General features: G+C 39.9%; 3 protein-coding genes and 1 pseudogene across 3 annotated transcripts in view; all 4 read right to left on the bottom strand.

The window, feature by feature from the left end:
- Positions 1-8403, bottom strand: part of LOC145490976 (ATP-binding cassette sub-family C member 4-like) — a 9629-nt gene extending 1226 nt beyond the window's left edge. Inside the window, exons 1-5 of the mRNA XM_081470097.1 lie at positions 7876-8403; positions 5960-6342; positions 2655-3997; positions 1925-2495; positions 1337-1473 (exon numbers count right to left, since the gene is read on the bottom strand). Coding sequence (XP_081326223.1) covers positions 1337-1473; positions 1925-2495; positions 2655-3997; positions 5960-6342; positions 7876-8403 — 2962 coding nt within the window. The remainder of the gene's footprint in view (positions 1-1336; positions 1474-1924; positions 2496-2654; positions 3998-5959; positions 6343-7875) is intronic.
- Positions 8404-24711: 16308 nt separating this feature from the next.
- Positions 24712-29442, bottom strand: LOC145490981 (ATP-binding cassette sub-family C member 4-like; annotated as a pseudogene).
- An 8113-nt stretch (positions 29443-37555) lies between these two features.
- LOC145490351 (ATP-binding cassette sub-family C member 4-like) lies at positions 37556-43866 on the bottom strand. The gene is made up of 6 exons (XM_081469479.1): positions 43322-43866; positions 42490-42872; positions 40325-41913; positions 39696-40266; positions 39092-39228; positions 37556-38683 (listed from the first exon to the last, which is right to left on the bottom strand). Exons 1-6 carry the CDS (start codon positions 43844-43846, stop codon positions 38055-38057), a joined length of 3834 nt encoding a protein of 1277 aa, XP_081325605.1. The 5' UTR covers positions 43847-43866; the 3' UTR covers positions 37556-38054.
- Positions 43867-59531: 15665 nt separating this feature from the next.
- The window catches only part of LOC145490253 (ATP-binding cassette sub-family C member 4-like), a 19574-nt gene continuing 7016 nt past the window's right edge, over positions 59532-72089 (bottom strand). The window contains exons 2-7 of the mRNA XM_081469374.1: positions 66227-66767; positions 64970-65352; positions 63425-64767; positions 62680-63250; positions 62090-62226; positions 59532-60497 (exon numbers count right to left, since the gene is read on the bottom strand). Coding sequence (XP_081325500.1) covers positions 59590-60497; positions 62090-62226; positions 62680-63250; positions 63425-64767; positions 64970-65352; positions 66227-66757 — 3873 coding nt within the window. The 5' untranslated portion in view covers positions 66758-66767 and the 3' untranslated portion in view covers positions 59532-59589. The remainder of the gene's footprint in view (positions 60498-62089; positions 62227-62679; positions 63251-63424; positions 64768-64969; positions 65353-66226; positions 66768-72089) is intronic.

Below are 72089 nucleotides of genomic sequence, written 5' to 3'. Positions count from 1 at the left end.
GCTAAATAGACTAATTCCACATCATTTGACGGATATTCTACTTCTTTTGAGAAGAGACCTCTGTCACCTGTAAAGAGACCATCTTAAATAGTTTTTTGCTTCTGCGCTTACTCGCATCCCGTGAGCTTAGCTGCCCACGATAATATTCTGCTCGTGCGCAGTTCTATCCGCCACCTCTGCCAAGACGGCATGCGCTCCTCACTCCGTCTTCACTGCACTGAAAGGGTTGTGTAAACAAGGTCATGGATAAAAGAATTATTGACCAAGATTATAGTTTCATTGCTCCTAGCAGGAAAGAGCACTTGAACCAGCGACCTCAACAACAACAACAACAACAACAACAGCAACAACAACTAGAACTAAAACTAAAACAGTAATGATTTTCGTGAACATATAATAAGGTTATGATACAGCGATCAAGTTTCGCAACTGGTTTGATTTGAGAATAGAATATTGCGTAGATCAAAGCAAACTGAAATGAATTTTGGTAATTGAACGTTAATATAATTATCTGTAGAAGTCATAACCTCGCCGATGGCTTGTAACGAAGATAATTGTTTAAAAGTCGGAACGATATGTTCCATTATGCTGTAAAATTTTTCTCAGAATCATTCTTAAAAATGTTGAAAAATTCTAGTTTATTAGAGTTTTGCATGGTACGTTGCGAATATAAAGTATACTTTTGTTGCATTGGCCAAAATTGGGGAGATAATCGCGTCGAAAATTTTATTTGCTAGGAATGGAGGTAATTTGCTGTGTTTTCTGAGACTGAAAAGGGCGTGAAGATCCTTTTCTTTCAAGTTATCAAGTGCCAATGAAAAGTTACTCGTTGAAGAAATGAGTGTTCCCAAATAAGTATAAGTTTGAACAATTTCAATGGGTCCATTGTCGATTACAAGTCCAGCGTTTCTTTCTCCACCAAGAGCCTGCTGCTTGTAGGCCGGCTACGCGGCACGCCGCCTCCATCATAAAAGAATAATTTACTTTTAGCTACTTCTGTTATCGTATCATGCAGATATCTTTCCAATCCGAACTGCCTTTTGCCAGTAAACGAAAAACAGACCGGTAACAAGTAATGAGAGGCTGCCCTCTTTGCTGGCTGGGATTGCCCTTAACTAACGTGAATTGTCCGTGTCTCAGTTTAAACCGAAATGGTAATCTTTGGCGAGTCCCTGCGATACACCTCCATAAGACTAATATAGATAAACAGCAAAATGATATAGAATATATTGATCAGCTCTGTTACGAATGAGGCAAGCGTGGTTTCGTAATGCCAAATCCTCAGATTTAGTATCGTTTTTTGGCCGATTTTGATTTACCTTACAAATGCACCTACCGGCATCTTGAGACACCAAAACAGCTGCCAGAGACACTGCACCAATTAACACGGATGTGAGAAGGTCCAAGCGTACACCAAGCCATCGCCCACTGGCCATCACCATAATATAGGACTGATTATGAACATCTTGATACCTAACGGAATGAAACTACAGTACATAAGTAGCTAGTCATTATTAAACACTTGAGGCTCTAGAAAACGTATACAAGCGAGTCGCAATTGATCTTAATGGCACAAGATATTCAAGCCAATCAATTTACGTAGTAATGCGCGCAAAATGAAAGCAAATGCGTTTTATGTTCAAAACTCTAGTGAAAAGTGCCCTTAACACTGTTAAAGCCTTGTTCACAGTAGCGACATAACGACATAAACACATCGACATAAAGACAAAAGGAAAAGATCGGTTTTATCTTTATGTCGTTATGTTCATGCTGTTATGTTTTTAATATGTCATTATATCTACATGTTCACACTACAAACATAACGTCCCTATTACGTCGAGATAACGTCCTTTTTATGTCGTGACGATGTCGTTATGTCGTTATGTCGCTAGTGTGAACCAGGCTTAAGACTAAACCAAAGCACCTGTAAAGCTGATCCACGAAATCCCTTTGTCTGCCTCTTGTTCGAATCGTGTCCAGTCCATTCAGGGTCTCCGAAAAATGAGAGAAGACTGGACTGCGGCATATTGACTCTAACCTTTTGAGTCCTCTGGACGTCTTCAAGTAATACTTGGAGATATACAGGACTAACACAATCAACGGAACAACAAGAAATAGGAGCCAAGGATTTGTAACAGTTGGTATGATTATTGATGCAAACACCAACAAGACTCGCTGGATAGATACTAGAAAAGTCTTGGGCAACAACTCGTCAAGGCAGCCTACATCTTTAGAAAATCGATTGAGTATTCTTCCCACGGGATTTGAATCAAAGAAATGAACCGGTGCTTGTAAAATAGCTAAAACCATCTTGTCATGAAGACGCTCTGAACATCTTAATGAAACCAGAAGGAATCCAGAAGCTCGAATGACGGCAAAGATAAGGGACGCACTGACGAGACAAGCATAGATAGTCAAGTTTGAGTTGTCTTTCTGATCTTCTGGTAGTTTCTTTGTTAGCGACGAGAGCCAGACGTCAGGAGCAACTATCATTGCTGAGAAAAGAAAGAGACAAAATAAAAATAATATGATCAAAACCTTGATAAGAAGCAAATCATAATGAAATAGTCGTTGATCAGCTTAATAATCTTATAAGAAACACAAAATAAAGTTATTGTTATGTATGAATGACTAGTTACAATATGAAATCTTACCTTGCGCTATGAAGCACAAACAAATTACTGCACATATTGTTGACCAATGTACTCCGCTTCTAAAGTAGTTCCAGTAAAGCTTTGATGAAACCACTCCGATGGAACGATCTTCTTGTGATATTTCCAGGCTCCTAGGTTCATTGGGTAGTGGAGCCATTGTATCACAGCCGTCACCTCCGTTTTTCTGTTCAATTTCCCGAACAACGCTCTTACTATGATTGCTATCTTTCTCAACTCTCTGGTAGAGCGGGTCAACGGTTGAGTTTAGAATACCCTTTTCTTGCAGTTCAATGAAACTTCCCTTTTCCAACACGCGGCCTTTGTACAACACAATCACTTGATCAGCTTCTTTCATGTGTTGTTCCTGATGTGATGTTAACACTCGCATTTTTTCGCCTAATAGGTCGTTGATACATGTTTTAAAGATATATTGGCCAACTTTAAGGTCAACGGCACTCAGAGGATCGTCTAACAAGTAAAGGTCTGCATCAGCGTAAACTGCGCGTGCTAAACTAACTCTCGCCTTCTGACCTCCACTCAGAACTACACCGCGTTCTCCAACAACTGTTTTGTCATAGTCAGGAAACCGCTGGATGTCTTCTTTGAGGGCGCATGCTTCAATTACTCTGGTGTACTTTGTCTCATCGTGTGGTTGACCAAACAGAATGTTTTCTCTTATTGTTCCAGAGAAGATCCAAGCTGCTTGGGTAACATAAACAAAAGAACCTTGGAAGGTTATTGTCCCGCTAACTTCAGAGATCTCGCCAGCAATCGCTGAGAGAAGAGTAGATTTTCCACTTCCCACTGGTCCAGTAATAACTGTTAGACTTCGTGGTGCTGTGGAAAATTCAATATCCTGCAAAATAAACTCATCTTGTCGCTCGATTCGTCTGTTCGTCAGATTCGACACACATAAAATACTGGGCTCGTTCAGCGGATTTTTTACTAGGTCAGGATTGAATACCTTTGTCATTTTCGCCTGTTGATCTGACAGACCACTCGTGACATTGGTTGCCTTGCTCTCTGGGTTACTGGTGTCCTCTTCAGACTGACCACGTAAGATGGCGGGAATGTTTTCTAAAAGGAGAAAATCTTCTATTCTTCCTAGCGACGCATGAGCGTCGTTTGCTTGTAACAAAGCAGAAGAAATTCGAAGGCATGTTTGATATCTTGCCAAATTCATAAAACCTAGCAGCATAAAGACATTTACAGGTGTGATGGGTTGACCAGTAAGCACAAGAGTAACGACAGACAACAGAGTCGCCATTGATACTGAACTGTCCCACAAGGCAAGAACTCCTGACAGAATGAAACTTTTCTTACGGATGGTGTTAATTTCACTTCTGAAAAGAAAACCCAAAAGAACTATGAGGATATATATATCACTTACCAACACTGCTAGTGGCAGTAAAAGAGAGTTGTCTTTAGAATTTCCGTTTAAGAAATGCAAAGCGTGTAGCGTGCAAGTATCGAGTTATGGATGCGCGCGGGAGGTTGCTAAGCACGAAAGAGGCGTCTAGTGCTTGGCAAACCTCCGAAGTGCATCCATAACTCGATAGTTGCGCAATGCATGTTAACCATTTCTTTTATAACATTGAGACTTTTGAGATAGTATATACTGAATCTCGTCCGGCTTACATGAAGTCAGAAGCGCGATAAACCGCGCGAAAATGTTCATTCAGAAACCTGACAAGGCGAGACATCAAATTTTTCTAGGATCGCGGCGAGTTAATGGTTTCTTGGGCAAACAAACAATTTCAAACTGCTCAGTTAACCTAAATATCAAGCTGACAACAAACGAAAATCGCAGTCGGTAAAAGTGTGTCTCAAAAATAGCTTAAATTTGGATCAGTTTTCCGAAGAATTGAAAACAAACTGCGCATGGTTGAAGCTTTTGGTGATTGAGCTCTCTGTCCTTCACGGCCACTTCAGCAAAAGAAAACAAACAATATGGAACCAGACATTTCTTAAAAGCGAGAGTGGAGAAGAAAGCGAACAAACACCCCTGGCTTTGAGCTGTTTAAGATTCTGTTATTTAATAGCAGGTTTGTGGGTTACGTTTTCCTTTCCAGTTTGTTTTAAATTTGATGAGTTGCGCGTCTGAAGGCTGAACTTGAACACATGAATGGCTTTTAAAAATGATCTCTGTCACTTTCGTTATTTGGTAAAATAAGATTAAATGAACAGAAGACTGAGGCCTAATAGAAAATGTGAGAAATGTAAGTTTATATTTGTGCACGATGCAGTCTTTCCTTCAAGCGGCTGTTTCTTCAAGAGTTTAATTCGCGATCGAGCGACGCGACGAGCGTTCGAGCAAAACGAAAACCCGGGAACTGAAACAATTCATCAGAGGCTACCAATGTTTGATAAAACTTCCTTTATTAAACCTCAGAAACACTAGATTACCTTTAACGTTTTTGGAAAAGAAGGATTTCGTATGTAAGACTTCACAAACAGATTTGTTAAAGCTCTCGTGTTCAAGTTTTGTTCGCTTTCGATGCCAGAAAAGTTTTACAAAGAAAGCTTGTGCTGAATTTCATTGTCGTCAAATCGCTAGAAAATTCTCTCTAAAATTCCCTAATGCATTAGTGACCTCGAAAGGTTGATACAGACCAGTTTGTTGCTTTTTTTGGTCCGTCTCCGAGTGCTGAGTGCCTTTGTTCAACCAGCTGGTTCAACTCCTGTTCGCTTAAATTTCCAAATTTTTCAGGTGGAGGCCCGGCAAAAACTTAAGCTGGAAATTTGGTAGCTCACAGGAATAAAATTCCTCAACTCCGGAAGAATTATTAGATTTTTCCGTATTTCAGGAGAAGAAAAATAGGAATTAAGTTTTACAAAGTGTCAACATCGATGACAAAAATTGCCGAGAAAAAGTACAAATAAACAAACTGACGTCAGCGTGCAACCCACGGGCAAATGAATCGAGAGTATTAGCTAAGGCTATGTTATAGTAGAGCCTTTGAAGATTCACATGAACAAATGGCCAAAGGAGCAGTTGTAGAAATGAGGATGAGCATTACAACTGTTTTAGTAGACATTACGACGAATAGTAGTCAGAAACCTTCAATTTGAAGACTGTTGGGCCAAAAACCAAGAACAGTTATCCGTTACACTTATCCCTTTTAAAAGGACAACACGCGTGTTCGTAATCTGGCAGCGGGCGGAAAATGACCGATGAGGTAACTGATCAAACTCGCAAGTTGGCAATAGAAGACGATGAGTTGTGACTGAAATTTATCTTACAGCTACAGTAAATGCAACTACACACTGAGTCAACATTAAGTACCGCATTTGGTTTCCCCTACCTTCGTGTGTGTTGAATTTTTCTTCGATATTCGTCCTCCCACGCACGCGTTTTGATGGAACGAATCCCAGAAACCACCTGGTTCATCAAGGAGATCCATTTGTCGGACAGCGCTGCCGTGCGCAAGCGCAGTGCAGCACTAATATAGGAGATCCCAGCGAAATACGGCACAAGAAAACACAGGAAAAGGACTCCCATCAGAGATTGCCAGCCAATCAAATACACGAGTAACACTGCTATCACAACGAGGACAAAGCACGAAGGAAACAATAAGTAAAGCCACATGATTGTGTCTTCCTCCATCCGCTGAACATCGTTTGATATAAGGTCGATCACGTGGCCTGTTGTAAATTTTAACAATGCATCCTTGCTGAGAAGTAGCGTCTACGAAACAAGAAATGCTAAATCTTAGGTTTTTTCTCGAAACAAGGATAAAAGAAGCACAATGTGGTGTGTTAATATTACTTTATCTTACGCTGCATCAACTTCACGATCTAACGCTGGCGGTAGAGCAATTTCTGTTGATTTCGATGAAGTGTCCGCATAGAACACACAGTATCGGTAGTTTGACCTGCAACCTACAATCCGTGAGGTACTCCTCTATTAAAACTATATAGAGATGTGCTACCCAAGAGTAAGGTATTTGGGCTTTTTTGGTCAGATTACATCTCATGGCTGTTCTGATGTTGTTCTGAAAATGGGCTTGACTTTTAGGGAAACCACAGAATCGTATTTACGTAATTTACTAAATATGAGATTAAAAGGCAAACTAAGTCGCCAAAAATGTAATTGTTCATCATCAGAGAGGTAAATTCTGATATGCCTATCTATATTAAATAGTAAAAATGCCAGAAAAATTAGATGCCCCGAGCGGGATTCGAACTCACGAAACCCCGATTTCATGGAAGGTGATGTAGCCACTGAGCTACCGAGGCAACCACAGTGGAGTGGGTAATTGCCAGTCCGAGAGGCCTGGGAGCAAATGCATGGAAATCGTTGTTTACTTTGTAGCTAATATTCGACTCACTCCACAGTGGTTGCCTCGGTAGCTCCGTGGTTACAGCACCTTCCACGAGATCGGGATGTCGTGGGTCAGGAATCGAAAAACTGGGCTACCCCTTTAGAGCTACAAACGAGAATCTATTATTTTCATGCCAAACCCTGTTTGAGCATATTATACTTCAAGGTGACCAGAGGATATAACCAAAGAAAGTTTCATCAGTTGCTAATCTACTGCTTATAAAAAAGCATCTAGGTAAAGGTAACTATGCCTCAGGGAAACAGGATCAATCCTTGTGTGTGGCTACTCCTACCTACGATCAGGTGTGAAATCAAAATGTTTAACTGTTACTGTTGTTAATTATGCTGATCAATGCGCTTAGCTACACCTAGCTAGTTCTCAGACATGCCACTTAAGGGGGGAGGGGGGGAGGGGGAGGGTTACCTGAAATTCTTTAAAAATTTGGAATTTTTGTTTTTACCGGAATTCGAATCTTACGGTATTGATGTTTTATTTTGAGAAGCATTTCTCCCTGTAAGGTCAAAGCTCGTTTTCTCAAAACGAGTTATTTTTGCCTTTGAGAAAAGATATCTCAAGAACGATTTAAGCTTTTGACCTCAAATTTTCAGGATTGCTAGGTCTGACTAAGTTAATTGTTGTGAATTAGGGAATTCGCCATAGAATTCCTTGGATAGAAGTTATCAAAATAAATGTTTCACAATTTAGATTGCGCAACTTAAGATGGTTGTAAGAGCACAGCTGGAGCTCCGCATTTTCAAATTTCGCAAAATCCCTCATTCATTACAGCTGGACATTTGCTTACTCTCAAATGCAAGTAAAAGGACAAGGAGTCTCCCCTCCTACCTCCGGGCTCGACCACACTGCTTCCCCTCCTATTCTACACTATTCGTGCTTACCTTATAATAGATTAGACCTTTTAAGGCGCAACTAATTCTGATACCCAACAGCTCACATCTGTAGTCATGGTGGTGCATACAAAGAGCTCCTATGATAGAATTTATGCACAAAGCAAGTGTACAACCGTACAGAAGATTATCTTTTTGTGGCTCAGATGACATCAGTATGGAAATAAGATATCCCAATAGCAATGGTTGAAGAAGGGCAGAAATTGAACGCAAAGCATTCGTGGATACAATAATTATGGCATCTTTTAGAGAGATCAACTTTATGACGCATTTCCAAAGTCTAGGCTTTTTTTGATTTCTGTTGCACTTTGCTTTTTCTTTGTTCCAGTTTGCTTGAAGCTGATCAGCCAGAAAAGTGGAAGAATTCTCTTTTGAAAGGGGTAAAAGATCATTCTCATCTAATGGTCGTTCACTGCCTATCTTGAAGATACTATTCATCCATTGAAAGAAAAGAAGTGACACGAAGCTGACTCCTTTATCTTCACTGGGAGATATCTTTTTGTATCCTTTTCTTGCCATAACAGTTAATCTGAAAACTAACAAAGATCCGCATCAGTAGAGAAGAAAATTCAAGTTTGACAGCAAGATAAATTTGTCTTTCTTATTGAGTTCGCCGGCTAACTCAAAGTTCTGAAATTTATGCTGCGAATGCTACAATAGTTATCGGATTGGCTATTGTTAATATCAGACGTCAGTAAACCTTGTCGAATATAGCGCACAAGCCCCACGTGTTTAATGGTACCAAGAAGCAAAATTTTCAGAATCCATCAAGGAACTAAATTTTCAAGAAGTAAAGTAAATTTCTTCTTTTTAGACTATTTGCCGGGAACGTTTTGCTGTTCCCCTATCCATTCAGAAACCTATTCATAGCTTAACTTTGCAGGGTGAACTTTTACAAATCGTTAGCGAGCCAGCAACAAAAGCATCAGTTTATTTCCTAAACCTTTAATAGGGCGTGGCAGGGTATGATATGATATGTGCAACCGTCGAGGTAACACGTGCGTTAATACGTTCTACAAAGTAGTTGTTTGTTGACGGTGAGTAAAGCAGCGGAATAGCGAGTGTCGTTCATCAGGAGACCACTTCTCCTCGATTTATAGACTTTATTAAGCCCCTTTTCCAAAACATTCATTTTGGGTCCTGTAGACTGCAAGCAGTCCCTTTCCTTTCCTAGCGTGGGACGCATGTGTTCATAGGTAGTAGCCGGTAATATCGGCCTAGATAAAACGAGATGCATTGTCGCATTCTCGTGTCTAGAGCCTTGGTGTTAAATTTATAGGATCTAAGTTGCTCATAGCCTGTAGCAGGGTCTAATGCGCTGCGGCACACACGGCAAAGCCGTGAGAGACGAGCTGGCGAGGGGCCTGACACGAGCCGGATGGCTTTGCTGGTTAGTCCAGTCTCTGAACTATACAGTCGACTCCCGATAATTTGAACCTTCAACGGATAGTTTAGGGTATGAGCCGCTTTATTTTTACCGTGTAAATTAATTTAAATTAAAACTTTTTGGCACATGTGGATTCTGCCAAATGTGGAACACTCTTATTTCGAATTTTCATCCAGCTAAAGTTTGGAATGCGGACTAACTACTGGTGCTGTTTGATTTCTTTTTAGTGGTACTTTTCGAGGGAAAAGTTTCGTATCATCTGATCGATTGCCGGACCTCAAAACCTATTCTCGGAAGCCTAAACATTTGTCCACCGAGTGACGTATTTCCAGGTGTAGTCAATCGATAAACCGATAATCGATATTAATCGATAACAATATATATTAATCGAGGAGTTAAATTGATTGCCAATAGGAATCGAAAACGATTGATTCCTCGAGTAGTACCGATTTTTATCGATTTTTATCGGAAATTATTTTTGTCCTTTTACAATTTGCACTGATAAAATGTTTGGCAAATGTTTTGTTTGTAATTGTTTTGTTGAGTAATTTTATCAATCATCAACAAAATCACAAGAACAGAAACAACTAACAGAAACATTGTGGGCTTTACATCTTTCTTTGCTTGTTTGCGACACCGGATAAAGCTCAGGCTATAGTAACAGTGTAAAACCCTTCACTGTCTCATGGTAGCATCGGAATTTAGGTGAAGCAAAATAAACAACAGAGTCAGTGTTCAAGTGATTTCAGCCATTTGCATCTTGGAAACAAACGTGAGAATAGATCTCGGAGTAGGCCAGAAAGAAAATATAATCTGTAGTAGCATAGCAGTGATCACTTCGCCGCCATAAATATTCACCAGGAACAGTACAGAAGAAGTTGTTTTCTGTGTTTCTCGTTCTCATAAAACAAGGGTTCGACTTGTGAAGTGTGCTTCTAGCTAGTATGAAGTATGCTTCTAGCCCCTCTCCCTCCCCTTTGAACGCCGGCTACACGGGCTATTTCCTTGAACCAAGTTCAACCAAGTGTGTTTACGAAATTGAGGTAGACTCTGATTTACGCGAAATCATGATTGTCGATAAAGATATTCAGGATGCAGTCAATAGCGCGGCGATGAACCGATATGCCAAGATCCTGCTTTAGACCCCAGAAGACCTGGAGAAGAAATCACTCCACCTGGACTTTGAATCCTTAGTTTTTAAAAGTCGTCATGTCATGTTAAGATGAACGCCAGTCTCGTGTAGTTCCAGGTATTATTTTACACAATAGCAAGGCCATCTTTGACAAGTCCGGGTGGTTATTGTCGATTTTTTTCAATCAATAAAAATCGATATTCCTGAAGACAGGGATTATGAATTTTTACCGATAGTTGCCAATCGATAGATATCGATAAAGATTTTTTTCTGTGAGTTCGATTCTTATCGATTGCGGCCATCAATCGATAGCAATCGGCGATTTATATAGATTGAATCAATTTATTTGCGATATCGATTTTTCTCGATTGACTTCGGCTGGTTTATTTCGGCTAACGATGTCAACAAAGAAATGCACTGGAGCTCGTCTGAACTGACCAAATACAACAGTGATGACCACCAATGCATCCTGCCGTATTAGGTGAAGTCACGTTAAACCATATCTACCAACTATGCTAACCATTTCAGTTTGCTATTGAAGAGAGTCTCACTGAACTGCTGAGTGGAAAAAAATTAGACTTGAAAACTGTGCAGAAGGCTTTCACTAGTGCATCATTCTATATCGTCTGTGACTTGCGACTGTGTAAAATTCATATCTCCCGCAAAATGTATGTTAGGATGCAAAATTCTATATTCCTAGCGGGCTGCGAAGGAGTCTCAAGCTTGAAATTCTGTCTGTGATACACAATTCCTTACTGTTAAGTAAATTCGCTGCTAAAAAGATAAGACATACTATAAAGATAAGACGAATATACCAGGCTGTAGCTGCATAGCAATGGAGTTTGCTTCAGTTGCATTTACACGCGACTTTGATTAGCAGATATGCATATTACATGTTTAATCATGCACACTAGACCATTAAGTTTGCGTTCCCTTGTGGCCTTGTCACCAAAAGATTCGAAAGGAGAACTATGAAGAAGTCGTGGATACATTGCGTACAAAATGGAATGGTCTACTTTGATCAGCTGCTATAAGGTTTTGAAGATAATGGACAAGTTCACGCAAAAAAGTCAAAATAACTCTGCTCTTGGAAAACAACATTTCTAGTTTTGTTTATTATAATTTAAACGTTTATCCACCCCCGAAAACTGAATTCTTGAAATATTTTTTTGACACCTTGGCGGTCTTTACGAATTTCCCGGAGCACCTATTGTGGCCCATCAGGGACTTTTTGCGTTACCCTACCGTAGATAATTTTGTTGCCATAGTTTTCTGACTGCGTTTCGTGCTGCTGAATTGTAACGCACGTGTATACAGCCATTGTTCTCCTCATTAAACCGGCCTTTTGTTTAGCGACATTGCCGTTGCCGTGGTGATTTTCTTAAGCTTCCTATAGGTACGTTGGAAAATCTATATTGGTCGTTGACATATCGATTTGTTTACATCTAATGAGTGACAAATTGGCATGTTGTGAACAAATCGATATTGGTCGTTGTCACATCGACTGGTTTGTTTACATCTTAGTAAGTGAAAAATTTGCATATTGTGACGCGTATCCACGACTAAAAATGCCAAAAATACAAATCCTTCGTGATAATGTGCACAGAGCCGGAGACCTGAAGAACGCCTTGCTACAAGAAATATTTTAGTTTATACGATGGCAACACTTAATTAGCTGAAACTTTCCACACCTCGGGATATTGGCAATCCCTTTAGCGCATTTATTGGAAGGCTTCGCGCGGAAAGTTAACAGCAAAGGAAAGGTTAACCTGCGATCATACTCTCCCTCCCTTCTCCCTTTTCCCTTCTTCTTTCCAAAAAAAAAATCACCTGATCGCAGGTTAAGGAAAGGTGATAACTTGGACTTATTAGTTTACCGAACTTTCCTTAAGATATGTTAGTCGATTAGCCAGCGGGTCAACGGAATAAGTGCGCGAGAGAAACCCTTTCTGTACCAACTTTTTCTGATCCAAACGGGCGCGATTTTTATTTTGAGGGCCTGAAATTCCCAAGACGTAAGATAAGGGAAGCTATGCATGTGAAAAATAAATCAATCCCAAAGAAGCGTTCTTTCTATTACTTCCTTAGTAAAAACTTTAGTCTGTCAAAGGCCATGTTACCCAACCACAAATATCTCATAGTTGTCAACCGGAACAATAGGGTTAAAAATGGCAATATACTGAAGAACGTAGATGACTAGGTCAAACGACTACTAACTTGTCCTTCGTTGTTTTGTAACTGATTTCCCATTGGCTAAATATGAGTGCAGCTGTCCTGTAGCACGAGTGTAGAAAAGTGTAACATGAGTGAAAAGTCGTTTACGAGGGAAGATTACAATGAAGATTTCCGAAGTTAATTGGGAGTAGCTCAAAAACTGCCGACGGCCATTTGAGGTCAGTTTCAAAGCAGGTCGAAAATAAATGAAAGATTTCCGAACACTTTGTAAGATCACCCCAACTCTTCCACAGTTCACTCGAAGTTGCCAGCATGATCGGAATGTTTGTTAATACCTTCGAAACTTGAAGAAAATAAATGAAAGACCAAGGGTGCTGCCTGTTGCCTAAGTAATCAATGAATAGCGAAAGACGACATAGTTTTCTTCTTCAAACATGTAATCACATATGTTTTTTCTCGTGCAAATTTGAATAAATAAGCACTTGTTAATTTTCCACATTATCCTTTGAAATTGCACTCGAAATTGTGTGATTGCGTATGCAAAATAAAATAATAAGACTCCTCTGATATTGATTATAACGCTCGCCGATGGAATTCAAGACTGAAAGTAGCGTGAATGTCGATTAAAACTAAGATGGTTACGTTTTCTTAAAGAATGCCACCGAAACTTACACGAAGGCAATTTTGTTTTCTTGATTTCTCTCTGTTATGGTTCAGTGAGGATGCCGTGGGCGATGGAATGAATATTCCTGAAATCTTTTCGCAGTTTCTTGTGTCAAGTTTTCATTAACACAAGAACATCTTTGATGAAAGACATCAATTTTCCAAGGACTTAAACAATTCAACGACTGACCATTAATATATTAAAACATCAGATGTGAACAAAACGCCCTTCACAGTACATGTCTGATTTACATTACGCTTGACACCAATCAAGCATAGCGCCGTTCTCTGTAAGAATTCCATTCTACCAGACTTGATTCCAAGCTTGTTACGAATTTAGTTCTGTAGAGTTTTCAAAACGTTGACAGTTTGAGAGACGTTGAGTACTTTGTCTTTTTATAATATTGCCCTTAATGGAGTACCACAGTCTAGCTGATAGGACTTCAAGGTCGATGTTGTCAGCAGCAAATAAGGGAATCGTTTACGCAATATCGCACTCGCTATTGTAATTCCCCTCTAAGTATGAAGATTATTTTTTTTCTGATAGTGGTAGGCAATGAAAACCTCTCGTGTTAACTTTGGATTAGATATCAGGGCACGAATGATGCACTTGGATGCTAATAATTCCTTTCGCTCTCCCCTTCTTTGCTCTATCTTCTCCCTGTGCCCCGAGGAAATAGGAAAGCTTGAGATAGTCTAGATCTAAGTTGTACACTGGTTGGCTAGTTGGGTTCAGAGTTTTACGGCAAATTAAAAAAGCCTCGAGCTCTGATGCATTTCGTGAAAGGACCGTCCACGGGGCAGCAAAGAAAAGCGGCTTCTAGCACGGAATCCTCGTCAGAGCTCAAGATTCCCTGCCGGACACAATGGCTTTTCTGGCACATTGTAGCACTCATTCTACCAATATGGAAATTTCATTTCGTAACGAAGAAGTGCTTTCCTTCATATCTTATTTCACGGAGATAGCAATACATTTAGTTACCTTAGTAGACGGCCTTTCAGACCTCATCTACAGTTTCGATCAAGGTCATCCGCAAAGCTTGCATGGCCAACACAGTTTCAAGAGGTCTTCAAGGAATTTAAGATCATGAACATAAACAATGTTTATGGTTTATTGACCAAGCGTGAGGGCAAGATTGCTTGATATAAGCCAAGAACATTTGCGTGTTTATGAACCGAGACGCAGTCACGTACCCATATAACACGCAAAATAATAATAATAATGATAATAATAATAATAATAATAATAATAATAATAATAATTATAATTATAATAATAATAAGTTGAATTTTTTTTTCTTCATCCCGGCAAAAAATTGGTCGGCCTATATTAAAGAAAACTGCTACATATGTATCCCTGTTAACTTCCTTTCTCAATCTTTTCCGGCACAGTCCGGTTGAGTTCAATCTCGTTCCCAGAGTCTTCGTTGCCCTTGGCCAGCGTGGGAAAACGAGAGCTCTGGGATCAACCATTTTAAAATAACCGAATTCTGCCCGTCCGGTTTCACTGCGCAGTCTGCATGTATGGCGCACACCTGAAATGGCTGCTCCCAGAGCTGTTATTTTCCGACCGCTGGTCAAGGGAAACGAAGACTCTGGGAACGAGATTGGGTTGAGTTTTATACATCTTGGCGGATTTATGCGTTCACTAATTTGTTTGGCGAGCGCGGGTTGCCGTGGTTTTGTAAGGAGAAATTATCTTACGGATTCCCTCAAACGCTCTCGTTAGCGGAATTTGGCATGCAGGGAGTTTGAATTTCCTTTGTACCAACTCAGTTTGCATTGATGAAGGTGTGAAGGTATGGTCATGGAAAGACGCGTCTTCCTAGTCTCCGAAGTTAATTTCGTTTTATTGCTTCTTTTGGCTCTGAATATTGAAATTTCTACCTACAAGTCGGACCTAAAGGTGAATTCAATCGAAAGTAATCGGTGTTTCATCAAAACTCCTATCAAATGGAGTCGAAATTCGCCGACATCAACCACGAAGAAATGCAAATGGCTTAAGAGTCGCCCACTCTACTATCACAACTCTAGCGCATCATTCAACGTTACTGCCTCAGCGATACTAATTTGTGGGGAAGTTCATCCGCATCCTGGGCCCGTGTTGGATACGTCCTCGAGCAACCTAAAACCAAAAAGCGGATTTACTGCCAAATGCCCAAAGTGCTCAAAGCCAGTTCAGCGAAACCATAAACATCTTCAGTGCGATAAGTGTTATGATTTAATTCATGTTCGCTGTGTAAACAGCAACGCCAGTTTCCATAAAACCGTCAAAGTTAATCAGCCTGGCATTTGGACATGTAGTACTTGTACATTATCTGAGCTTCCCTTCTTTAAAGTAAAAGATCTAGTCGCTTTGGACACGACAGATGATGCTGCGAGTGATTTGCATTGGAATTCCGACCGCCACTTCGATGCTCTCATTGCGAGACAAAAACAACTTTCCTTTATGCACATCATCACGCAGTGTATGACATCAGCATTCGACGAGCTACTCCGCGTCATTCAAAGATATGGTTTTGACGTGGTCATGCTTAGCGAAACATGGCTCAAAGACAACCCACAACTACTTAGCCATGTAACTATTCCTGGCTATGCTAAAGAGTTTAGGAACAGAGATAAAATCAAAGGTGGAGGCGTTGGTGCATACATTAAAGAATGTGTGAAGTATAAAAGGCGTAAGGATATTGAATCAAGATACCCTGAATTAGAACACTTGTGGCTTGAAATTCAAGGACGCAATAAACATAGTCATTTATTAATGGGAACCATATACAGATCCACAAGAATACTAGATACCCAACAGTGGATGTCCCAAATGGAGAGCATGTTGGCGGATCTGTCAACTTCGTGGGACGGTTTATTGCTTGTTACTGGGGATTTAAATATTGACGTGCTGAAGCCAAATGCGCCGTTGACAAAACAGTACACAGATTTATTGAACACGTTTAACCTACCACAGCACGTGCAAGAGCCAACAAGAGTCACACCTCACAGTGAGACCTTGATTGATCATATAATCTCAAATGATCCTAAGCGTGTTACACATGTTGATGTTCTTCCATGCTCAAATGTGAGCGACCATGATGCACCTTACGCGTGCCTCAACATTCGTGCTGAGCGCTTTGTTCCAAGGTTTAAAATGATTCGAAAAGAGCGTGGGTTTAAGGAAGAAGAGTTCGTTCGCGACTTTACATCCCTTCCATTTAGTGTCATTCAGGCAACAGATGATCCTGAAGAAAAGCTAGAGATGTTTACTACACTCACCTCTGACTGTATTGAGCGACACGCTCCACTGACACGCACAAAGGTCACACGGCCACCAGCTCCCTGGTTACATGATGAGGAAATTGTAGGTCTTCAAAATCAGAGAAATGTACTAAGACACAAGGCACACTCGTTAAAAACACCCGATGCCTGGCAAGCTTTTCGCGGCGTCCGTAATCGTCTGAAAACAACGATCAAAGAGGCGAAACGATCGTTCATCAATACGGCATTATCATCAACGAAACCGAAAGAGGTCTGGCATATTATACACCGTATTTTGAACCCATGTCCACAGCCTTTAAGTCTGGATGTCAATGAGCTTAACAAGCATTTTGCAGAAGTTGCCCAACGCACCACCGGAAATGCAGACGTTGACGCAAAAGAAGACCTTGCAGCCATGCCCGATAGGGGAAAGATCATTTACCTTGCGCCACGTTAAATATGAAGAGGTCCTCAAGGAAATCAAATCAATTCGTTCCGATACATCGACAGGACCTGACCAAATACCAGCTAAGCTCCTAAAGCCTGTAGTCGACCTGATTGCAGGACCTTTGACAGACGTGATAAATTCCTGTATTGTTACATCAACATTTCCCGACGCTTGGAAAGTTGCGAGGATAACCCCAATCCCTAAGACCAGTGGCCCTACTTTCAGTGTATCAGACATGAGACCGATATCAATACTTCCGGTCCTTTCAAAAGTTTTTGAAAGACTCGTACACCACCAAGTCATCGATTACATTGATTCTCACTTCCTGTTAAAAGAGAATATCTCAGGCTTCAGGAAAGGACACTCAATGACTACTGTTCTATTAGGGATCAGAGATGACATTATTCGCGCCATGAAGCGAGGAGAAGTTACCCTCATGGTACTAGCCGATTTCTCTAAGGCGTTTGATACCATCAAGTACAAGACTGTTCTTGAAAAGCTTAGCCTGTTAGGCTTTTCCAAGGAATATCTTAAATGGACGATCCAATATCTTACAGGAAGGAAACACTTTGTGCAAGTCGACGACAAAACGTCAGAGCTTTGTATGGTGAGTTTCGGCGTACCTCAAGGTTCTATCATGGGGCCACTCATTTTCAATCTTTACGTCGCTGACCTTCAGTCATATGTACGCGGAGTTAAATGTCATCAATATGCTGATGATACCACATTGTACACACACACTGCAAACCAGCAGATCTTCAATCAACTCTAACTGAACTTTCTGCAAGTATAGGCAAATTGGAAGCGTGGTCACGTGAAGCAAACTTAGTCATTAATCCTTCCAAGACTAAACTGATGTTATTATCTACTCCGCAGTTATCAAAGGTCCATCATTTAAACACTGAAAAGTTCGACATCACAATCAACAGCATCCCCTTGGAACGAGTGACCACCACTAAATTATTGGGGTCTCACATCCATGAGCATCTGAACTGGGAAGGAAATGTCAGACAAGTAGCAGCGTCCTGCTATGCTACTCTAACAACCCTAAGGAAGTTAAAGAACATCCTGCCTTTCCATATCAAAAAGAATTTGGCACAGGCACTGGTTCTAAGCAAGCTATATTATAATGACATAGTATACCACTCACTCCCGGATTATTTAATGAAACGTCTCCAGAGAGTACAAAAGGCTACAGCTAGTTTTGTGCTTAGTAGATTTGTGTCATCCGAAGACATCCTTATGAAACTTAAATGGCTTCCCGTAAAGGAACAACGCGAATGGAACCTGCTTAAGGCAACTCACAAAGCCTTTCACAACCCATATTGGCCAAGTTATCTGAAACTTAATGTATTTCAACACGAAAGATGCTTAAGATCTAGTAACAGCATTCAGTTAGAGAGATCTTTAATTAATAATACTCTACAGGACCAGACTGCAAGTTTATTTAACACGTTGCCCAGCAACGTGAGGTGCTGCCGAGGCTATATTAAATTTTGTAAAGACACCAAAAACATTATCTTTAAGAGAGCTTTAGAACATCTGGCATAATTTTAATTATTTATTTATTCATTTATTTATTTTAGCATATCTTAAAACACAATTTTATCTCGTTTACATATAGATATAAATTTTTAGATATCTTTTAACCTTTTTACAATTGTAAATTTAGTTAGCATCGGGCAGGCGAAGAGCCACCCTGTGGATATACTGCCCGAAATGCCATTATTATTATTATTATTATTATTATTATTATTATTATTATTGAGGGTGGTGTAATTGAACATGCTGGTTGAAAAAAACGCGGCATGAAAACTGGAAAACTGTGGATATAAAGGCTTTCATTTTTCATCCTGTACAGTTTGTGACTTCCAACACAATATTAATTTCAATCTGTTTAGTTAACCATGTTTGCATCTCCCACCAGGATAGCCCTTAATTTTGCTCATTTACATTACAATAAAATCTACCATGTATGTGAGGCAATTTCGGCCTATTTTGTAATTTTAGCCCGAAATTGCCTCGCATCCACGTTGGATTACATTGTAATGCAAATGAGAAAATTAACCGCGAAAAGGGCTATTCCCTCGAGGTACCTATTGTTAAAGACGTTCGCGCCCAAAATGTTCCCAGGCACAGATTTTTTAAAAAAAAAACTTGCGATGTAGTGAGGTAAGGACCAACCTTTGTCAAAATAGGTGGGGAAAAAAAAAGGGGGGGTTCGTTGTGCTCGTTTTCAAAACAAGGCGCATTCAAGACCATGCGTTTTTAGACCCTTTTGTTGTTTCTGAAGACGATCTTAGTTTACAACTATCACTGAGCAATGAAAGAAGCTACATTATAACACCCAACCACCTGAAATGAACGATATCATATGTCGTAGTATGGAAAAAGGAATGTTTCTCTCCTTGACCTGGAAGAAGGCTAACATGGGTTTCCCGTTTCTTGCTAGCCGTCCTTCCCCCAGTCCAGCTCGTTTCATTAGGCAATGGGTAATTTGGAAAACAATCCTTCTTAAGGTTAACTGTAGTTACATCTATACTGTATACAGAACCAATCTCTCCCAGATTTGGTCTGCTTGATCGCCTGTTGCGCTCACCATCATGACACTTTTTAAAAAATATGTTTAATGAGAGTGAAATTGGACTTGAGCTTGCACACGTGCACCCTGCCTGCTACTATAAGTTCCAGAATCAGTCTATTTATGATCGCTGCTCACCAACCTAATAAGAAAAGAGCCTTTCTTGTACGACAGTAACCATTCACGTCTAGTTTCACCGGGAGAGTGTCACCACTGACCGTTAAGAAGGTAAATCAGTATAAGGGCTGTGGCTACCGTTTCGTTTCCGGTTTATTTATATCCGGTTTAAGTCTCATCGCGTCACGTGACATTTTTCCCTACGGAATCAGACGTGTTTTCATTATTGTTTTTGCGGGTTCGCAGTTTGAAGTTTGGTAGTTATTAGTCCGACAGTTCCTTAACGTGTCCCTTCGCACGTTGGCAAGATTAGTTCCAGTTTTTGTATTTTTTTGTACGTTGGCAACGACTGTGCCTCTGGTTGCACCTTGTGGGTCTGGTGAAATTAAATCAGCTGACGACTACTACCTGCAAGGGCTTTAATATTCAGTCAACTTTTTTAGGAACAGTGGAACATGCAGTTTAACTATATGAAACGAAACACATTTTATGAACCGAGCAACGTCATGAAGCTGGTTGTACATTACTGTGGACTTTGGGGCATAAGAGCATGGCGTGTAAGAACCGACCACTCAAATTTTCGTGGAAAATTAATTGCCTTCATTTTCTTTACACAAGTCAAACAACAATTGCCATGAACGGAAAATGGGCTTTATTTTGGCAGATTTGGTTTCCGGCTTTATTTATTGAGAAATTTTTTTGTAGGCACCTCGAAAACCACACAAAATGGAGAGTTGAAACTCCAAATTTTGGGGATTACGGTATGGTTACTTAAAATTCGCGCATTTAATGAAACGTCCTAATTCTTTCAGAATTACTGCACAGTGTTTTCCTCTTTTCACACAACTAAAAACTATTTGCTTATCACAAACACAAACAAAGTTATGACGTTTTTTTTCTTATCCTCTAAAAACGTCTTTGTCAATGTTGCACGCTGACATAGCCTTTAAACAAAGAGATTTTGTTCAAAAGCGAGACCTCTACATGAATGATGACTGTTATCATCTTATTGTACTAAGTCTAAGCTACAAATATCTGTATTAAAAGTTGTGGGCACTCTTAATTTTGGAGATCAAAAAACTCGAGCAAATAGCTGAAAATTCAACATTTTTTGTAGAAATGACGAATCTCGTCCTTTTTCAGAAACGCGTTTTAAGTTTTCTCAGGGAATTTTTTGACATTTAGATTTATTGGTTATTAACGTTTGGAGAAGTCGATGATACTTATATTACACCAAAAATATAAATATCGGAAAATCTTTTAAGCCTAGCCTGCGAACAGCTGGCTCCCCGGGAGCCAGCTGTTCGCCGGCGGCGAGCCCGAACGTCCCCCGTCTCGACCCGATCGCTTCGCTCTCCGAATTTGTCTGTTTTGAGCTCGCTTTGCTCGGCGAAATTTTTCCTTCATCGCCGGGAACCTGTTCCAGGCTATTCAAACCTAGCCTTGCTTTTGACCTCTAGCACTGATCACTGATCGTCACCATTCCGTCACGCATCACACATTCTTGGTCGAAGCAGACGTTGACTGAAAAATCTCGTATTCCCATGGAAATGAGCTGCCTACAAAGGTTTTTTTTTTTGATAACTTTATTTTACAACTTTTCTTTTCATTTTCTTTGTTTTTGTAAGTTTGCTATAATCTGAGTTGAGTAGAAGGACATAAACTGGCAATTTTGTATCAATGAATTTCTGGCAAAACTCAGTATAAAGCTTAACTGCAAAACTACGATTGTCACAAAGCCGGTAAATCCGCGATCTACATCAGAAGCGCGATCGGGCATCCCTAACTCAGTAGACGCACGTCCGTGCCCCATAGTATGACGTGTGCAAATCTCCTCATTAAGATGGTTTTATTCTGCTCAAATTTTAGGAAAGAAACTGCAACTGCAGCCGCAACCCTCTGCAACTTTGATGGATTTCAAATTTTTGTGGAACTACTGTTTGTATCTATCAGCCCCAACTGAATATATATAGATTATTACATACAGTCGAACTTCCCGTAAGCGACCACCAAACTTTTAGCTCTAAAAGTAGTCGCAGTCGCTTACGAGAGGCGGTCGCTTACAATAGGTTCAAAATATAGAGAATTGACTTAGAAACTTTTGGTATTTTGGAAAACTGGTCGACGAGGAGAGGTGGTCGTTTACGAGAGGTGGTCGCAACCGGAGGTTCAACTGTATTAAGAGCCTGGTATAGTTTTTAGTCACGAATTTTTAATACTATATCGCGATCGAGCGAGTCTTCGAGCGAGTGAGCACACATTTTTTGATTGATGATTCATCAAGTTAAAATAAAAGGAAATCAAAATGGTGAGAGTGCTCTGGATATCTGATTTTCAAATTAACCATAGAATTTGACCATCTCATCTCTCCGTTCACTTTTTAGGTCGGGTATTGGATGAAAAAAAAGTCAAGCAAAAGAGACAGTGTTTCATCAGATTTGCAAACGTCTCGAATTCGTAAAAAAATACTCGGAGATCGCTGTTTATATGGCGGCGTATCAAAAGCTGATAAGACACTGTCTTTCGTGTTTGATATACTACATAAATCAAGGCGTAACATCGGTAAACGCCGGTGATCTTGTAACCCAGAGTTATAAACTACTCGTTAACCAATCAGAGCGTCTATAATCAAGCTGTTGGTACAACGAAAAAAATTGTCATCGTGCCTACCTTCATAACTTTTGAAACGGAGAGATAAGACGGTAAAATTCTATGGTTAATCTGAAAATCAGATATCCAGAGCACTCTCACTATTTTGATTTCCTTTTATTTTTCCTTATTGCTTATCATTATTGTTGTTGTTGTTGTTGTTATTATTATTATTATCATTATTATTATTATTAACTTAACTGTATCATGGATAAATATTTTCTGTAATAATGTTACCAGCTGTGTTCTGAATAACGGTAATGCTTCAACTTTTTTCTCCCTACAGCGGGGAGTCAGACAAGGTTGTCCGTTCTCTGGCGTCCTCTTCGTTCTCGGCATAGAACTCCTCTCTAGATCCATAAAAAGTGATCCTACTATTAAAGGTATCCAAGTCAACAAGTATGAGCTTAAACTAAGTCAATATGCCGACGACACAACAGTATTTGTTCGTGACCTCGACTCCGTTACGAGTCTATTAAGGGTGTTAAATGATTTCAAAGAGGCATTCTGGTCTAGAAATAAACACCACTAAAACCGAAGCAATGCGGTTAAGCGAATGGAAAGACAGAACAGATGAACCTTTTGGTTTTAAATGGCCAAAAGAACCTATCAACGCCCTCGGTGTCTTCTTTTCTTACAACCAAGAAAGTACTAACAGACTGAACTTCGGTGAAAAAATACTTAACCTAGAGAAAACGCTAAGCACTTGGCAACAGAGAAATCTAGCTCTTTATGGAAAGATTAACATAGTCAAAACACTTGGGATATCTAAATTAATTTACTCAGCTTTCGTGCTCCCTGTTCCAGATCACTACATCCAAGAAATAAATAAGATAATTTCCAAATTTATTTGTGCAGGGAAGCCCCTTAAAATTAAAAGAAACACCATAATTGGAGAAAAGCTTAAGAAAAACGGCGGATTGAAAATGTGTGATTTTAAGATCATGGAAAAAGCGCTTAAAATAACTTGGGTCAACAGAATTCAAGACGAGTCACAAGCCTCCTGGAAAATAATTCCTAACCAGCTCTTACACAAACATGGTGGTCTAGCCTTCCTAACAAAATGCAACTTTGCAACAAGTATATTTGACCTAGATGATGCGCTTCCCACATTTTATAAAAAAAATGTTAAATTATTGTTGCGAGTTCAAAATCTTAACGGGCATCGATTCCAAAACAAATCCTGAAACAAAATACTGTGGTATAACAGGAAAATTCCTGTGGGAAAGAAACCTGTTTTTTATCAAAATTGTTATGACGCCGGTATTACCAAGATAAGCGACATATTAAACCAAACTCAGGATTTTTTGAAGTGGCACGAACTTGCAATAAAATTCAATTTGAAGGTTCCTTTCACCATATACTATGGCCTGGTTAACGCAATCCCAAAAAATTGGAAAGCTTGTCTTAAAAACCCTATTCCGAACGTGACACACGATACCACAGTCAACACCCTAAGAACCAGTTCTATTTATTTCTGTCCTTTAAACACCATCTTCGTTCCTCCCACTGCTGAAACCAAAATTCTACGCCACGGATTTACAGAAAATACCATCCAGAAGGTTTATCTTATGCCATTTGCTGTCACAAATGAAGTAAAAATGATAATGTTTCAGCATAAAGTGATTCATAACGTGCTTCCAACCCGTGTTACACTTCATCGAGACGGCATTTCAGAAAGCACCATATGCAACTTATGCAACGCGGAAGAACAAACGTTGCATCAGCTGCTAATAAACTGCACACAAACAGTCGATTTCTGGATTCTGTTTCAAGACTGGTGGTATCAAACTGAAACAATAACGTTATCCATAAGCCATATACTCTAATGCTGGCAATATAGGACAAAGCATTGGCAAGTCCTAAATTACTGTCTACTGATAGCCAAATGTTGTGTTTTCTGCTCAAGCCTTCGCGGAGATATTTTAGATTTTCAAAACTTTCTATCGTTCATTCCCAGAAAACTTGAAATTCTTAAAGAGATTGCGACTGCAAAAAAAGCACTTCCAAAATGTTATCGCACGTTGGCCTTTTTACTTTAATTTTATATGCTGCCGATGTTTATGGTTAATTAATATTTAATTTATTATTTATTATTTAACCGTAAGTTTGTACATATAAGGAAAAAAAAACTACATGTTTATATTAGGTGTCACTGTAATATAATAACAATTAGGAAAAGAAAAAGGATGCAAATAGTGTAAGAATAGTATTGTAATTGACAGTGGTGTAAGTAACCAGTATTGTAAGTACCGTAAGTAAGTTATGTAATTAGCCGTATGTGACAGTGTATTGTTATAAGGGTAACTATGTAGTATTGTAAGTAATGTATTTTATTGTACTGTTAAAAAAAATAAAATGTCAAAAATAAAAAGTAGCTAGTTATTACTTAACACTTGGTGCTCTAAAAAACATATGCTAGCGAGCTGCAATTGATCTTGGTGGCACAAGATTTTTAAGCCAATCATTTGTACGTAGTAATGCAAAATCAAAGCAGAAGCGTTTCATGTTGAAAACTCTAGTGGAAAGCGCCCTAAAGACTGTTAAGACTAAACCAAATCATCTGTAAAACTGATCCACGAAATCCGTTTGTCTCCGTCTGGTTCGAATCGTGTCCAGTCCATTCAGGGTCTCGGAAAAGTGAGAGAAGACTGGACTGCGGCATATTGACTCTAACCTTTTGAGATCTCTTGACGTCTTCAGGTAATACTTTGAGATATACAAGACTAGCACAATCAACGGAGTAACAAGAAATAGAAGCCAAGGATTTGTAACAGTTGGTACAATCATTGACGCAAACACCACCAACACTCGCTGGATAGATACTAGCAAAGTCTTGGGCAACAGCTCGTCAAGGCAGCCTACATCTTTAGAAAATCGATTGAGTATTCTTCCCACGGGATTTGAATCAAGGAATAGAACCGGTGCTTGTAAAATTGCCAAAACCATTTTGTCATGAAGGCGTTCTGAAGATCTTAAGGAAACGAGAAAGAATCCATAAGCTCGAATGACGGCAAAGATGAGGGACGCACTGACGAGACAGCCATAGATAATGAGGTTTGTGTTGTCTTTCTGATCTTCTGGAAGTTTCTTTGTTAATAATGACAAGCAGACATTGGGAGCAATTATCATCGCTGAGAAAAGAAAGAGGTGAAATAAATATAAGATCAAAACCCCTTGACAAGAAGCAAATCATCCATTTATCAGCTACTGAAGAAATACAAAACAAAGTTGGGTACATGAATGTTGGGTTTGAAGAACTAGTTAAAATATAAAGTCTTACCTTGCGCTATGAAGCAAAAACAAATTACTGCACAAATTGTTGACCAATGAACTCCGCTTCTAAAGTAGTTCCAATAAAGCTGCCATGAAACCACTCCGATGGAACGATCTTCTTGTGATATTTCCAGACCCCTAGCTTCATTGGGTAGTGGATAAACCGAACCATTGTTTCACAGCCATCAACACCTTTGTTTTTCTGTTCAATCTCCCAGGCAAAGCTCCTAGTAAAATTGCTATCTTTCCCAATTGTCTGATAGAGCGGGTCAACAGTTGTGTTTAGGATACCTTTTTCTCGTAGTTCAGTGAAACTTCCCTTTTCCAAAACGCGGCCTTTGTACATCACAATCACCTGATCAGCTTCTTTCATGTGCTGTTCTTGATGTGATGCCAACACTTGGGTTTTATCGCCCAGTAGGTCGTTGATACATGTTTCAAAGATATGTTGGCCAACTTTAAAGTCCACAACACTCAGAGGATCGTCTAACAAGTAAAGGTCTGCATCAGCGTAAACTGCGCGTGCTAAACTAACTCTGGCCTTCTGACCTCCACTTAGAATTTCACCGCGTTCTCCAACAACTGTTTGGTCATAGTTAGGAAACCACTGGACGTCTTCCGTGAGGGCGCATGCTTCAATTACTCTGCTGTACTTCGGTTCATCGTATGGTTGAACAAACAGAATGTTTTCTCTTATTGTTCCAGAGAAGATCCAAGCTGCTTGGAGAACATAAACAAAAGAACCTTGGAAGGTTATTGTCCCGCTAACTTCAGAGATCTCTCCAGCGATGGCTGAGAGAAGAGTAGATTTTCCGCTGCCCACTGGTCCAGTTATGACTGTTAGACTTTGTTACTCTGTGGAAAATTCAATACCCTGCAGAATAAATTCATCTCGTCGCTGGATTTGTCTGTGCGTCGTATTCGACACACATAAAATACTGGGCTTGTCTTGCAGATTCTGTACAAGGTCAGCACTGAATACTTTTTCCATTTTCGCCTTCTGATCTGACAGAGTATTCGTTAATTTGCTTGAACTGCTCTCTGTATTACTGGTGTCCCCTTTGGACTGACTACGTGAGATGGAGGGAAGGTTTTCTAAAAGGAGAAAATCTTCTATTCTTCCTAGCGATGCATATGCTTCATATGTTTCTAGGAAAGCAGAAGAAATGAAACAGCATGTTTGATCTCTTGCCAAATGCATAAAACCTAGCAGCATAAAGACATTAACAGGTGTGATGGGTTGACCAGTAAGCACAAGAGTAACGACAGACAACAGGGTCGCCACTGATACTGAATTGTCCCACAAGGCAAGAACCCCTGACAGAACTGGCACTTTTCTTACGGATGGTGTTAATTTCACCTCTGAAAACAAAACGCAAAAGAACTATGAGGATATATCACTCAACAATGCTACAAGTGGCAAGTGGTATAAAGTAGTACAATAGAGTCTCTTACAGCCGAGATTTACATGAGCAAATTGTAACGAAGCAGTTGCCGATAAATAAGGGTAAACAGTACCAGTACAATTGTTTTAGTGGACACTGAGAACAATAGCAGTCAGAAACCTACAATTTGAATAGTGTTTGCCAAAAACCAACAACGCTAATCCTTTTTAGTAAAATTCTACCTGAACACTAATGCAAATGCTGCAATCTGATTGGCTGAGCCATTGCACACTATCAGCCATTAGAGTAGAGTGGCTGGAGGTCGTCTTCGAAATGGCGGCGTTTTTTCGTTGTTCCAAAGTTTTGAAAGAATATTTTGATGCAAATGGATAATTAAAATTCCTGAAACGACTAAACGAGTGACATTCACGGTTTCGAGACGTTAAAAAACTTGGCATTACTGAAAACATGATGCGCTCGTGCACACAACTGCAAGTTCAAATGACAATTCATTCCAAGCGATCTTTCTAAGGCACGAAGTTTATTAATACAACGAGAAATAGCTGGAAACAGTTATCTGAAATAAATTTCAGTTAGAATTCTACTAAAACAATTAGATTATTCGCTCTCGATTCCTATGAGGTGATAGTTGATGAGGCCAAAGTTAGAATTTTACTAAAAAGGATCAGTGTTGTTGGCCGAAATCTCGAGCTCATAATCTAATTGTTAAATAGGAGAACTGGCGTGATCGTGTTCTATAAGCAAAACGTGATCGACAAGGTAACTGATTAAACTCGCAAGTTGGCAATAGAAGACGATCAGTTGTGACTGAAATTTATTTTACAACTGCAGTGAATCCAATTGCACTCGATCTGAGTCAACGTTAAGCACCACATTTGTTTTACCTACCTTCGTGTGTGCTCAATTTTTTTTCGGTATTCATCCTCCCACGTACGCGTTTTGATGGCACGAATTCCAGAAACCATCTGGTTCATTATGGAGATGCGCTGGTCGGACGCCACTGCTGTACGTAAGCGAAGTGCAGCGCTTATATAAGAGAATCCAGTGAAATATGGCACAAGAAAACACAGGTATGATGCTGCCATAAGAGATTGCCAGCCAATCGAAAACACAAGTAATACTGCTAGCACTACCAGAAAAAAGCACGAAAATATCGAAAAAGACATCCACATAACAGTGTGTTCCTCCAATCGCTGAACATCGTTTGATATAAGGTCGATCACGTGGCCAGTTGTAACTTTTAACAATGCATCCTTGCTGAGATGTAGCGTCTGTGAAACAAGTAATGCTAAATGTTAGGGTTTTTCACAAAACGAGGATTAAAGTAGCACAGTCGCTGTCTTATGTTAATACTACTTTATCTTACGCTGCTTCAACTTTGCGAACAATCGATGTAAAGGAATTTTCCTCTTAATGCTATAGGTATATACATATTTGCCACCCCAGAGGGTAAGGTCTTTTGGCTGTTTTGTTCAGATAATAGGTCACTGATTTTTCCGTTTTGGTTTGAAGATGCGTATGATTTTGAGGGAAACCAGAGAGGCGTGGTTAAGTAATTTACTAAATATAAGATAAAAAGAGCAAACTAAGTAACCAAGAATGTAATTGGAGCAATACGCAAACGACCAGTTCTAGTCAATAAGCAAAATAGTCTAGATAGGGTCAGGATTCCTAGAACAGGGCATACCCCTTGGGACCTAAAAATGAGAGTATTGATTGTTTTACTGCCAAACGCCATTAGAGAATATTAAAATCAAGAAAGCAGAGTATATATACTAACAAAGTTCCTTCAGATGAAATTCCACGGCCTATGGAAAAGCATCAAGGTAAATAACTATTTCTCGTGGAAACAGGATCTATCCCTCTGTGTGGCTACTCCTACCTACGATCACTAGGATTGCTTTTTCCTGCGCTGTTAAGCTATTCTAGACTATTCGTGCTTACCTTATGGTAGACTAGACCTTTTAAGGCACAACTCATTCTGATACCCAACACCTTACATCTATAGTCATGATGGTGCATACTAAAAGCTCCGATGAAGGAATTTATACACAAAGCCAGTGTACAACCATAAAGAAGATTATCTTTCTGTGGCTCAGCTGACATCAGTACGGAAATAAGAGATCCCAATAGCAATGGTTGAAGAAGGCGAGAAATCGAATAGCAAGCATTCGTGAATACAATAATCAGGATATCTTTAACCGAGATTAACTTTATGACGTTTTTCCAAACTTTAGGCCCTTTTCGATTACTTTTGCACTTTGTTTTTTCTTTGTTCCAGTTTGCTTGAAGCTGATCGGTCAGAAATGAGGCAGAGTTCTCTTTTGAAAGCGGTGAAAAATCGTTCTCATCTAATGGTCTTTCATTGCCTATCTTGACGATACGATTCATCCATTGAAAGAAAAGAAGAGACATAAAGCTGACTGCTTCTTTCTCTTCATTCGTGGAGATCTTTTTGTATCCATTCTTTGCCATAACAGTTAATCTGAAAACTGACGAAGATCAACATCTATAGATCAAAATTCATGGTCACAATGTTTGCTAGCTCATAGTGTTCAAATTAACGCAAATTCAGACGTCAGAGAACCTTGTCGAGTATAGCGCGCAAGGCCTCAAAGGTTCAGTGGCATCCGACAAACAAACATTTTAGACTCCACCAGAGAAAAAACACTTTAAACAAGTAAAAGAAAAAACAATTAGTCTTCCTTAAGCTATTGCTATTTTCTGGAGGTTATTTGCTGTTCGGCAGTCCCAGCAGAAACCTACCTCTGGTTTTATCTTCCAGCGTGGTTTTTCAAGCTTAAATAGCCAGAGAGTAGCAAAATCTAAACCTTCAATAGCGGCTTGGCATCAGGGCCATATCTAGATATTTATTTGTGGGGGAGAAGGAATGGGGGTCCGTGAAATACCACAGTGGTGACCTATACATTTTATCCAGTGGAAGTCATATTATTAGAACCTCTTTAAACCATATCTACAAACAAAACATCCTCGCAACAGTGTCCTTTTCAACCCAACTGAAACCATTCTCATCAATAATTTCACTAGCTTTAGCTACAGCAACCCTGTACGGCTCCGGAAATAATTCCGGACTGCAAATAGGCCATATTTGTATTCCGGTATTGCACTCCGGTGTTTTAAGATGCAAAGTCCAAAATGTACCTGCTAGTTGTTTATGTTCTTGTTATTTTGTTGACGATTGTATAAGATACGCAGGCTATGAAAACATGACTCAATAAAACCACTAATGACAAATTTGTCAAACATTTTATCAGTGTAACTTGTGAACGGACAAAAATAATTTCCGATGACAATCGACAATAATCGATACCAATCGATGATCGATCGTTATCGATTACTGTCGGCCATCGATAACTCACAACTGTCTTCTTCGATTTTCATCGATCGCTATCGACAATCGATAGCAATCTTCGCGGTGGTTTAGAGGAGGTAATATTATTCGAACTAATGTTTCCCGGTTTGATAAATAAAACAGCTGCGAGCATAATCAGTATTATGAGTTACAGCCTTTTCCAGGCGTTTACTTTTCGCGCTGCGCCCCAACTAAATGAACGCCTGGAAGAGGCTATATGAGTTGTCACTCTCATCCCAATGACAAATGGGTCAAGCCTAAAGTAAAGAAAACCGTTACACATCCTACTCCTCTGTAACAGACCAGGTTAAACTGAACCCGGTGGGTTATTTTGCCCTCCCTGGTGGACTTTTGACCTCCTTGGTCTATTTTATTTGTTCCTGGTGTAGAATTTAGTTTCCCTGCAAGAAAAAAGTCACGAGTTTGGAATTGCTGTCTTGTTCTTTCAATTAAATGGAACACAAGTAGACAATTGTCGTCTTGGAACGCTAGAAGTGACGTTTCAGAGCAACAAGATTTCAAAAGTTTATGTGGGGAGCATGCTTCCAGACCAGAACCCCTACCGGCTCGTGCCTCTTTAAATTTATCCGGATCGTTGCTGCTCTAAACGTCGGACAGTCAATGCATGTGATCATGAAGATTGTGATAACGGACAAAGGCTTTATTGGAGAATGCTGCTTAGTTCAATGGCTTTGACCGGTGATAAATTTGCTTTAGTTGACTTGTGAAGAATCACCGCAAATGGGCCATCTCCAAATTGACAGGGATTTCGTCTTTTATTAAATCTATTCATACCCTTTATTGTACATATCTTACTTTTTATTGTCTACATTCAGCTTTAATAATTTTCTAATGATTTTTTATTTTTTATTGTTTTATTAACATTTTTTACACGGCCCCATAAGCTATATTAGCTTTAAAACCCACCGTGTTTAAATAAAAGATGTTGTTGTTGTTGTTGTTGTGATTTACCCGTTTAACAATTCATTTAAACGGGGACAAGGACTAATCCCAAGAGAATTCAGGATCTTTTAAATACGCCCTTTAATCTCTAGTAAAGATTAGATCATTGTGTAAACTCGACGCGAATTAATTGCGGAGTACACGAACATTGCAGGACCCCAAGAGCGGACCAGAACTCTTGAATTTTTTCATAATATAAAGTGCAAACATTGATTTTTTCCATTTCATGCGTCGACGGCTGGCCTTCAATTTCTTCACTTCGACCGGCCCAAGCTTGAAACAACTTGCTTTCAAAGTTTAGGACAATACGCTTGCATTTATAAACATATCTGGTTAGATTTTATATGTTATTGGCATTTTTGTCTGCCCTGATAGAGATTTTGTTGAAACGTCATGAACAACCATCGTTTTATACATAGTTAGTAAATAGCTTTATACATATAATGATATCCGTCACTACGGTTACTCAAATTTTTAACAGTCTGTTCCTATGCGTTCATTCTGATTGGACTTGTTTGTTTCACGAGTGTGGTATGACGCGGTTGCAGTAAATTGCATTTGTAAGGTAAAATTCTCTTCGGACCTTTTATGACAACTCTGAAAAACCCTCGCCCTAAACCCCAAACGTTTACTGTTAGATATAAATTTAAGCTGGAATGTCAAGCAAACTACTCACTGTTAAATTGAATGGACAATCCTAATACTTATACAAAATAATTATGAGGGGACACCTCCTGAGCGTAATTATTTGGCGTGCAGTGAGTTTCACTTTTCTTACCAGCTTATGATGTGCTGTTGAAGACAGTCTAACTGCTTGCTGGAAAAAACTTAGCTTGGAGACTGTACCTAAGGCTTTCACGTATCATTTTGTATGGTTGTTGACCATCGACTTAAATTTGAAGCATCGCTTATCTCCCACCTAAATTCCATTTTTAATTGAGATTCGAAATTCTCTATTGATGGTTTGCAACTAATCTCTAGAGAGTGAAATGACAAAAGTCTGGCGGCCATGTTTGATGATAAAAACAAAAGAAGCTTGGTAGATGTACAAATCTTTTGTTAAAGTATGTCACCATGTTGGCGGCGATTATCAGTTACGTGAAAACTAAGGATTGCTCGACTGCGAAGGAAACTAGTGAATTCGCTGGTAACTTTTAAGGCAAATCACTAGGGTATTTAATACATTGCTGAAGGAAATTTAGTTTACGCTCGCGGCTTTAATTTACATACATACCTATTACACTTAATCAGGTGCCCTGGACCATAAAGTTTGCGTTCCCCTGTGGCCTTGTCACCGAAAGAAAAATGCATCAATAAAGATCTATCGTGGCAGAGTACACATTAGACTTGCCACAAGTCGACCTTTTCTTAATCCTTGACTTATTTATCTCCCTTGAGCGAAGCGCGAGTGTAATCTTCCAGCGAAGAAATCGTGAGGGCGAGCGCGAGCGACGTAAGTCGCGAGAGGTCGACTTGTTTCGTTTGTAGGGATGTGAATCAAAGCGTAAATTTTTGGTGCGAAAAACAGAAAATGGCGCGAAAGCACAAAATGATTTCCATCAAAACGTTAATGAGTACTGTTCCTTTCAGTGTAACTCAAATGAAGTTTTTTGTGTACAGTGCAGTATGTAGTCAGCAATATTGACAAACGGCAAAAGCTTTTCCATTGAGTAACGCTCCCTGAAAACAAAAAACCGTGTTTAAACCGATCGGGAATTATTTGTTTTAGTCTAGATTAACCAGCGATCGACCAGAGAGCTGCCTGACAAATGGTATAAACTCATGTACATCTAGCTTGTACCGACAAGAATCGAAATAAACTAAAGAAGATGGAATTAGTCGGGGAGAACTTTAATTCTGTTAAGCTCTCTCGATTAAATAACGTTGAGAATCGAAGTCGCAACGAACGGCAGAAAATAAAAGGCCTTAAAGCGCTCTTCCTAAAAGTCCTTCATCGATCGACGAAATCATCGACGACTGTTTTCAACACGGTAAAATGGCCAAGGAAATTTGCTGCGATGCCCTTTCTTTATTGAGAAGAAACTTGGTCTTTCATTAAATCAACATAAAGTAAAACAATTACACAAATTGCAGGAACGGCTCTGTTCTTTTTGGAAAGGTCCAAACTTAATTCTCTCAAACGATCCGGATCACGCAGGAGCTCAGATCGCGTCCGTAAGTAAACAAACACGTATTGGTCGGGTAAATAACCTTCCACTGCTTTACCCTCAAAGACTTAAAATTAAGTTTGATAGACCATATTCAATTGCTTCCATAAAATTCATATCCTTTAGTATATCCGAGAACAAAAGCAAGATGAAAAAGATTTTTATAGTAGTTGAACTCAACATGCATTTGCTCTGCGAGTTGTGTCGTTGATCGCGCGCGACGTCATGACGTATAGTCAATACTTGTTTGTTCACTGGCTAATGTATATTTACGTCACCGGTGGAAAATTGGTGCTCTGCAAGTGGGAAAAGTCCTTTCCAACGGCGAAACCAACAGGCCAAGGAAGAATTATTGGAAAGGACTTTTAGAAAATCCTTTACAATAAACCGGGTTACCCTAGCACTTACTCTTCGCGTGTTTACAAGTCAGCTAGGGTTACCTCGAGCCGAGTAGGCGGGTTACCCTATCTGCGTGCTAGGGTTACCCTGGCAGGCGGGTTAACTTTCTCCCTGCTTGTTAACACTCCAGCTAGGATTAAGCCGCCTACCCGGGTTACCTTTCTAATTGTTTCCACTGAGACCCTTTGAGTGTAGCCGCCTGTCAAGTTGTCCCGGGTTGTAAGGTTACCCTACCTGCGAAATTTTGCTTGTAAACCCGGGCTATCTTTTCCCCTCCAGTTAGGGTTAACCCGCTTGCTAGGGTAACCCTACCTCCTTGTAAACAGGCCCTAAGTACACATGCAGTGTCATAGAGTCGAAGAACGACACGCTACAAGTAATATTTTAGTTGATACGATGGAACTTCCTTGTAGTCATTTAACTGTAGTCTCTGAGTACACAAAAGTGACAAGGAACACTTAAATAACTGAAACCATTTGCTGGTGTTAGGGATATTATACTGAAGAATAATCAATATACTGAAGAACATAGACAACAACAACCATTTTATTTTGCATAATACAGAGAATATCATTCAGCAAAAGAATACATTAAACTTAAATAAGCAAAAAAACTACTCAAAATAGTAAAATTAAACGACTAACCTGTCTAATAACTAAATTCTGATTGGCTAAAGAAGCAGAGTAGCTCTCGTGTGCGAATGTAGAAAAGTGCAACATGAGTGCAAAGTTGTCTATGAGGGCACATTACAATGAAGATTTCTGAAGTTAGTACGGAGTAGCATGAAAACTGGCGACCGTCATTCGAGGTCAGTTTCGAAGCTGGTCGAACATAAAGGAAAGATTACTTAACATTTCCGAAGACCGCCCGAATACTTCCGAAGATTAATCGAAGTTTTTTGAAGAGTTGTCAGCATTATCAGATGGACTGCTAATTAATACTGTCGAAACTTTCAGAAGATATTTAGCAGATCGTGAAAACAGCAGAAAAACAGCAATTTTCAAAAAGGAAACAACATTTTTCATTTTACAAAACATGTTTCCACATTCCTATGTCCTTCAGTTGCAAATGTTCGACGGTTGTACAGTTGAATTTTCACCGTATACATGATTACGTAATCGTGTATAATCATGCAAAATTTAGCAGATCATATTTACAGAAAAGCAAAAGACGACATTACTTGCTTTTCCAAAGAACTAACCAGGAGGTTTTTTTTTTCTAGCCTGCGAGCAGGCTCCAAATGTTCAAAAATGTTCAAAATGTTGTTCTTTATAGTGGTGAATGTTCTTAGCTACACCTAGCTAGTTCACAGGCATGAAGAAACAAATATACCAACTTAACATAATATCACAAGCATAACCGAGGAGTTGAATTAGGGTCTACCGAGAAACAACTCCAGCTTGTGGTCAGAGCGAGACTTGGACCCGCGACCTCCGGATTTCAACTTCGGCGCCCTATATAGAGTCTAAGAGTAAAAACTGAACTCGTCCTTCGGGCTCGTGCAATTTTGTCAGCCTCCGAGGAATTTCCTCGTGTTTATTCATTCCAAATTGCACTCGAAATCGTGTGATTACCTATGCAAATTTGAGCATGGATGAAATAATACAAATCTCTTGAATAATAAACGTCCGCCGATAGAATTCATGACTGACAGAAGCTTGAATGACGATTAAAACTAAGATGGTTACATTAACCAAGCAAGTTTGATCAAAAAGGGTGTATTACGTGATACAACTGATTGAAGAAACGCCAGCTGTCAGAGCAAACTTATAAACCATAAACTATACGACTTTATAGACTAATGGGAAGACTGAAGAAGCATGCCGGCACGATAATGATTAATCAAGATTTTTTCCTCGTGGCATTCAATGATCAGCTAAAGTGGGGATTTAGGAAAACAAAGAAACTACCCATGCATGCCTTCCTAAAGGTAGCTAAGCTAGAAAACAAAAGAAAATTAGAACGCTAAGAGCTTCAAGATATGCCCAAATTTACAACAGTACGGTTAGCGAGATCCGTTTTAATCAAGAGACGATCACCGTCTCTTGGTTTTATGGCATGTACACGATGCGTAAGAATGCAAATATGACATTAGTCCGCAAGTTTCTCAGAAAACCACTGTGTCGTATCATTCATGGCTTTTGCCTTTTCCATGACAACGTTTTTTCAATTAAGTGTACATATTCTTGCGAGATATGGAGGGCACTTCCGCGCGGGGGCAAGTTAGCTCCATTTTGCCGGCTAACTTAAAAATCTGGCCGTTTCTGCGGCCAGATTTTTGTGGCCCGTTGGTGGGCCGGATTAACGGGGTTTCACTGTGATAGCGTTCAAGTTTTATAAGAAATTCCGGGAGGTATATAAGCTAATTTACTCAGAGATATTATTTTGACAGCCGAACATACAATAAAGTTCGATTAAAGTTTGACTTGAGAATTTTGTCCCGCAACCGTAAAATATCCACGTACGGATTATTAAACAGATGGAGCATCGTAAAATGACGATCACAAGCCCTCGGTTTATACAGCTTCGCAGTCTTTTTGAAGTCTTTTTCTTAAATGGATAACTTATATTAGAGTGAGGCCTTGAGAAGCGTCATAAAAAACGTTCTGAATGGAACTATTTAGTGAATTGAAGCACAGTGGTCTGTGAGGACGTTAGAAGTGTGGAAAAACGTGGCGACGAAGGGCTTATAAAACACATTTAATAACCTGGACGGCTTCATGAAGCTGGGGTACGGTTGTACATTACTCCACGGATTACTTGATTCGTGACCTGTCATTAATTACCCACTGAATATGTTTGAGGATTTTGGGGGCGACTTGAAATTTTACCAAGTTTTATGACCAAAAAAGGTTTGATACCTGAATTTTTTGTCTCTGCAAATTGATAAATTTCAAAATAAAAGTTTTAGATACATTTCCAGCGATTTTGCAAGACGCTAATATAAACATTTCTAAGAGGAAGTTAAATCTGGATTCCTCTTCTGCCCTAGACGGTTTGGGAACAGGTATAGTTCTAATAAGAAAACTATTATGTAACAAAGCTATCAACTGGATCAGAATTAATGTTTTTCGGTCTGGTATAAGATGTTATCCACACTCTGAATAAGGACCCAGATAAAAAAGGGCAGGAGGCAACGAAATATGAACTATAATATACCACAATATATTTCACTTGAGTCCAGCTTTTAAATGTCGTAGAAAGGCTGAATTCCCATTAGGTAATTAAATGTTCAATTTTTAAAAGTTTTATTTTGTGACAAATTGGAATACAACAGAAACACAGTTCTCTCACTGGAGGAAATTCTGTACCGAGTAAGTGATACGTGATTCTCCATTTTTTTCCCCGGTCTAATCACGATTACATTTATAACAATGTAATGTTAATGCTCGCCTTACTTCATAATAACGCGTTATATTTTCGTACAGACTACAGTCAACTTTCAAGGCCTGTTTAATGACATTCCACCCCCTTTTAAAATTCAAATCTTAATTCTCAAAGTGTAAAAGATAAGTGATTATATAAAACGAAGCAAAGTGCACGAGTAGTGACAAGGAACGTTATACAAATAGAGTTGAGCTAGTGTTTTCGCTTCTTTTTACAATGTTCCTCGGTAACATCATTAGCAGCATTTTTTAATTCTGATTTTAAATGATACTTGCTACTACTTATTTTAGGTCGGCTACCAGCCGGCTCTCGTAAGGTCTCACATTGAGAAGACAATAAAATAAAAAACAGAAACAATGCCCCCAAAAACAATAACAGCTGCTAACAAGCAAATAAATTACAAGCTTACGAGAGCTGCTACACTTCTGACTTTTTTCGATAAGCATGAAGTAAACAGCCGCAAAAACTGATTCAAATTGAAAATGGCCTGTAGATTAACAAAGAGAGACTTAGCCTATCTTGATACCTGCAACTCGAGCCATTTCACTCAAAGCACCTCCTGTCTTATGTACTAAAGCGTCAAATTTGTCAAATTCATCAACCTCTCCATCTTTCAAAACCAAAATCATGTCACAGTCTTTAATGGTGCTTAAACGATGAGCTATAGTGATGACTGTGGAGTCCTTTAGTTTCTCACGCACTACGTTCCAGATTGTTTGTTCTGTTTCTGGATCCACATGTGCAGTGGGCTCATCCAAGATGACGATCTTGCTTTGCTGTAACAGCACACGAGCCAATCAAATCAACTGTCGTTCTCCTACACTGACATTTGCTCCATGCTCTAAAAGCTCGTGATCCAGTTTTCCATCTAGACTTTCTACCAACGCTTTCAGTTGCACATCCTCTAAAGCTCGCCACAAATCTGCATCTTGCAGCAGCTCCAAGAGATCAAGGTTTTTTCTGAGCGATCCACTAAACAGGACAGGGCTTTGGCCAAGAACGGATATACATTGTCGAGCCTCTTGGAGATTGATCTGTTTGATTGGAATATCATCGACCAGTATGTCTCCATCAGAGTCAGGCATGCGCATGAGCGCTGCCACAAAAGATGACTTGCCTGCACCTGTGCGGCCTGCGACACCGATCTTTGTTCCTCCTTTGATGTTAAGATAGATTCTCTTCAGTATTTGAAGTCCTCCCGGATAGTACTTCAATGACACATCCTGGAATGTGATATTTCCTTTGTGTGGCCAGTGTTCCGGAGGAAGCCTATGCACTTTGTATCCAGGCTCTGCGTCAAGTTTGGTGTACGTCATCACTCGTTCAACTGAGGTCATGAAATTCTCGACATCCGAGGTTTTTCTGACTGCGTATTGAGTGCTAGACGAAGTCTGGATGACATAAACAAGCGTAAGGCCGGGCCAAGCTGATTAAAACAAAGAAAAAAAAAGAGAAAAAAGGAGGTTATTTATTAGTCATATACCAAGCCAGTGGATAATGTTTATCTCCCATTCTGATTGGCTGTTCGAACGCGGGATAGTGTGTGGTATCCACTACCAAGCTCAGGAGGGTCAAACTGGTTTCTCACGAGGGTCAAACTGGTTTCTTGTTTTCTAACCGTGAAAGGAGAAGAAATTTTAGCAGTCTATGAAATTAAACAGCTATCCTAACTTACACAAAGAAAACTACAAAATTTGGATTGGCAGTATATACAAGAACGGCTTTATTATTCTTAGCCGTGAAGTTAGTCACGAAGCGGGCTACGAGGCACGGCAGACCCTCAGATTTAGTATCGTTTTTGGCCGATTTTGATTTACCTTGCAGATGCACCTACCGGCATCTTGAGACACCAAAACAGCTGCCAGAGACACTGCACCAATTAACATTGATGCGAGAAGGTCCAAGCGTACACCAAGCCATCGCCCACTGGCCATCACCATAATATATGATCGATTATGAACATCTTGATAACTAAAGGAATAAAACCTCATTAAGAAAATGAGGTAATAAATTAAATTAGTTCTAATTACAAAACGCCTTCAATCACATCAGGTGAAGCACGGGAAAACGTTGGCCCAACAAATCACATATGTGGAGGAGGCCTGGCCAAGTGGTTAGGGCGCTGCATTTGTAATTTGTCTCCACGGATTGAGAAACGGTCAGTCTCCAACCAGTTGGAATTTTCTCCAATTTTTTAGTTGTATTTACCATATTTTTTTCCTCAATTAGTGCAGCAGTGCTAAATACCATGACGATCAAATAAACTGACATATTTATTTTCAAATTGTCTTGGTTTTACCTCTTATTGAGCGACAAAATGGGGCAAGATTTCTAAGCCAATCATTTAACTCAGTATTTCGAAAACAAAGTAAACGCAAAGCAGATGCGCTTTACGTTCAGAACTCTTGTGAAAACCGCTCTAAAGGTTGTAAAATCACCTGTAAAACTGATCCATGAAATCCCTTTGTCTGCCTCTTGTTCGAATCGTGTCCAGTCCATTCAGGGTCTCCGAAAAGTGAGAGAAGACTGGACTGCGGCATATTGACTCTAACCTTTTGAGCTCTCTGGACGTCTTCAAGTAATACTTGGCGATGTACGCGACTAACACAATTAACGGAACAACAAGAAATAGAAGCCAAGGATTTGTAACAGTTGGTATGATTATTGATGCAAACACCAACAAGACTCGCTGGATAGATACTAGAAAAGTCTTGGGTAACAACTCGTCAAGGCAGCCTACATCTTTAGAAAATCGATTGAGTGTTCTTCCCGCGGGATTTGAATCAAAGAAATGAACTGGTGCTTGTAAAATAGCTAAAACCATTTGGTCATGAAGACTCTCTGAACATCTTAAAGAAACCAGAAGGAACCAATAAGCTCGAATGGCGGCAAAGATAAGGGACGCACTGACGAAACAAGCATAGATAGTCAAGTTTGTGTTGTCTTTCTGTTCTTCTGGAAGTTTCTTTGTTAGCGACGAGAGCCAGACGTCAGGAGCAACTATCATTGCTTTAACTTTATATACGATTAATACGTATGTATGACTAGTAACAATATTGACTCTTACCTTGCGCTATGAAGCACAAACAAATTACTGCACAGATTGTTGACCAATGTACTCCGCTTCTAAAGAAGTTCCAGTAAAGCTTTGATGAAACCACTCCGATTGAACGATCTTCTTGTGACATTTGCAGACCCCTAGCTTCATTGGGCAGTGGAACGATTGTTTCAGCTCCACCGTTTTTCTGTTCGATCTTTCGTACAAATCTCTTAGTAAGCTTGCTGTCGTTCCCAACTGTCTGATAGATCGGGTGAACCGTTGTGTTTACGATACCCTTCTCTCGTAGTTCAGTGAAACTTCCCTTTTCTAACACACGGCCTTTGTGCATCACAATTACTTCATCAGCTTCCTTCATGTGCTGTTCTTGATGTGATGTTAACACTCGCGTTTTATCGCCCAGTAGGTCGTTGATACATGTCTTGAAGATACGTTGGCTAACTTTGAGGTCCAAAGCACTTAGAGGATCGTCTAACAAGTAAAGGTCTGCATCAGCGTAAACTGCGCGTGCTAAACTAACTCTCGCCTTCTGACCTCCACTTAGAACTTCACCGCGTTCTCCAAATACTGTTTTGTCATAGTCAGGAAACCGTTGGATGTCTTCTGTGAGAGCGCACGCCTCGAGTACTGCGGTGTACTTTGGTTCATGGTATGGTTGACCAAACAAAATGTTTTCTCTTATGGTTCCAGAGAAGATCCAAGCTGTCTGCGGAACGTAAACAAGAGTCCCTTGGAAGGTTATGGTTCCACTGACATCAGAGATCTCACCAGCAATCGCCGAGAGAAGAGTAGATTTTCCACTACCCACTGGTCCAGTGATGACTGTTAGACTTTGAGACTGTAATGCAAATGTGACATTGTCTAGTATAAATTCATTTTTGCGATTCATTTCAGGTTCGTATATCAAATTCGAAACAATTAAAGCCGTCGTCTTGTCCTGATCTTTTATTCCAGCAAAAAGGGGAACTTCTTTCATTTGGTCTTGTTGATCTGTCAGCCTGCTAGTTAATTCACTCGTGATGGTCTCCGAGTAAATTTTGTCTTTTGTCTTATGATCACGAGAGATCGCGGACAAATTTTCAAAAAGCAGAAAGTCTTCCATTCTCCCGAGTTGTAAAAGAAACTCGTTGTCTCGTTTGCTTTGTCTTTGCGTCAGACTTGACACACATAAAGTGTTCTGTTTTTCCTGATTTTTTAATTGGGTCAAATTGAACACTTCTTCCATTTTCTTCACCGGATCTGAGGGACGACTGTTTTTACCTTTTGCTGAGCTGCTTTCTTTGTTACCTGTGTCTTCTTTACTTTGACCACGTGAGATGGCGGGGATATTTTCTAAAAGAAGAAAATCTTCTATTCGTCCCAACGACGCATAAGCGTCATACGTTTGTAGTAAAGCAGAAGAAAAGTAACGACATGTTACTATTCTTGCGATATCCATAAAACCTAGCAGCATAAAGACATTAACAGGGTCGATGGGTTGACCAGTTAGCACAAGAGTAACGACAGACAACAGATTAGCCACTGATACTAAACTGTCCTGCGAGGCAAGAACTCCTGACAGAATGGCACTTTTCTTACGGATGATGTTAATTTCTTTTCTGAAAACAGAACAAAATAGGAATATGAGAATGTATCACATGCAATGCATAAGTGGCAAGTGTTAATTAACTTGGGAGTTGGTAATAGAAGAGGAGCTGTTACTTAGATTTATGTCACTACAACAGTAAATCGAATTACTTGCAGATAGGTTCAAGTCGGGGATCTGGTTGGGGGTGTTATAATTCTCAGTTAACAGTGACAATTTCAGGCAATGACTCTTTTAGCTTAGGTGGTTTGTTTTCTTTCAAAAACCAAGTGATATTCTCTCGGAAATTCTCCTGTTATCCATCTTAAAATTATTCATTCATATATACGTGGCTATTTGAAAATTTGAAAGCAAGAATACTCAAGAGTATCACATGGTCTGAAATAGGGCAACAAACCGCCCAAGTTAAAAAGGTCTATTTTTTCTCTCTATCAGTAAATTTCACAGACCTGAAATCTCAGCTATCTATTTAAAAAAACGTGTCGTTTCACAGGTGACAGTTAGAATTTTGAACAATTCTCAGCTATTAGTTGAACCCCATCTAGACAATCTGAGTCAATGTTAATCACCACATTTGTTTTCCGCCTACCTTCGTGTGTGTTTGATTTTTTTTCGATATTCGTCCTCCCACGCACGCGTTTTGATGGCACGAATCCCAGAAACCACCTGGTTCATTAAGGAGATGCGTCGGTCGGTCACCGCTGCTGTGCGCAAGCGCAGTGCAGCACTAATATTGGACAACCCAGCAAAAAACGGCACAAAAAAACACAGGAAAACGACTCCAATGAGAGACTGCCAGCCAATCAAATACACGAGTAAAATTGCTAACGCCACCAAGAGAAAGCACGAAGAAATCGATGTGGAAAGCCACATGACTGTGTCTTCCTCCATTCGCTGAACATCGTTTGATATAAGGTTGATCACGTTGCCTGTTGTGAATTTTAATAATGCATCCTTGCTAAGAAGTAGCGTCTGCGAAGCAAGAAAAAATGTTAAATATTTCGGGTTCTTTTTTTTAAAATAAGAAACCAACATTAAATTTAAGGATCGTAATCGCTGTCGTATATGAAAAAAAAAAAATCATCAATATAAAAATACTACTTTATCTTATGCCATGAACAATTATGAACTAAAGAGATTTTCTTGTGGGAAAGAAATCGTTTTAATGTAAACTAAGTTAGGTTTATTACTATTAAGCGCTAGCCAGTAATCGAATAGGGCATACTTAGTATCAATATTTCTAGCATGGAAGGCCAGCGTGACCTTCAACCTTCAATCCAGGAAGTACTCTCCTATTAAAGTTATATAGATATGTGCCAACCTTAAAGTATGGTATCTGCACTCTTAACTGCACCGCCGCGTACGAAAAGAAAGCACGATCGCAGGCTAAGCTATTTAAGACCAATGTCATTCGTGCTTACCTTTTGGTAAACTAGACCTTTTAAGGCGCAGCTCATTCTGATACCCAACAGCTCACATCTATAGTCATGTTGGTGCATACTGAGAGCTCTGATGAAAGCATTTGTAAACAAAGCAAGTGTACAACCATAGAGAAGATTATCTTTCTGTGGCTCAGCTGACATCAGTATGGAAATAAGAGATCCCAATAACAGTGGTTGGAGAAGTCGAGAAATTGATTTTAAAGCACTCGTGAATACAATAATCATGACATCCTTTACCGACATCAACTTTATGATGCTTTTCCAAAGTTTAGGTCTTTTTCTATTTCTGTTGCACTTTGTTTTTTCTTTGTTCCAGTTTTGTTGAAGCTGATCGGTGAGAAAAGAGGCGGAGTTCTCTTTTGAAAGGGGTAAAAAATCATTCTCATCTAATGGTCGTTCACTGCCTATCTTGAAGATACTATTCATCCATTGAAAGAGTAGAAGAGACACGAAGCTGACTATTTTAGACTTTATCTTCTTTCGTGGAGATCTTCTTGTATCCATTCCTTGCCACAACAGTTAATCTGAAAACTAACAAAGATGACATATAGAGATCAACATTCAAGTTTGACAACAAGATAAATTTGTTTTTTCGGAGTTCGCCGGCTGACTTACAGTTCTCAAATCAATGCAAAATCTACAATTCAAATCGACTGGGATGCTCGTTCTATCAAACGTCGGAAAAACCTTGTCGAATAATTAGGGCCTCCACAGACTAGACACTTAATTGTCAACAACTATTTGTTATCGACAACTAAATGTTATCGAAAACTAAAAAACGTAGTTTGTGCGATGAGTTGTCGACTGACTAAACCCTAAATGTTTAGTTGTCGACAACTAGGCAACTAAAGGGAAACTGCTTTAGTTGTCGACAACTACGTTTTGACCGTTTTTCACGTGTGTGGGAATCATTGGTTTAGTTGCCGACAGCTATCCAAACATGACACCCATTCGAGCGTGCGTATTGCGTTTTGAACATGCGTATTGTGCTTTGAACATGCGTATTGTGTTTTGAACATGCGTAGTGAACGTTAGCTCCCAAGCTCTCGCTGGCCTGAATTAGTTATCGACAACTAACACTCCAATGAGTGGAATGCTCGCATCGGACGCAAGTAGTTATTGATGGCATTTAGTTGTCGATAACAAATAGTTATCGACTAATAAGCGTCTTGTCGGTGGAGGCCTAAGCATAGTAAAAGGTGGATTTGAACTTTCGTGTTGACGGGCATGAAGCTTATTTATACTTGTGTTAAATGAAACAGAACAGCTTGTGCCTGCAGAAAAATTGGACCATATCAGGAGCCATAATCGGGGACGGAGACCGTAAGCGCGCGCCATTTCTAGTATTGGGGCTGTCAATATGATATGGGACAATTTTTCTATTTTTAGAACAAATTGCGCCATCATGTGCGACACACGCGCGTACATGCTGCGAGGATTTTTGCGGATGTAGCGCGGGGAAATGGCATCCGAAATTCCCGAAATGTTTGATGCTGTTGTGATGCCCACAACTCAATACGTTCATGTCTGTTGGAATTTTACTTGAGTATTTTCGTCGTAAGCTGCTCCAGTTTGAGTGAAGTAAGACAGAGTTGAATTTAGTTATGTGCCGCTTTATATCACTGACCAAGTTGTGTTCCGCTGCTTCTTTGACAAGAGCTCTACATTACTCCACTCTAAGTTTCACATATGTTGAAGATTAACAGCTTTTCCAAAACACAACAAAAAACTATTTGGAAATATTTGGATATAGCAGCGTTTCAGAATTTAAAAGTTTCCCTCCTCTTGCCACACGTGCACGCTTGCGAGGATTTCGCCAGAGTCTGACTAACTAGACTGAAAAGTAAAAAAAAAAAATAACAATTGCAAATTTGAGTTTCGCCTGAATTGTAAGCAACGCTTGCTGTCTTATCAAGGCCCAATAAATGACAATTAAGTTTATGTCTGCAGATGCTGCTCAGTTTTTTTTGTGTAAAAATCCAATAAATTTGTAAATTGTCTGTTGTCGATGAATAAGAGCGCCCGCTGATGCGTGTTTTGTACAGTCAGTAAAACATGACAAATTGGAATTCCCCACTTTCGTGTGGAAACGTACATCGAACTCTAGTTTTTAAATATGTTTAAGGTTGATAAATGTTTGAGAACATATTAAAAGCTTAGCTGAAAATATGCGAATACAGCAGAAGTAATCGGCAAAATTACGATGACGCATTCTTTATGAACTCGAATAACGATGTCGATTTTGTTGGTTGAGTTATCAAAACTCCCTGTCTATTTTATTTTCGAAGTGTAAAATTTCACTGCGTTAAAGAAACACACATGATGTTAGTAGCCTTTTGGCGTTGGTGAAAATTGTTGCAGCATCTCGGCACAAAAGACAACGAAAGAAATCTTTGTCAAGATTTGTTGACACCGATGCGCGCGCTGCACCATGCAAATGAGCTACTTGTACGCGTCACACTTTCCTTTCAAAATCTTTTGCAAACTCGCCACACAAACAGAAACAATAAGAAACTATCAAAAACAGGGTTTAGTTATGATTAAGCATTGTTTGGGACACTCAAATTAACTCGATACAGGAGTAAAGAGTTTTCTTACATAACTTTTCTTTACAGAACAAACGCAAAAGATTACGCGTACAACTAGCGCGAGCAGATATTATTCATTCACAGCGCGAAATTGAAGTCATGCTTTCGACCCTGAAAAACTCACCTTTTCCATTAGCTCAGAGCGTAAAACTACATATGAGAGCCCTGGTTCTTATTCCCTGCCTTATTCCCTGCCATCGCTGAAAAAAAAAAACTGCCGGAGAATCTCGCAACTCTCACCATTTGATCACCCAACGTGACAACATCCACGCGAGAGCCCCCGACATGAGCGTGGATCCACGCGGATATATGACGTCAGGATGGCGCAATTTGTTCTAAAAATAGAAACATTGTCCCATATCATAGGTGCGCGCGGATACCAAGACTTACGGTCTCAGTCCCCGATTATGGCTCCTGACCATATTTGACTGCATACCCACGCCTTTCAGACATTTCCTCTATTTTCGTTTAATCCATTAAAATTCACGACCGTTAACGCGCATAAATGAAAACTTAGCATTGGAGATCCACCTTAACAACGTTTCAACTCTTTCCGTAGCATGGCAGTGGAAATTCATCTTAAAGGGGCTACGTCACGGTTTGCGCATATTGAATAGGTTAGCCTCAATTTTTCAAATTCGTCGTTTGTAATCCGTGTTAATCTTCTCCATCCTTGGCCATCCTTGTTCCTTTATGGTTTATCATTATCTCTTTGGTGTTTTTCTATTTTATTAAACTGTTATTTTCAGTTTTCCTACCATGTAAAGGTAATTTTGTATGTGGCCAAAATAACTCAAAATACCGTGACTGACACTGCGCGAAAAGCCAAATATTCGGGCCCGAATTCGCTCGAATACGGATCGGCGCACGCCGTGTATGCCGCAATGTTCTGACGTATTCGATTACGGCTGACTCGAAATACACCTGGAATATTCTATAGGAATCCGGCCTGTTTTTCCGTATTCAAATTAAATACTCGTGAATGACTCGAAGTATTCGATAAATCATACGGGCCACGTTTTGGTAGATAAATGTTGCATTAGATGTTCTTCGAAGATATGGCGATCATTTATAACTCGAACATTTTCGAATACTCGCAGTTGTTCGAGAGTTTGCGACTGGAACACGCGATGCACGACGCCACTTCTGACGTGAACGTCTTCGAATACTAATGAATACGTCAAGTATGCTCTAACTTTCGAGAATCGCACGCTATGAATACGAAAGTTATGTCACATTTTTCACAGCCAAAGATGTATTGCGTCGTCAAGAACGGGTTTTATGCAGGTAATATACGCTACCGTGTAGTTCAGTCAGACAACACGCTAGTGTTCCGAAGCGTGCGACTGGAACACGAGACTCATGCGAAGTCTGAAACGTGTTCATGTTTGAATACTGAGGCATACGTGAGGTTTTAAGGTATTCTAAACGACACACTTCAAGTGTTCTGAGGTGTTCGACTGGAACACGAGACTCATGCGAAGTATGAAACGTGTTCATGTTTGAATACTTAGGCATACGTGAGGTTTTAAGGTATTCTAAACGACACACTTCAAGTGTTCTGTGGTGTTCGACTGGGACACAATCACATATTCGAGTCTAGAATACTCTAGAATATTTTGGCTTTCACGCAGTGTGAGCCCCGTTAATACTGAAGCAAGGTATAATTTCTAGCTAGCTATTATATTACAAAGCGGCCAAGGGGTCCCACTCTATTTATGTAGCGCGACTGTCCATATTTGAATGCTTCTTGTTTGGATTATGTTTAAGGAAAATAATTTCATTTCACCATCTAATTTCCCTTTATGAGTAGCACCCGTCACCGCTACCAGCCATCCCAGTGTAACTATCTTCTACTAGCACCACCTTCCCTGGGGAGAATTTTCCTCTTCGGTCGTGCCGATGGTTTGCATTTCCCGCTTGTATGGTGGATCAGAAAATACAGTCGAACCTCTATTATTAAACGGTCATCCTTATTGTGAACTGAAATCCCTATTAACCTGCTACTTCTCTTCCTGGGATCCAAAATTTACTACACGCAGTTTTGTTTGGTTTTGTTTTGCAAATCGCGATAACAGCTGAGAGTCCGAGTTAGAGAGCGATGACTGGCGAAAACACTTTAAAAGCACATTTATAATGATTATCTTGACGTGATCCACGTTCACTAAGCTACTAACTCGATGGTAAAAAAATTTGTGATGGCGATTTTTAAAGGGATAGTATTTTCATGACAATAGCATCAGAAAAACAATGAAAGGCTTAGTTTGTTATCATGTGTAACAATAGTCACAAGCACTCACTCCCTGTTTGCATTTGAATAAATTGACGTTCCTACTAAGCCTAGGCCTATTGTTTTAAAAACTGTATTTCGAAAAATCCCTATCGAAACTTTTAGAACCGTGATTTTAAGAATAACCCGAGGCTGAGATTTTGAAAAAAATATAATTTTGTGAGTTGAAAATTTGCAAACACAATATGATCATATGTTTTTAACTAAACTGTTTAAAGTTTGTCCTTCCTCTAAAGCGAAAAGCTAACTAAAAAACAACAAAAACAGCGTTACCCGTATGTTCGATGCTAATATCATTGATGTCTCATATCAAGCTTTATTTCCTACAGTCTGGCTTCAAAATTATACTTCAACGCCAGCAAAGTCGTGACAGGAGAGGTAGTCTGACGTTGTGTCGGCATAGTCCACTATGTTTTCCTATAATCTAAGAATTTACAGGAATATTTTTAGCCTAAAATCGGCAGGAAAATAGGAAAATTAAGCCTGGGCCGGGAAAGCAATATTCTGATTAAAAAGGAGTGTACCGTATTTAGAATATTCTAAATTGGTAATATACAGTTCGCGCCCTTCTTTAGCCCCTCTAGCTCGATAAGTAAATGATATAAGACCAAAGAATTAAAAACCCAGTTCTGTGGCATCAAATATTGCCACTGTTTACCGACGATCCACTCTCCAAGTTGAGTGGCTAATAGCCACTTTGATTCTTGATTCCGGTTTGTATTTATTTACCCTGGTTAGAGGTTTTTGCTCTCAATGCATATCTAGAACGAAGCGACATAATCGGAAGCCGTCAATTTAAGGATATCTATATTTCTACCAACGCAATAATGTTAATGATATTTCCTGTCGACTTTACGAAGTGCTACTATTGCTTACCAGCTCAGTTTACCATTGAAGGTACAGAAGTACCTGAACCTCGGCTGGCTCAAAAACTCTTCGCTTGAAGACGGCGCATAAGATTTTCACGAATCATTCTGTATCGTCTGCGACAAAGTATAGATTTAAGGTGGCTCAACAGTTTCCAGCACTTTCCAAGACTGTGATTTTGATGGTTCATTATAACCACTCCTCGTCAGTTGATGCTACAATCATGGTATCAAAAAACTACCCAATCATTGGTGAACACGTTGTTGTCACTAATAGGTCAACATAGCAACAGTATCACCTGCTAAAAGCACCCTTAAATTTAGCTTTATAATATGTAAATATATTTCACAAGGTACGTGCTGTAGTTAAGGATGATATCGTGCAAATTAGGAGGTTGGTCGTTCGTATGTTTAACTTCCCATTGCAATTCCATTGTTTCGAGGGTGCATATATCGTTTGTCATCTCTAGGACAACGTGGTACCTAACTGCGAGTGTTACACTTAATATGGAACTGTTAGTTCAAATAACTCAAATGAAATCTGATGGTTGTTAAAACTTCTGTTTAATTTGTTGATCAGGGAAAGTGTTAATTGGCAACTTGTAATTGTAGTTGGTTCAAATAACACAGATTAATTATGAGTTAAAATTTACGGCTAATTAGTTGTCGACTGCAGAAATTGTTTATCTCAATCGCTCCGGTGTACGCCAAGCAACGGTGACGTGAATGCTGCGAAAAGTTTAATTAAAGTCACCAAAAGGTTGGCTCTCTGCCCACGTTGTGTTACCGTGTTGTTAAGTAGTTTTTAAATAACCTTTTTGCTGTAGGCAGGAAGTCCGGAGAAAAGAACTTTGTGAAAGTTTACGTTAATTTTTCCTCTATAAAATTTAAGTTTTTTTTTTATGAAAATAGTAATTTCATATTATGCAAAGGGTAGCTCATATCAATCCTTATTCACTGCGACAGATGTTTAATACCAGATAGGAGATTTTCCCTTCAGTGCTAGCATACGAAGTGCATATGTCGTTTGACATCTCCAGGACAACGTATTTCGTAACTGTGAGTGTTGCGCTAAGTGTTAGTTCGAATAACTCAAATATAAAACTCAAATATCTGACGTTGCCGATTTTATTGGGTTATTAAATACAGTTGAAACTCTATTAAGCGGCCACTCTCGGAGACGAGAAAACTGGCCGCTTGATAGAGGTGGCCGTTTAATAGAGGTTCACCCGAAAACAACGTTGGGCGAGGTTCAGCTTTCAGTTAATTTATCAAATATAAGTTCAAACGAATGCAATTGGATAAAAAGCAGAAAAATGATGGATTTAAGACGGTCCATAACGTGCACAACAGCCAAAGAAACAATTACGTTTCATTCTTTTACCTTCATCTGGCTAAAAACCTCCAACTTCATATCTTCCTGGCCGTTTAATAGAGGTATAAAGCAAAACCAAATTACCCTTGGGACGGCAAGAAGCTGGCCGCAGCCGCTTAATAGAGGTGGCCGTTGAATAGAGGTTTTTATTACTGTGTATAGCTTGCAATTTTTCCGGGACTTTGGCCGCTGGCCGCCAAATAAAGGTTGGCCGCTTAGTAGAGGGCACCTTAATAGAGGAAAACTTCATCACTTCTTCGTCACTTAGTACGTAGAGCAATATGCCTACCACCACCATAATTTTAAGCAGAAAACCATATTAGAAACCAATTTCATTCAATCCTAGAAAAGGTAGGAATCTTGACGTCATTGAACGATACGACACTCGCAAGAGTGACATACGAAAAATACGCCACTTGGATCCTGGATGAAGTGACGTATGGAATCTACGAGTGGTCTAGTTCCTAGTAGAACACTCTCTCTTCCATATAATATGGCTCGGATATTTGTCCGCGGACATAATCTGTTCTGACAAGCGAACAGTTTTCCGAGGGCGAAGCTCGAGGAAAGCTGTGAGCTTCGAGGAACAGCTGATTACGTCCAATTAAGGACAAAAATGTCGAGCACATTTTTTAAGTCTTGTGAAGGCTATTGTGTTTCGTATCCTAGTATTTTTCACAACACCTGGGATCTTTTGAAGACCGTTGAAAATTGGGTAAAAATACACGGATTTCCCCCAGTTTTAGCTGGGGCATATTCAGTCACGTGGCACGTTATGTGATAGTTTACGCATTAAATGAAAACTTCCTGAGCGCAATCATTTGGCGTGCAGTGAGTTTCATTTTTCTTACCACGCTTATGATGTGCCGTTGCAGACAGTCTAACTGCTGGCTGGAAAAAAAACTTAGCTTGGAGACTGTGCCTAAGGCTTTAACGTATCATCTTGCATGGTTGTTGACCTGCAACTTAATATTTTAAGCATTGCTTGCAATTGTTTTCATCCCATATTTAATTGAGATTCGAAATTCTCTATTGATGGTTTGCAACCAGAGAGAGAGAAAGAGAGAGTAAAATGATAAACGTCTGGCGACCATGTTTGATGTTAAAAACAAAAGAAGCTTGGTATAAATCTTTTGTTATGTGTCATTCATGTTGGCGGCGATTATCAGTTACGTGAAAACGAAGAATTGTTCGACTGCGAAGGAAACTAGTTAATTCGCTGATAAGTTTTCAAGGCAAATTACTAGGCTATGATGCAAAGTCGATCCCACGAAGATATGTTTATACCTGTTGGAACCATCGCAATAGACCTTTCCCGCATTCTAACAAACAATGTCGCCGAATCGAGGTCAGGGTAGACAAAAATACAGCAAATGTATGAAAATGTCCACCCCAGCCTCGCTCTGGTGCTATTGTTCGTGCGCACTGAAGTGGAATGCGGGTAACGTCTATGGAGTTCTTCCCCGTTTAATACATTGCTGAAGGAAATTTAGTTGACGCTCACAGCTCTCATTTACATACATGCATATCACACTTAATCAGGTGCCCTTAGACGATAAAGTTTGCGTTCCACTGTGGCCTTGTCAACGAAAGAAAAATGCATCAACAAAGATCTATTGCGGCAGAGTACACATTAGACTTGCAGAAGCCCACTTTTGCTTAAGGTGGTTCGTACCAGTTACCAGGTTTTTGACGGCTCATAACTTTGTAAGAATAGAACAAAACGGCAGACCAGGGCCACTGTAATATTTTTGAAGGTTTGGATTAGGTAATCATGCTAAAACATCATTTACAGTTGTAGTTGTCGTTAAAGACAACTTCTTGGGCTTACTCTGTAAGATTTTTACACAAATTCTGGGTAGATTTGCTATGTTTTACGAGTACTTCATACGCTCCCGGTGGCTGTCACGATCGATCGAGTTGCCTTTGAAATTTGGGAAAGATTGAATTCCCGAAACAATTCTTCTTAAATACACAGAATTGACTAAAGTTGCTCTAGCAGGTAAAGCCTCCTTTGTATACAAATTTCGTCTCCAACAGTATAAAAGTGACCTTGCGCGAAAAAATCTGCGCGCCGCCATATTTGTTTTTGTCTTTTGGGTTTTAAATCTCGCGCCTCTATCGTGCGTGTTGCTCACGCGTGACGCACGATGGTGATCTACTCCCCGCGATGGTGAGTTAATGGTCTCTTTTGGGCTATGCCGGCGGCAGTTATACTCCTGGAAGGCTCAACCACGCCGGACAGGCCAATCGGGGAGGATCCTCACTTAAACCAGTCTCCTGGCCCTCCAGGTTGGGGGTTAGGTGTGAGGCTGACAACCTCACTCTATAAAAAAAAAATTGTCACACCAACAAGAAATCTTCAACCTATTGGTTACCAAGGTTCAAAGGCTAGAATGACCAGTCGCAGTGAGAGCCAACAGGAAGCTGTCGTTGTGATTCTGGGAGCCCTGAGCACCAAGACAAAGACAAGCATTGGTTCTGAGACGTAGAAACCTGATTTAGCAGTAGTAGACTTGCACAGACCACCAGGGAGATGAATGAAAATAAGCTTCACATTCTTGGCATCAGTGAATGCAGGTAGACTGGATTTGGTTCGTAGAGGACACGGACCGGTGAAACAATTTTATTTTTAGGCAGGAATGATAACCTACGCCAGCAAGGAGTAGCGCTCATCCTCAAGAATGGTGTGGAGAAATCGCTCCTGGAGTTGAAACCTATCAACGAGAGGTTCAATCAGAGCGAGGTTCTTTTGGAAGCAGGCGAGGATGACCATAATCCAGTATTATGCTCCAATAAATGATGCTGCTGATCCTGAGCAAAAAGACACCTTCTATGAATCCATCCAGGCAGATGTGGAAAAAACTTCGTCACAAGATCTCCTGATTGTTATGGGCGATTTGAATGATAATTTGGAACTAACAACATGGGTAATGAGAGAGTCATGGCTATGTTGGTGGAGTTAGGTGGCATGTATGACTTAGTTATCGGGGGCACATTGTTCCCGTACAAGGACATACACAAGATCTAGCTAGAGAAATTAACTCTTACGCTTCTCTCGTATTCTCCAAACTCCCGCGTGCATGCCTAAGGGACCGTTGATTTTTTATGAGGGAGGGAGGGCTGGTGGGATTTGGGAAGCACCATTTAAAAATCGCATGACCCCCCCTCAGCTTATCAATTTTTTCACATGGTCCCCCCTTATAGCGGTCATTTTTTGGGATGACCCCCCCCCCCAAAAAAAAAATTGAACAAACAATATTTAGATTTCAACTTTTTTAATATTTCTCTATTATCCCCTACTTCACGTTATTGTGCTCACTATGAAGACAATATTTGCAATCTCTATACTACAGAGTGCGGTTGTTTAAAAAACAAATCAAAAGAAAGAGAAGTCAATTTCGGATCACCTAGTTATGGCTCGCCCTGAGCGTGTGGCATTTGGCCTCTCATTGGCATCCTCCTCATCTGAATTGATGAATGCAAGAATGACGTCACTTGAGTCATCTTCTCCCCCAGAGTCAATGGCATCACTGTCATACTCATCATTGTCACTTTCATCCGTTTCACTGCTGTCAGTACTTGCCCTATTGTCATTTTGTGTCAATGTCCTGGCATTTTTCAGTGTTGGTTGGCCAGCTCTGAGAGGACTCTTCTGCTGCAAGCATGAATGTCTTACAATTGCCTTTACTTTCTCACTCTTGCTGCTTTTCAAATGCTGCTTCAGCCCGTGGTGGTTCAAGTACTTGTTTAGTTCTGGAACACGTAGCTTTTTAAGCTTGGTTAGATCTTCGCACAACTCAGTCCAAGGATAATCCTCATATGATTTATCTTTTGCGTCCCTACTTAACTTTGCCTTTTCCTCTGCTCTCTTTTTACTTTTAAATTCTAACACTTCAAGATGCTGAAGATAATCCACCACAAACTTTGATTTGACAATAAACTTATCTGCAAATAGAGCAACGCTCTCTGGGTCAGATAAAACCAGCCTGCCACTTCCATGCTCTTTCTTCGCTTGGACCCTTGGCTGCCAGTCATCTGGATCACGCCCTTCTTTTGGGGTCTTCTGGTAGGAGAGGTAGTGGTATTCCGGTAGGCAGGAATGGTCAGGAACTGGTTTAGGGTATCTTTCTATGGGTGGTCCAGTCCATTCACAACAAAAAGAACAAATTTCTCCTACCTTTTCTTGACAGGACAACTTTAGAAACTCCCTGTAGTTCTCCCCCTCCTCATAGCGCTCATTCATAAACTTAAATAAAGTTTATGTATGTATGCATATATGTATGTTCTCAATCTTACGGAAGTAACAGTGGCCTGGAACAGAGTCTTTCCTTGTTCCTGCATTGTGATACTGTTGATGTGTTGTGTGAAACACATTGTTACATTTAATTTACAGATGTCTTTATTTGGAAGGTTTTTACCTCTACTCTAGTGATAGGCATGTATAAATGTTGCCCTGTGCAGGTAAAACAAAAAGCTATGAGTGTTCTCAAATCTTGCAAATAGTGGATTACTTTTTATAAATTTTAGCCTACTTTTTGTGGTTTAAATTTATCTATGGTTTAAAATTTCTTAAAATTCGATGTCTCAAGTTCATTGTCATAATTCAGAACAAGGAGAAATTAAAATCCAATTGGTTTGAAAATTTTAGCCAAAACTAAATTTAAACCACAACATACCCATGAAGTCAAATAAATGTGAACATTTGACAAATAAATATAGACTTGTTTACCTGGCCTGGGTGTCACATGGGCTGACATGCATCCATGGGGCCCTGGTGCCTCATCGATTCGATCGCATACTTCTTGGCAACAATGCCTCACATTTTGCTGCACAGCCTGTTCCTCTCGAGTGATAACAATGGGGTGACCAGCCTACACAACTCCTATCCACGTGTAATAGCCGCTTTGAGAGTTCTGCTCGAACTAGTATATCTTTGAGGATCTGCCCCATTTGTATTGTACGATAGGGGGATCCTTGAATATTTCGCTAAGCAATAATCCTGTCTTTAGGAGGACATTTCACCAGAGTAGAGCCGTTAGAGGTCATAGGTCTGCGTGGTTTCCACTGTTATCCGCGTGTACTTTGTAGAGTTTGACACCTCTGTTTTTGACCACGTGCTAGGCTTTTTGGCTCATTTGTAATGAAAGATATGTTTTAAGCTCTCTAAATATTAGCTCTGGAGGGACAAAGTTTGAAATATTCCGTGAACATGTTGGTTACTTGCATTTTGTATTATTACGCCGGGCCCGGCTGTTTGATTAACTGTTGCAAGTTATGCTGCTTCTTATCACGGGTGTCATATTTATCTTTGTCCGGCTTCGCCAGAGATAGCTGTAGCTTTCCTTGTTGAAAGCTATGAGTCTGTCTTAGAGACACGTTCTTATGTTTCTTGTCATTTCATCGAGCTTTTTGTCCTTCCAGTTTGTTCATTCTGGAACTGCAAATGTAGATGTTCACGCTCAAGTCTGTGGACGGTTTTACGTGTTGTTTATGATATTGTGTGGTTTTGTTTAGGCAAAAGCTCTGAATTTAGGAGTTCTTCCTATGATTGTTCATTCAGCTCCACGTTGTGGTTGTCATTGCTTTTACTTGCGATGTTGTCAGGTTTTCTTGAGACTGTTAATAGTCCCTCTTTTGTTAGGAGGCTTGAGCCTTGTAGATCAGGCAATACCGCGGTTTCGATCCTTCTGGATCTCATCAGTTGCCGATAACAGGGAGTGGTAGAGACCAATGCTCGGTAACACTCCGCACCTGGCATATTTGTTTGGTATTATATACTCGTTCGGTGGATCGAGAATTCTTGATTGTGATTGGTAGTTTTGCCACCAGCGAATGGCCAGCATAAAGTATTCGATCCTATTGTACACAGCTTGACACTGTGTTTCTATGATGGCTGTAATGCTTATTTTCTCCAGCATGTGTGATTAGATTCCACACTCTTTCAGTCCAACGGGCTTGCTTTTAAGCAGGGCGAAGAATTTGCCCACAGTTTTAATGTAAAACAGATCAAATGTATAGAAGCTAAGTTGACGAAGGTCACGCAGGACATGGAAGCACTAGAAAATAAGACGAGCAATTATAACAGCATATTCAAAGGCACACTCAAACAGCACATCAACAAAAGGAGAAGAGAAAAAGAAAACCGCAGAAAGTCAAATGAAAGAAAGAGGAAGCGGACTGAAAACAACGTCCAACGAGTTTCTGGAATCTGTGTTGGAAACGCGCTAGGAAATGATCTTCCACAATGCCTTGTGTACCCTCCTAGAACGGCCGTCCCGGAAGAGTGTATTAAAGTTGAGGATGTTGCCAAGTCGTTATTTAGAAGAGATGGGCCATGCATCGCACAACTCTTGGAAGGGAATTATTTCACCAATGCTGCAAGAAGTAGAATCACCACCAACCTTGAGCAGGAGGTCAGAGATTATGTTTACACCTTCATGTACCCTGAAGAGTACACTCTGACGGAAAGCATTGCTGCTTCTTGCAGCATTGGTGAAAGAGACTCCCATAGCAGCACAAGCGGCGACGAAGAACTCGACGACAGCGAAGATGAAGATGAGTGCCAGTGAAAGTTGCATTCGAAAATAACAGTGTTAAATACTTCTTTTCAGTAGCTACAAATGCTTTTTGTCGCCAAACGTTTCTTTAAAGCAGAAGGAAAGTTTGTAATAAATTTGTATCCTGCCTTCTATGTTTATTCTATAGCAATTTTTTTGATATTCAAACATTATGCCATTTTAGAGTTTTACTTAAATATTTCACGTGACCCCCCTTTTCCCCTTATTTTTTTGGGATGGATCCCTCTCGAAAGCCATTTTTTTTCGCATGCCTCCCCCCCAAATCCCACAAGCCCCCCCCCTACCTTATCAAAAATGAACGGTCCGTAACTCGATAGTCGCACTGCAAGCTTGAGGACCTCGGAGGACCTTCCAATATTCTTTTAGCAAGTCAAATGAAAGGCAATCTACGCTGACATTTTTCCAATTATTCAATTATGAATTTACTACAAAGGATACAATTTTAGTCAGCGTATATGCCAGATTTGAAAGGTTCGAAATGGAAATTAATCTCAAATAATTTGTTAAACTCTCGATGTATTACCATTTAAATCGAATTTTTATTTACGTTACCCGAAACTGTTTCACAGGATAAATGAAGGAAGAGAAAAAAAAAGGCATTAGCTTCATTAAATGCCAAAACACATCAGGGCTTACAGACCGAATTGAAGAATATTCAAACCCGTCATGGACAAGGGGACAAGCTACTTAAAACTTCTTTTCAGTTCTTATGCATCGAAAAGACAAAAGCGCTTTGTGCAGTAACTGCAGTTTATTGATCGTTGCTGCGTGACATGTACTTTTAAAATTTCATTTTTTTTTCACTATCCGTTTTTTTTTTTTTTTTTCAACAAGCCCTAGATGAGCTTTAGCTGAATGCAAAGGTTTACACACGCACTTCTGAGTTTTAAGAAAATTCCGCCCGAGTATTATATTTATGTTAGATTTTAAAACAAAGAGCAGCAGTTTTCCATTTCTTTTTCCTCGCATCAATCATTCATCAAGTAAATACAAGGAAACTCAAAAGAGTGAGAGTGCTCTGGTTATCTAATTTTCAGATTAACCGTAGAATTTTACCATCTTATCTCTCCGTCCACATAGTTAGGTTTAAAATTGAACTGAAACAAACAATCAAGCAATAGAGACAGTGTTTCATCAGATTCACAACGTTTTCTAATTCCACTGCTGCTCCACTGCTGCTCCACTAATTATACTGCTGCCTTCATGGCGTCCTATTTTCAATTCTACTCTTGGTTTATCAATATATATTATATGTGATGACGCACTGTCTCTTGTGTTTGAGTTTTTCGATAAAATTAATGCGTAACATTAGTAAACGTCGCCTGTGATGTTATAACCTTGAGTTGCAAACAATTGATCAGCCAATCAGACCGCGATGCTATAACGAAGTTTTCGGTATCAGGAAAAAACTGTCGTCTAACATTTTATCATAGTTTTCAAGACGTGAAATATACTGTATCCCGCATATAACCGAACCAGTGGCCCGTTTCTCGAAGGTCCCGATCGAAAAGTTTTCGCACCCGGAAAGCATAGCAAAATCTTCAACCTTATGATTACAGAGCTGTTTTATTCACATATTCTTAACATCAACAGAGGTTCCCTTCACACAAGAAGTTTCAGCGAGCGTATACACCTCCCTGTTTCTCGAGATACAGACTAACTAAAAATGGCTTTACGGGACCGAAGAATTTCCGGGGCTTTCGAGAAACTGGCCCAGATCATGATTCGAAACCCTAGCCTATAATGTACTGAATGTACCGTTTATTTGCTCCCAAAGAAAATCATTACGGTACATTCACTTAGATAAAACAAAGATAAATTTGTCTTAAGGTTAATTTGTCCTTTAGTTTGGTGACGACCTAAATAATGACTATAAGAATTTAAAGACGGTAAAATTAATGCACGCCTTACTCCGGGTTGGCGAAAAAACTTAGTTGCTACTTTATAATAAACACGTTATATTTTCGTAAGGCAGACTATAATTCAGGGCCTATTTAATAATATTCCACCCACTGAATTCAAATCTTAATTCTAAAAGTGTAAGATCCGGGCAGTTGATTATATAAAACTAGGAAAACTGAGCAGTAAATGGAATGACTAATATACCACCCACTGATCACAAAGAAGTCCATAAAAATAAAACATGGTGTTTATAATGACTGAAGTCCCTTTGCCCAATGTTCTTTGATGAGATTGTTCCTGACTTTCGTTATATATAGCTCAGTTTCCTCATTCTAATAGATCTTTTTAACTTGGGAGGTTTGTTTCTTCATTTCAGACCATGTAATGATACTCTTGAGAATTCTTGCTTTCAAATTTTCAAATAGCCGGTCTAGTGTATATCTGAATGGATAATTTTAAAATGGATCATAACAAAATTCTCTAAAGAATATCACTTAGTCTGTAACAAACCACTTAAGTCAGAAAATTCTATTGTATATAATACATGCTACTGGTTGTTTTCTATAAGCATGAAGTAAACAGTCGCCAACAATTGACTCAAATTGATTTAGGTCTGTTTTGTAAACACGGAGGGCATTGGCCTATCTAGATATCTGCAACTCGAGCCATTTCACTCAAAGCACCTCCTTTCTTATTTACTAAAGTATCAAATTTGTCAAATTCATCAACCTCTCCATCTTTCAAAACCAAAATCATGTCACAGTCTTTGATGGTGCTTAAACGATGAGCTATAGTGATTACCGTGGAGTCCTTTAGTTTCTCACGCGCTACGTTCCAGATTGTTTGCTCTCTTTCAGGATCCACATGTGCAGTGGGCTCATCCAAGATGACGATCTTGTTTTGTTGTAACAGCACACGAGCCATACAAATTAACTGCCGTTCTCCTACACTGAGATTTGCTCCATGTTCCAACAGCTCGTAATCCAGCTGTCCCTCTAAACGTTCTACCAACTCTTTCAGTTTCACATCCTCTAAAGCTCGCCACAAATCTGCATCTTGCAAGTGCTCCAAGAAATCAAGATTTTTTCTGAGCGATCCACTGAACAGGACAGGGCTCTGGCCAAGAACGGATATACATCGTCGAGCCTCTTGGAGATTGATCTCCTTGATTGGAATATCATCAACCAATATGTCTCCATCAGCGTCAGGCATGCGCATGAGCGCTGCCACAAAAGATGACTTGCCTGCCCCTGTGCGGCCTGCAACACCGATCTTTGTTCCTCCTTTGATGTTAAGATTGATTCTCTTCAGTACCTGAGGCCCTCCTGGATAGTACTTCAATGACACATCTTGGAATGTGATATTTCCTTCATGTGGCCAGTGTTCCGGGGGAAGCCTAAGTACTTTATATCCAGGCTCTGAGTCAAGTTTGATGTACGTCATCACTCGTTCAACTGAAGTCATGAAATTCTCGACATCCGAGGTTTTTCTGACAGCATATTGAGTACTAGATGAAGTCTGGATGACATAAACAAGCGCAAGCCCGGCCCAAGCTGATAAAAAAAAAAAATAATGAAAAAAAAAAAAAGACAGAAAGAGGTAATTTTTTAGTACAAAACAAACCAGTGAAAAATGTTTTTCTCGCATTGTTATTAGCTGGTCGAACTCACGATAGAGTGCATGTGTGCTATCCACCCGGCCAGTTCACGAGGGTCGAAAGCAAAATGGTTTCTTGGTTTCTAACCGTGAGAGAAGAAGAGGTTTTAACAGTCTATGAAGCAGCTGTCCTTACTAACACACACAAAGAAAACTGCAAAATTTGGATTGGCAGTATTTACATGAACGGCTTTATTATTCTTAGCCGTGAGGTTATCGGAGAAACCGACACAAAACGGTTTGTCAGTTCACAATAACGATTCACAACTAGGGTATCTAAAAGATAGTAATGCTGCGGCACATTCTGTTGATAGTGACATATTTTATGCCAAATAGCGGCAAATAAAGATTTCTAAATTGTCTGCAAGAAAAAAAGAACAACCAAAATGTAACTAAAAATCTGTCCTTTAATGCATCAACTTCATGCGTGATGACGCATCGATGTCGAGGTGTGAAAAGGGATCGTGACAAAAAAGCACGTAGTGATTTTAACCATGTTTGCACATAAAGCGATACACATCAACCTCCCTCTTACCAGATCGCGAAGATCGAAAGACGTGGAAATTGCTGGAGCAGAAATCTAACTTATAAATTCTGTACTGGTACGCATTAAATGTCTCTAGAATGTTGACAGACTGTGTCGAGGACGCGTCCATCGCGATGTGTGAAAATGCTAAAGCTTCAGCTTAAATTCATGTTTGTATAAAAAGGAATAGATCGCAGTATATATGAAATTAGCGTGTTCTATGGTTCTACAAGCTTTAGTAACGACGATTTCTCTTCATTTAAGAATTCGACCAAGGAGGCGAGACCGCTAAGAAATGACATGCTAAGTTTAAGGATGACGGCTCGACGGTGTGACATCCTCGTGTTGATCGTGGCGCAATGCATGCACTCTGGTTAAATGCAATGCATTCTGGTAAAAAGTGATGAATTCGAGAATTCGTACCTCCTTCTATATATTCTTCCTAAATCCTGATTATGTTGCTGCTCCCTCGCTATGCTCGCTCCGCAGCAACAACAGTAACAAAGCAGCTTTAAAAGTGTTATTGTTTACTGAAGGTTAGCTAAATTTGTGCGGGTATTTTAACTTGCTGGTGTGGTATATAGAAAACGATTATTCCCTTTAGTGTCAGTGGCTAGCCTCTGATCTAGTCACCACTGCTGCGGGGAAATAAAAGTTAAATAATTGTAATTATTGGAGATTTTTACCGAGTTTTAAATAAAAAAAATGAATGAATGAATGAATGAATAAATGAATGTATGAACTGAGAAATATCGTGAACTACATCCGTGTTTTAAATTTGTTTAAACCAAAATGGTAGCCTTTGCAAGTCCCTGCCACACACCACCATAGACTATGAAACTTGACCAGCAAATAGCTATTTATGAAGTGGAATAGGAGGCAGGCATGGTCTCAAAACGGCAGACCCTCAGAATCAGTATTGTCTGTTGTGAAGGTTTTCATTTACATTACAAATGCACCTACCGGCATCTTGAGACACTAAAACAGCCGCCAGAGACACAGCACCAATTAACAGGGATGCTAGAAGGTCCAAGCGTACACCAAGCCATCGCCCACTGGCCATCACCATAATATACGACTGATTATGAACATCTTGATATCTAACGAAGAAAAAAACGCACTAAGTAAATGAACTAATAAATGAAATTAGTCCTTATCGCAAAACGCCTACAATCACATTAGGTGAAGCACGAGAAAACTTATGCGAGCGAGTCCCATATGTGGAGGTGGCCTCGCTTTGTGAGGGCTCTGGATTTGTAATTAGTCTCCACATCTCGAACACCAGTCAGCCTCCAACCAGTTGGGACTTTTTACCAAGTTTTCGGTTCTGTTCAAAATATTTTTTTCCTTAATAATAGCATAGCACTGCTAATTACCATAAGACTTAAAGGGATTTAATTTTATTTACAAATTGTCTCGATTTTACTTCTGATTGAATGACAAAGTGGCGCACGATTTCTAAGCCAATCCCTAAACGCAGTAATGGGAAAGCAGACGCCCTTAGGTTTTGAACTAAAAACCTCCCTAAAGACTGTATAGACCACGAATTGTACCTGTAAAACTGATCCACGAAATCCCTTTGTCTGCCTCTTGTTCGAATCGTGTCCAGTCCATTCAGGGTCTGGGAGAAGTGAGAGAACACTGGACTGCGGCATATTGACTCTAACCTTTTGAGTTCTCTGGACGTTTTCAAGTAATACTTGGATATATACACGACTAACACAATCAACGGAACAACAAGAAATAGAAGCCAAGGATTTGTAACAGTTGGTACAATTATTGACGCAAACACCAACAAGACTCGCTGGATAGATACTAGAAACGTCTTGGGCAGCAACTCGTCAAGGCAGCCTATATCTTTAGAGAATCGATTGAGTATTCTACCCACGGGATTTGAATCAAAGAAATGAACCGGTGCTTGTAAAATAGCTACAACCATTTTGTCATGAAGGCGTTCAGAACATCTTAATGAAACAAAAAGGAATCCATATGCTCGAATGACGGCAAAGATAACGGAAGCACTGACGAGACAAGCATAGATAATGAGGTTCGTGTTGTCTTTCTGATCTTCTGGTAGTTTCTTTGTTAGCGAGGAGAGCCAGACATCAGGAGCAACTATCATTGCTGAGAGCAAAAAAAAGCGATATTAAAATAATATGACAAAAAAATTGACAAGAAGCAAATCATAATGAAATTGTCATTGACCAGCTTAGATAGTAGTCCTGTAAGAAATACAAAATAAAACAGCGTACAATTGCTACCCATGAACGAGTATGTAGTTACAATATTAACTCTTACCTTGCGTTATGAAGCACAAACAAATTACTGCACAGATTATTGACCAATCTACTCCGCTTCTAAAGTAGTTCCAGTAAAGCTTTGATGAAACCACTCCGATGGAACGATCTTCTTGTGATATTTCCAGACCCCTGGCTTCATTAAGTAGTGGAGCCATTGTTTCACAGCCATTGTTATCTTCGTTTTTCTGTTCAATCTTCCGAGGAACGCTCTTAGTTAACTTGCTATCGTTCCTAACTGTCTGATAGAGAGGGTCAACAGTTGTGTTTACAACACCTTTTTCTTGTAGTTCAGTGAAACTTCCCTTTTCCAACACACGGCCTTTGTACAACACAATCACTTGATCAGCTTCTTTCATGTGCTGTTCTTGATGAGATGTTAACACTCGCGTTTTATTTCCCAGTAGTTCGTTGATACATGTTTCAAAGATATGTTGGCCAACTTTTACGTCCACAGCACTCAGAGGATCGTCTAACAAGTAAAGATCTGCATCAGCGTAAACTGCGCGTGCTAAACTAACTCTCGCCTGCTGACCTCCACTCAGAACTTCTCCGCGTTCTCCAACAACTGTTTGGTCATAGTCAGGAAACCGCTGGATGTCTTCTTTAAGAGCGCATGCTTCAATTACTCTGGTGTACTTTTGTTCATCGTGTGGTTGACCAAACAAAATGTTTTCTCTTATTGTTCCAGAGAAGATCCAAGCTGTCTGGGGAACATAAACAAAAGAACCTTGGAAGGTTATTTTGCCGCTGATGTCAGTGATCTCACCGGCGATCGCTGAGAGAAGAGTAGATTTTCCACTTCCCACTGGTCCAGTGATGACTGTTAGACTTTGTGACTTTGTGGAAAATTGGATATCCTGTAAAATAAAATCGTCTTCTCGCTTGGTATGTCTGTGCGTCAGACTTGACACACATAAAGCACTGTGTTTTTCCTGATTTTTTACTTGGTGAAAATTGAATACTGCTTCCTTTTTCTTCTCCTGATCAGAGAGACCGTTCGTAGCTTTGGTTGAACCGCTGTCTGTGTCACTGGTGTCTTTGCTAATTTGACCACGTGAGATGGCGGGGATATTTTCTAAAAGAAGAAAATCTTCTATTCGTCCCAGCGACGCATAAGCGTCGTTTGTTTGTAGTAAAGCAGAGGAAAAGTAACGACATGCTGCTATTCTTGCGATATCCATAAAACCTAGCAGCATAAAGACATTGATAGGTGTGATGGGTTGACCAGTTAGTACAAGAGTAACGACAGACAATAGGGTCGCCATTGATAAGGAACCGTCCTGCAAGGCCAGAACACCTGACAGTATGGCACTTTTCTTACGGATGATGTTAATTTCACTTCTGGAAACAGAACAAAATAGGAATATGAGAATACATCAATATTGATATGATAACAAGAGCGTTGCCTTGAAAATTTTGTTTGCATAAAGACCACGAAAAATAGCAGTCAGAGACCGTTTATTTCACGATTGTTGGTCCAAAACCCAAGAACGCTCCGGAGTCAATATTAAGCCACCACATTTGTTTTCCACTTTCCACCTACCTTCGTGTGTGTCGAATTTTTTTTCTGCATTCTTCCTCCCACGCACGCGTTTTGATGGCACGAATTCCAGAAACCACCTGGTTCATTAAGGAGATGCGTCGGTCGGACACCGCCGCTGTACGCAAGCGCAGTGCAGCACTAATATAGGAGAACCCAGCGAAGTATGGCACAAGAAAACACAGGAAAAAGACTCCCATAAGAGATTGCCAGCCAATCAAATACTCCAGTAACACGGTTATCACCACCAGGACAAAGCACGAAGAAATCGATGTGGAAAGCCACATGATGGTGTCTTCCTCCATTCGCTGAACATCGTTTGATATAAGGTTTATCACGTGGCCTCCGGTGAATTTTGACAATGCATCCTTGCTGAGAAGAAGCGTCTGCGAAACAAGAAAAACTGTTTAATATTTTTTTATAAAAAAAATAAATTAATTAATTAAAGGGTCATCATCGCCGTCTTTTTTTAAAAGATAGGCGTCAATTCAAATAATACTACTTTTCTTCTACCATGACAAATTATGAACTAAAGAAATTTTCTCATGTGAAAAATTGCTGTAATGTCAAGTAAGTTAGGTTTTTTCTATTAATTAAGCTAGTGTTCGAGTAGAGTAAACTCGGTATCGATACTATGAAAGACAAGCGTGACCGTCAACCTACAATCGGGAAAGTAACACCTATTAAAGTTATGTAGATATGGGCCACCCCAAAGGGCAAGGTATTTGCACTTTTTTGGCCAGATAATAGGTCATGGATTTTCTCGTCTTGGTTTTGCGCAGAAGATTATTTATAATACGGGATAAAATGGGCAAAGAAAATAACCTAAAAATGCAATTAAAGGACATCTAGAACATCCAGTTCTGAAAATAAGAATGGATTTTAGAAGTAACGACTTCTAAACGAGAACAAGCAACATGCTCTAAATCGGGCAACATGACACGACCAGCGAAAAACGACCTAGGCATCATGATACCCCTTGAAACCTCTAAACGAGAACCTTTCATTATCTTACGCCAAACCCCATTAGAGAATATTAAGCGTCAAGAAACCAGAGGATATGAACTAACAAAGTTCGTCAGTTGCAAATTCATCTACCGCCTTACCTTCTAGGTAAAGGTAATTAAGCCTCAGGGAAGCAGGATCTATCCTTCTCTGTGGCTATTCTTAACTACGATCAGCCGCTCTTTTTACTGCACCGCCGCGAACGAATAGAAAGCGCGGTCGCAGGTTGAACTATTCTAGACTACTCGTGCTTACCTTTTGGTAAACTAGACCTTTTAGGGCGCAACTGATTCTGATACCCAACAGCTCACATCTATAGTCGTGTTGGTGCATACTGAGAGCTCTGATGACAGCATTGATACACAAAGCAAGTGTACAAGCGTAGAGAAGATTATCTTTCTGTGGCTCAGCTGATATCAGTATTGAAATAAGATATCCCAATAACAGTGGTTGAAGAAGGCGAGAAATTGATTTTAAAGCACTTGTGAATACAATAATCATAGCATCCTTGACAGATATTAACTTTATGACGCATTTCCAAAGTCTAGGCCTTGTTTGATTTCTGTTGCACTTTGTTTTTTCTTTGTTCCAGTTTTGTTGAAGCTGATCGGTCAGAAAAGAGGCAGAATTCTCTTTTGAAAGCGGTAAAAAATCATTCTCTTCTAATGGTCGTTCACTGCCTATCTTGAAGATACTATTCATCCATCGAAATAGCAGAAGAGACAGGAAGCTGACTATTTCTGTATCTTTGTTCGTAGAGATCTTCTTGTATCCATTCCTTGCCATAACAGTTAATCTGAAAAATAGCGAAGATCAACATACACACATCAAAATTCAAGTTTGACGACAAGATAATATAAATTTGTCTTTCTCAAATTTATGCCGCAAATACTGCAGTTTTAATCGGCTGGGATGCCCGTTCGTCAGAAAAAACTCAGTTGTCGAATAAGCTCGGAAGCCCCAAATTTTCAGTGGTATCCTACAAGCAAACTTTGCAGACTGAATTCATCAAAGAACAAAATTACTCTCAGGAGAAATTTCTCAGCAAGGTTTTTCAAAGCTTGTTAACCGGCTGCGGCCAGCAACAAAATCATCTGAAAGAACGCAACGCCTTGAAATTTATGTAACGTGTTGGAATACGACGCTGCCGCTTTTACCTTCGGGTAATTTATTCAAATAATAGTCTTGGCAGTTGCAGCAGTCTATTATATATTAGTAGAATTCTACTAGTATACTAATGCAAATGCTGCAATCTGATTGGTTGAGCTACTCGTATACTATCAGCCATCAGAGTGCAGTGGCTGGCGGTCCTCCACAAAATGCGACGTTTCAGTATCGTTTTTCCGAAGTTTTGAAAGAAAGTTTAGATGTAAATGGATAATTAAATTCCTGAGAAGACTAAAAGAAGGACATAACCGGTTTCTTGACTTTAAAAACTTGAAATTATTGAAAAAACGAGTGCGCGCGCGTAACCAACTGCAAATTTACGAAGCACAATTAAACGTGTGCGATTTTGTTAGAGCGTAAAGTTCAATAACGTGTAGAAAAATAATTAGAAACCGTTTTTTGCATTAATTTCAGTTAGAATTCTGCTAGAACAATTAGATAATTCGCTCTCGATTTCTATGCCGGGCGATATCACCTCATAGAAATCTAGAGCTCATAATCTAATTGTTAATTAGATCGGATACTTTTATGGTTTGTTTGGTAAGATATGGGAAGAGGAGGAGATGCCCCAGGACTGGAATGAGAGCTACATTGTAAAACTGCCAAAGAAAGGTGACCGCCGGGAGTGCAAGAACTACAGAGGAACATCCTTGATGTCGGTGGTAGGGAAGGTACTGAACAGAATCTACGTCTTCAAGGGGCTGAAGATGCTACAATGAGAGATCAGCAGGCTGGCTTCAGGAAGGACCGCTCCTGTATCGATCAGGTGGCCACTCTTAGGATAATAATTGAGCAGCCCATTGAATGGAATACTTCTCTCTACGTCAATTTTTTTGACTTCGAGAAGGCTTTTGATGTTCTTTGGTGCCTTATGAGACACTATGGCACACCAGGGAAATTCATTCGAATAATCAAAACCTCCTACGATAGGATGACTAGCTTGCAAAGTCTTTCATGCTGGTGGACTTTCGGAGAACTTTACGGTCAATACTGGGGTCAAGCAAGGTTGTTTGATGGTACCATTTTTAATTCTACCCGCTATTGACTGGATCATGAAGGAAACAACAAGAGAACAGCGAAATGTGATCTAATGGAACTTAGGGGAGCAAGCAGATGATTTGGAGTTTGCAGATGACATCTCCCTTGTGTCAAGTAACAACCAACAAATGCAAGACAAAACAGTAGTAATACACGCTCATATGAGCGGTAACCAATTAGGAGCCGAGAAAGACAATAGGCTATTGTTTGGAGAACAATGGATGCTATTGTTTTCCAAGATCCAAGATGGCGCTATTTATTTTCAGCCAATCAGGAGCCGAATTAAGAATTCAAGATGGCGGTGGCCACGAAAGTCGGCCATGTTGGAAAACAGCCCACCAGCCTCGACGGAGGACTGAGATCGATCTCATCTACGGCGACTCAAATCACGCCAGGGTCACGCAAAAAATGTCATGCAACTTCAAAATCGATACTTACAGTGTCCTGTGGTCCTAAACGACAGAGGTCCGGTATTTGAAAACCAAACATCTCACAATGTCAAATGTCACGAACTTTAATATGAACACTTTTTGGCTAACATTAAAAGATATGACGTCATTGCCATGTTGATCGAGTAAAAAGACCGGTTTCTATCGTCATCACACAATTTTTCAAATGAACTTTAATGTCCAAAACGTTTGCGCTAAAATTACAGAAAGCTGGTCATTGTGTCTCAAATAAGGTAACACTATCAAAAGAAATGGAACAGAAATAATTTTATCCAGGGTGAATGCAATCTTTGACGAGTAACGAATAGTAAGGGAAAACAAAAATTTATAGGTTAAAAGGTGAGAAGAAGAAAAATACAATTGAAATGCTTCAAGTGAAAATGAATTGCTAATGGTAGTTTGCAATAAAATCTAAACTCCTTGATCTCGACTGTTCCTTTGAGAAAAGCATCATTCAAAGGAATCTTGAACAAACAAAAGGCATTTTGGGCGACCATTGAAGAATTAACATAATTAGTCAGAGATGAAACATGGAATAAATTAAAACCGAAAAGCACATGTTTAGAAGCTGAAATCATGATAGACTGTATCTTAACCCTTGAGAATAAAATCAAAGGAATTTCAAACAAACGTTTCGCGCTTGAAGTAAAGATTTAACTTCATTTACAAACACTGCAAATCGCTCCTAATTCAACAATTATGGTTGTCTAAGCGGGTTTCCAATAGCGCCAAAATAAATCACTTAATCAAACATAGTCCTTTCCTCCAAAGCGTCACACAACTAGCAATCGCTCAACTCCATAGCCACGAAGACAGGAAAGAATGTTACGCTTAGAAAAGAAGACGTGTGCTGAACGTTGTCACAAGTAAAATGAATTCTATCAAGACCGATTGACTTATAAATTCGTAAAGCAAAACAAAAACAAAAACAAAGAGTCTGAGTCTTTATAACGTCTATTGAATAATGATAATAAAAATAATAACATGAACTCCGAAAGAGAATTGATTACAATTTTTAACTCTTTAAGTCTTGACCGTCGGTATTCCACAAAGTGTTGGGAGCTAAACTCGTTTCCAGTTTCACAGACTCTTGTTCCCTGGCCCCAGAACGCACGATATTCTGCTCTAGTTTTCTTTGCTTTTGGTCATGAAGTCTTTGCCTGATCCGTTCCTTATTCTTGGCACAGTAACTTCTCCAATACTCGCTGATCCGTTCCCTGTTGTTTTTACAGTATTGTCTTCGGTAATTTCTGACGTGCTCCTTGTTCTGTTGACAATAGGCTCTCTAGCTGCTGGCGAGTCGTTCCTTGTTGTTTTCATACCATCTTTTACGATACCACCACCACCACATTTACTACCATCACCACCATTTACACCACCACCACATTCATTAACACGGCCACCACCACCACATTTACCACCACCACCAAATCCACCACCACCTATACCACCACCACATTTACCACCACCAGATTCACCACCACCATATCCACCACCACCGCCACAACCACATTTACCACCACCACCACCACCACCACCACCACCACCACCACCACCACCACAAGATTCACCACCACCACCACCACATGCAGACTTATTCACCAAACACTCTCATCATCAAAATATCACCGTGTTGTACTTGTGCCAAGACATATTTCCACCAGGGAAATACGCCAAAAGTATTTCCAGGAACGCCCATTACATCGTAGCCTTCAAAAATCCAAGAGATCGATTAGGGATGAAGAATTTACTGCTTCAAGCTTTTCCCGCTTGCTGGCAAGACATGATGGACGCGTATCAAAAAGTGACCGAACGACGGTTTGGGTACACGGTCCTGGATTTACATCCCGCTAGTGATGACAGGAAACGCGTGTTTAGTCACCTCATGACGCACGAAGGATACCCGCGCTGGCATCGAAGAAAGAGAGAGGATGTCTGATCATTGCCCAAAATGGTATATTAAACATCAGTTTGATCGACTCGGCTCATTTGAAGCACGTTGTCTTGGGTGAAGGTCGACGAGAATCATGAATGATCGTTCAACAGATATTTTTGGTCCCGTGGAAGATAACAATTATGAGAACGTAGAAGAGGAAGAAGAGGTGGATGAAGAGGAGCCTGAAGAGGAACAGGAAGATGACGATAGTAGCAGCTCCGAAGAGGAAGAAGAAGCGGACGACGATGAACCAGATCCGTGGAGTCCGCTACGTCAAAACGTCGGGGAAGTCGTCAAAGAAACCTACCTGAAAGAAGTCCAGCAGTTCCTGGATAAGGAAAAATCCCAAAATTATGCCGAAAATGCTGCTTTCAACGTCCTATTACCTGTAAGTAGAAGAAAGCTACGAAGGACTTACTTTGAGCGTCTAAAATGGACTCACCGTATCAAACACGACGCAATACACCGTTAAGTCATGAAGACTCTTCGACGCTTTATTGAGGAAGACGAGATGGATTTTGACGAAGCGGCCGAGTCGGCAGTGGCAAAACGGAAATTCCTGCTAAACAGACTAATGCGGAAGAAGTTACTCCCCGACGATGATGACGAAGAGGAAGTAGAAGAAGAGGTTAAGACCTGAATTAGCCATGTGCCTTTTATAAGAGTGTGTGATTCCAGGGTTTAAGTCATTATTCGTAAGACGCCACACACGCAAGATGAATTGCTCCAATCAACTGTCAGGGAATGACCAGAGGGTTGTCTGTAAAAAGGCCTACCACAAAAAATATTATGCCAAGAACAGACAGCGAATCCTGGCCCAACAAAAGAGATATCGTGCAGAGAACGTCGGGATACTCAAAATCCGTCGTAAAAGATGGTATGAAAACAACAAGGAACGACTCGCCAGCAGCTAGAGAGCCTATTGTCAACAGAACAAGGAGCACGTCAGAAATTACCGAAGACAATACTGTAAAAACAACAGGGAACGGATCAGCGAGTATTGGAGAAGTTACTGTGCCAAGAATAAGGAACGGATCAGGCAAAGACTTCATGACCAAAAGCAAAGAAAACTAGAGCAGAATATCGTGCGTTCTGGGGCCAGGGAACAAGAGTCTGTGAAACTGGAAACGAGTTTAGCTCCCAACACTTTGTGGAATACCGACGGTCAAGACTTAAAGAGTTAAAAATTGTAATCAATTCTCTTTCGGAGTTCATGTTATTATTTTTATTATCATTATTCAATAGACGTTATAAAGACTCAGACTCTTTGTTTTTGTTTTTGTTTTGCTTTACGAATTTATAAGTCAATCGGTCTTGATAGAATTCATTTTACTTGTGACAACGTTCAGCACACGTCTTCTTTTCTAAGCGTAACATTCTTTCCTGTCTTCGTGGCTATGGAGTTGAGCGATTGCTAGTTGTGTGACGCTTTGGAGGAAAGGACTATGTTTGATTAAGTGATTTATTTTGGCGCTATTGGAAACCCGCTTAGACAACCATAATTGTTGAATTAGGAGCGATTTGCAGT

Source organism: Orbicella franksi, chromosome 6 (assembly GCF_964199315.1).
Source record: "Orbicella franksi chromosome 6, jaOrbFran1.1, whole genome shotgun sequence".
Classification (NCBI taxonomy): Eukaryota; Metazoa; Cnidaria; class Anthozoa; order Scleractinia; family Merulinidae; genus Orbicella; species Orbicella franksi.
The sequence above is the reverse complement of the archived record's forward strand: the minus strand, read 5'-3'. Positions and strand labels throughout refer to the sequence as shown.

Bases quoted from the DNA above. Each gene is read 5' to 3' on its own strand.
- LOC145490351 (XM_081469479.1), bottom strand. From the start codon at position 43,846: ATGGATACAAGAAGATCTCCACGAAAGAAGATAAAGTCTAAAATAGTC. The intron at 41,914-42,489 runs GTAGGCGGAAAA...TTCTGTTTTCAG, and splicing joins AAAATCAAACACACACGAAG to AAAAGAAATTAACATCATCC. The intron at 38,684-39,091 runs GTAGGTGCATCT...TGTTTTAATCAG, and splicing joins TTTGGTGTCTCAAGATGCCG to CTTGGCCCGGCCTTACGCTT.